Here is a 69,542-nt window from a genome sequence, read left to right as displayed (position 1 = left end):
AGATCTCTAACCTTATTCATTAACTAAATAGTAAATTATTTTTCTTATTACTAAATCTAGTTCAGTGTTCACTCTCTAAATAAATACTAATACATAAATTCTAATATCATTTCAAATTTATTTTAATTTTACCATGACTTCAATCCATCTCTCTCTCCTCTCTTCTAAAAAATAAATATTTTTATTAGAAAATAGCTTCTCTTTTGCTATGGCTTACAAAATAAGTAACACCAAAAAAATATATTTATAAACACAATTAAAAAATTATTATTTAGTATACTTTACTGATATGTTTAATATGAGTTTAAAATGGCTAATTTACAAATATTTTATAAAATTAATAATGATATTTTAATACTATTTTCTTAAAAATAAATATTGTTTCACTCTTTTATGTTACATCAAAGTAATAATCATACCCTAAATTTAAATCTCTCTTATTTATTTATTTATTTATTATTTTCCTCCAAAATAAATACCGTCTAACTTTTTAAAATTTACTAAGTCTACGTCAAATTATAGAGTAGTTATAGGATTAGTTATAGAATTGTGAGCTTTTAAGCCCGAAATAACTAATTTTTTTAATAAAATTTTATAATATGAACGTTTTAAAAAAATTAAAAAAAAATTATTAAAAATATGAAAAATAATATGGCCTTACACGTGGTCTTTAAAAAAAGGAAATAAAAAACAATAATATTATATATATTTTTTAAAATAAAATATTAATGTTATATTATTTTAGTAAAATAATCATAATAATAATATGTAAGCTTACGCATGTAAGCCCGCAAGTGAGGCTACATGCATAAGCTTACAAATGGGGCATGTATGCATACTAAGCCCGTTTGCAGGCTTGTATGCATGCTAAGCCCATTTGTGGGCTTGTATGACTTTACATGAATGAATAAGCCTGCAAACAAAGCCTACAATCCCACAATATAATAATCTAAGATTTGCTTATTGCTAAAATAATAATATTTTTAAATTTTATCATCAAAGTCAAAGGGCATTTTGGTCCATTAATTTTATATATTATTTCTTTCCCTCCAAAACTAACATATTTTTTATTTTTTCACATCATACCAAAAGTAAAAATTATACTTTAGCCTAGTTCACAACTAAACACCATATTTTATTGAACTAGTTCAATGTACTTTAAATCGAGACTAAGAAATAAGCTAGCTAATCTAGTTTGAAGCTTAGTCTCAAATCAAACAAGGCCATCTAACTGCCATTAAGCGCTGAAAAGCGCTAAGTGGGTCTGGCCATCTACTTTGTCGGGCTTGTAATTTTACACCTTAATTTGGTGAAGCGGGTTGCATTAGGAGATCGAGTTTGAAAAATTTTCTCACTCTTCTCTTGCTCAATCTCCTAAACTCTAAACCCATCTTCTTTCTCGCTCATCCTCTCCCATCCATGACTCGCGATAGTGGATCATTCTTAATTGTCCTCTCTCAAGCGACTATGGATGGCGGCATGACAATGAATGATGGTGGTATAATCCTTTTCCAATCTCCGTCTCTCAATCTCACACTTTCTCATTCTCTCTCTCCCCCCCCCTTCTACCACTGAACAAACTATTTTTTTACAAAAAAATTCACTATCCTCATTCTTGAATTATTGTTATGCTAGAGAAATTAATTGAAGGAATTAGTTGCGAATTAGTTTTTGAAATAATTGCTATAGTTTGTGAGTTCATATTGCTTGAAAAAAAAAATCAGCAATTTTAACTATGTTGTTGTCATTAGAACATAATTTGTAAGAATTTACCTCCTGATTATGGGTAGGTTTTGGCACAACTATGTTGATGTCATTAGGACATATTAATGTGTACCATGAAATTCAACAAATAGAGTTGAGGTAATCTAGCGTTTCGGTATCCGTTACCCGAAGTAAATATTCCAAGAATGAACCACTCAAGCACTTTTCCTTACCCAAATAGCTTGTATTTTTAAATCAATCACATAAGACTTTTAGAAAAACTAGCTTCTTGTTTAACGAAAATAGTTTCCTTAACAATCAACCCATTATTAGCTCTACTATTTCTTTTTGTAACACCCATATTCTGAGATATAATAAATCATCATTTTGACATAAATGAAAGTAGGAATAATCATCAGAGAGATTGTACAAATCATTAAAAACACTAAATCTATTTTGCATAAAATAATCGAGGTGTCTATAGGGGTGGCAATCGGGTCAGGTTAAGCAGGTTAGGATTGGGTCAAATTAGGATCAGGTCAACATAATATAATTTGATTATGTGGGTCAAGTTAGTTGAGTATAGTTAGTCTAATTTGCTTATTATTGTCTTTAATTTTAAATTAAAGTGGATAATTTCTATGTTGGATCCATCCTCTAGGACTTTTCTCTTATAAATAGGAGTGATCATATATTATTGTGATATGATTATTGTATTTAGCCAATTTTGTTATTTATCTTTATCTTTTAATACAACTTTTAGATCGTCCTTATCTTTATAGGAGTAGATCGTAATCCTAAATCCATTCAAAGCATCCAAACTCTAGCCACCATCTTCCTCTACAAGCCACTCTATCTTGCGGTCATCCACCATCACCCTTGGTCGTCTGTCGCCCTCCAACGACCATCGCAACATAGGATATTTTTACCATTTCATTCAAATTCGACATTCTCACATTTATTTTAAACCTTACATCTCGACCTTGGATTCACGTGAAACTAAATCCATTATATCTGTAACTCGTGAGGCTATCACCTATAAAAATATCACAATTTGCTTACATCCAGATCGGTTCATATTTGGTTCGTAATAGTGATATCAAAAGCGACGTTCCTCAAACGGTGGTTAACATGCAATCCAAGATTAACCTAGAGGAGATCATAGTCATAGAGGACAAGGAGCTCATCTCCGTCCTTGTAAGAGTTTCTCTAGCACCACTAGCAACCATCGATGATAAGCCATCAAGCGTGGTGGTGAAGATATAATTTAAAGAAATTTCAGGTGCCCATTGCCCTAAAAAACCTCCCTCAGTGACTTAATCCAGGCCTTGGCAAAGGCCCTACTATTCGCCCACCGTTGCCCAACATTGCCATCACCACCGGTCATGGTAGAACAAGTCCTCCCATGTAAGAAAACTCAATCCAAGAGGGAGATAGAGTGCAAGCCTAAATCGCGACCTCAACCCTTATTCCAGCCCCAACTCAACCCGAACAAATGGCTTAGCCCAACCACTAGCAGATCTCGCTACTTTGTATTCAATGACTTAGAGGATTGCAAAAATAAAGTCTTATGATTTTACCGTGATGATCATTTTACCTTCGACCATAAATGCAACTATCAACTAGCCCACGCCATGTTCTTAGGTGGTCTTAAAGAAGAAAAACTTGAGTCCTCTGACCGGCATGACAAGCCATATGAATACAAGGACGTGAGAAACTAGTTATCTTGAAGACAAGGTGTTAGAAGCACGATGGATTTATATGATCCGACAATGTGGGTTGAGTTTGTCGAGTTGAGTCTAGTTAGTCTAATTTGATTATTGTCTTTGACTTTGAATTAAAATGAATAATCTGCATGTAGATCTAATCCGCTAGTAGTGGTCCTAGATTATTTATTATCGTAGAATGATTATTGAGTTTAGCCAATTTTATTATTTGTCTTTTATCTTTTATTGTAGACGTTAGATCATCCTTATTTTCATAGGAGTATATCTTAACCTTAGATCTATTCAAACACTCAAACCTTAGCCATAATCTTTCTTCATAAGCCATCCTACCATATGGCCGTCCACCACCACTTTTGGCAATCCACCACTATAACAAACTAACCGTAAAAAAAAGGGCATGATGTGACCGGCCTCGTGCCATGTAGTGGTAGCTCGCGTGGGGGGTGCCACGCACCCTACCACACCGTAGCCGCCCCACTCCCTTATCGCCTCTTTCTCCCTCTCCCTCTAAATCTCTCTCTTCTCTCCTCGGTCTCTTTCTCTCTCTTCTCTCTCACTCTCTTTTCCCCTTCCTCGCCAGTGCCAGCCTACCGCTGTTATCGCCTTTGCTGCCACTAAGGTGAGCCTCCTTCTCTCTCTTCTCTTCTCTCCTCTCCTCTCTCCTCTTTCTTTCTCTCTCTTTCCTTCTCTTTTCCTCTCTCCCTCTCTCTTTCTTGCCCTTGGTGTAATAACCCAACCTAAAAAAAAAATTGTTCTACATGGGCACAACGTGGCCGGCCACAGTGTGGCCGGCCTCGTGCCCATGCAGCTGGGCATGGCGTGGGGGTGCCACGCACCCCCTAGCGTGGCCTTGGCCGCGGCGGGCCCCAGCGCCGCCGCAGCCGCCACTAACCCCCCCCCCCCCCAACCGCCTCTCTCTCTCCCCCCTCTAAATATCTCTTCTCTCTCTCTCTCTCTCTCCCTCTCCCTCTCTCTCTCTCTCTCTCGCCGAGGTCGGACTATCGCCGCCGCCGCCACCTCCACGAACGTCGGTGAGCTCTTTCTCCTCATCTCTCTTCTTCTCTTTTCTTCTCTCTCTCTCTCTCACTATCTCTCTCTCTCTCTTTCTCTTTTTCTTACCTTGGGCTTGGGCCCGTCGGAGCCGAGCCGCCGGCAAGAGGCCGGCAGCTGGCTGGCCACCAGCTGCCGGTGCCCTCCCCGCAGGTCGGGTCCGCACCTCCCTCCCCTCCTCCCTCCTTCTTCTTCTTCTTCTTCTTCTTCTTCTTTCTTTCTTTCTTTCTTTCTCTCCTTTTCTCTTCCCTCCTCAGCTTCCACTTCTTCTTTTCTGCTACAGTGCTGGTCTCGGCCCAGCACTGTAGCAGTGTTTTAATTATTTATCTATTTATTTGATGTTATTTATTTAGGTTTTTTCCTTCTTAATTAATGGAAATAGATTATTTAGACATTAATTATTTTAATAATAATATACTCTTCAATATGATAAGTATTAATTGTAATTTGTATAATCAATGATTAATTAGGTATAAATATAAGTAATACTCATTTTTATTTATTTATATCTCTATTGGATTAATATATAGATTTGTAAATTATAATTATCAAATTTATATACCAATATTTTTATGAGATACATTTTAAATAATTCTAATAATTTATTATACATTATTATTTTGTAACAAATAAGATAATGACTACATAGTCCCTAATTAATCAAGATATAATTTAATTATAATTAGGTTTTTATCTATATTTATATTTTATTTATAATAAAAATCTAGCCAATTATAAAATTAAGTAGAAATTCTAAAATCTAATAAATCATCATATTTTACTCAAACGGATTATAATGGGATAAACAATTAACTTTATGTTACTTAAACATTTTCAGATCCCGAACCCCTTATTTGAGACCCCGTGGATCTTGCTAGCGAGAAGTGTCACACGGTTGATGGGCGGATGTAAGAGATACGTGGTTTGTATCTTCTGATCAGTATGAGTAGTCTTATCCCTTAGATTCATTTCTTAAATTAGGTTATATTATATATTATGTACATGCATGTTTTGGCCTCTAGCATAATTATATGATTTTATGTAGAGATGATTTTAGTCGAGCATATTTTATCATGCATTTGATTAGGCTGATCTGGGATATGAATACATTGGTGATATATAGAGATGATTGGAGATGATTATACTGTTCTGATTTTATACCAAGATGATCTCTAGCATGAGTGTGCATGTGATAGACTAGCAGGAGTATGCATGTGTCGACTATATAGTTGGAGACTACATTGCATTATTTTTCTCTTGATTCCTATTCCACCTAAATTTCTGTTATGCATTGACTTGTTATCATACTGGATATATGCATATGATCTGTCATTTAAAAAGGAAAGCATGAAATGTGATTGATAGGATAGTTGATAGAAAGCGTGAGGATACCCGAGTGGGCGCGAGGGTTAGGACGCGCTTGGTGGATGATTGATCGCTCGACATGGTCGCGATCCTATTGGCCTTACGTCTGAGGTTGTTAGTCTGTGTGTGCAGCAGACATTCGGACACATGCCGTTCGCCAGGGCATATGTGGCGAGTTATCCTCACGAGATTTCTATCAGCTAGAAGGGTGCCCGGTCTGGATGGATGTTAATACCCTTAGCGGATAGCAGGGTATGATTATATTTGAGATACTTCTTGCGGATGGCAGAATATGCTCTGAGCCTTCGGGCATGATGTTGAGACCGAGTACCGGGTGTTGACTGTGCACAATGGTCTAGTATGATGATATTATACCGAGATGTCGGTGATGATCGTGATGTTGAGAAATGCATATGATTTCATTTTTATCTAACATACCTGATTATTGAGTGGTCAATATACATCGTATATGGTTGTATTTGATATCATAGCATGGCCATGGTCGGCATGCATCATGTGTCATATTTGATAGAGAGTTATAATGATCATATGACATGGAGATTTGTTTATTCATTATCGAGGATTGTATACTTTTATCAGTATGACATATTATCTACTTTTCATTTATGTATTATTGAGGATACATTCATATACTCATTCATGACATGATGGTGCTTACTGATTCATATTATCCAGTACATGATTTACTCTCTGTTTGGTATCACTGATTCAGGGTAAGGTCTATTCACTGAGCCTTTTGCTCATGACTCTTTTTATTTCTTTTCTAACCCCCTTAGATATGTGGTACGTGATAGCGACTTGAGAAGATATTTTAGAGCGATGATGAGGTGAGCTATCGATGCGAGATGGTATAGATGATAGTTTATATAGAAAATTGAGTTGTACTAGTATTTGATATTTGTACTCTTTTGTATTAAACGATGATTTGTATAATATAGGTCGAATCATAGTGTACTCTTGTATTAGTTATTTTAGTTGTATCTTGATAGTTTGTTGTGGCTTGTGTGGATCCTGCCAAATTATGTAGCGGTCTAGTGTATATTATTGTGGACTTGGATATTCATATGTTAACAAGTTTATTTGGTTGATAGTATGATGTATTTGGTGATGGATTATGTGATCATGGATAGGTTAACAGGTTTTATTTGATGATGTCATGATTATATGTGCACAGGAAAGTATCTGTGCGTGACGGGCCCCGTCCGACCTGTCGCGTGCGTCGTGCGTGCCGTGTGGGCGCGTGGGCGTGCACGTGCCGTGCCGGGCGGGTGCATTACACTTGGGCTTGCTGGAGTCAAGTCGCCGGCGAGAGACCAGCCACTGGCTGCCCAGCAGCGGCCTGTACCCTCCCTGCCAGCCCTAGTCTGCACACCCCTCCTTTCCTTTCTTATTCTCTCTTCTTCTTCTTCTTTCTTTCTCATCCTTCCTTTCTTCTTTTCCTCTGTTCCTCCTCTACCTCTCTGTAACAGTCATGGGCTCAGCCTAGCACTATAGCAATAGCTGAGGAATTTTACTTTATTTCCATTTTCTTTTATTTCCGTTATTAATTCTAATTTAATCGAGTAGTTAAATTGATCATTAAGGTATAATCTTTAATATAATATCTAGCTAGGCATAAGTAGAGCAAATTTAATTAATTGTAATTATAAGTATTTTGGTGCGTTTAGCTTATTTATCATTATTAGATTAATATATCCAATTTATTAAAAATAATCATATTATATATGTTTCTATTAATGTTCATGTATACCTACGTATATACAATAAATTTCTAATACCTTATTGTTATATATTATTTTGTATAAATAAAATACTAAGCTTTGATAAAGATTTTTATATTAATGGATAATGATTATTATATGTATAATTAGTGATTAGTTAAGTAAAAAGTAGTAATTAGATATGATAAGTACTTTTATTTTTAATTATATTATTGTATGTTTGATCCATTTTATGTTTTACATCAAAAGTGATTAATTATTGTAGGTCCAATATATAATTAGAAAGTAGAGTCTATAGTAAATAAATATAATATTATAGTAACAACCTATTAAGGTTATCATAGTTATTTATATATATAAACAACTGCCCAAAAAAAGTGTGCGGGGTGCGCACGTGAGAGGCACGTCCCCTCTCGGTCGCGTCATGATCCGGCCGACCGACGACTTCATGCCATCTCGTGCCGGTCCGGTGAGCTTCCCCCATTGCAAGAATGCCCTCAATGGCATCCTTTGAAGCTATCACGATCGGAATCACCAGGCGGCCTCTCGCTTTCGCTGACGGCCTTGGTGAGGACGGTCACCATCGGCCACCTCTAGCGGCTGGGCTCCCCTTCGGCTAGTTTCTACTAGCCGAGGGGAGGGTGCCGATGTGATTGGGCGAGGCTACCGATGGCTAGGACCGCTGGCAGCTTCCCCTCCCCACCGTGGGGGCTTTTGGTTGCCTTGTTGGCAGCTGTCGCTTCCTCCGCAGGCCGATTGGCACCATGGTGCCTTTCTTAGCTGACGGGGAGCTAGTTGGAGTACTAGCTTGGCTACTAGCGGCGGTGCTCACTGGTAGCCCTTTCTCCTTCTCTTCCTCAGCTAATCTTAGTCGAGGAAGGGGGGAGAAGAGGTGGTAGGGTTGGGTGCGACCTAGCCCGAGTGCCGTGGTTGGGCTGGGTGCGACGGGCTGGGTTTGGGTGAGGCCTAGTCTGAGCGTCGGGCTCAAACTGCGTGGGTCATAACCCGTGTGTCAGGCTTGGTTTGGGTGTGACCCAGCCCGTGTGCGGGTTTGGGCTATGCATGACCCAGCCCATGTGTTGGGCTATGCGCGAATCAGCTCGAGCTTGGGGTAGGTTGGGCTGCTTGTAGCCTAGCCCAAGTGTGTGGTGGGTTTGGGGCTGCAGGCAGCCTATCCCTAAATTGTGAGTATAACTTGGCCCATGTGGCTTTAGTGGATAGTGTGAGCTTCGGGTCCATATCTTAGTGGGTTAAGTTGGTGGTTTTTGGGTTGGTTGGAGCTCGGCTCCTTTCTTTAGGCCTGATCTAAATAAGTCAATTGCTTTTCATCTATTTTAATATAATCTCAAATCCTTGGTCTAATTATTGATGTCAACGGAATTTGTATTTAATTATTTTATAGGGTTGTTTGCTAGACATATCATAGATGTAAATCAATATTATTGAATTAGACCATGAGCCTTAATTAATCAATGCTTTTAGTTGATGGTAGTGTTTCGCTAATTAATTGTTCTATAAAAATAATTTTAATGAGCTAGACGTTACAAATAACACATATAAGAAATTAGCTCTAAGTGGATATTAACTTTTGCTAATTATAATTTGGGCTTATTCAATCTTATTAAAGGAGTCAATAGTTCAGGTGTATCTATATTAATTGCTCCCATCGGAGAGTTAATACAGATAAATGTGGGAAAATGATATCAAGCAAGTTACATTATTTGACGAAGCTTATTAATTAAATATTATCTATGCGATCTTTCATAAGTTTAATAATAGTAATTTGAGAGATAATTTGAGGAGAATATTTTTATTACACTTAATAACACGTCAGGTCTTGGTACAGCTGTACCAGCTCTACCTGATTAATAAAGGTAGAAATTATAATATGAACCTACCCAAGTCGGCAGCGAACGTCCATAAGATTATTTAACTAATTAGTGATGGGAATATTGTGCTCATGCTTTTTATTTACTTTTCTTATCGAAGTGGACTTCGTACCTTATGAGGATGATCTCATAGCGTAGTTGCAACTAGTATCAGAAAAGCGATTTAGGCAAATAAAACTTCTATAATTTAGAGTAGTGTAGAGAATGAAATATCGTACTTTATGAAATCATCACATCTATATTATACATGTATATATGTTTTTCTTATCGTTATTATTGTACGTCATGCATGGTAATTATATTTTGCGGTTCGATAAAATTTCACATATTATGATATTTTCGCATATTTATTGGGCATGAGTGTCTAACGTGTAAAACATGATAATGATGGGTGTTACATTTTGCTTACTGTGTTGGATAGTATTATGCCACTTGCACATGTGCACGATAAAAAACAGGTGACTGCTATGGCTCGACAATACTAGACACCTCCCCAGCCAAGGTTAAGAGCGGGGAATATTCTTATACTTATATTTATTATGGTCCACGCCTAAGGTCTTAATCTGTTGATCCCAAACAATTAGGCAGCCATTTCGTTGGGCGATGGGTGATTTAGTGTCGATTGATAAGAGTCATACCCTTTAGGATATTTAAGATAGAGAGAGAGAGAAAGTGGATGACATAGACCTAGCGGTACCCGATGATGTAGGGTGAGGACATAATTTTCGCACGGTGGTGCGATGATGTGGAGCTGAGAACTCGGATAATAATATCGATATGCAATACTGACCTTTCTGATGAGCATACAACTGAGGCTCGTAGTCTGCGGTGGTGGACAGTTAGTCATGCTGTTCGCTGGGTGATGGGCTGATGATTCTACTACTATGGCCTACTCTCCCTTAGGGTATGTGTGTAGTCGGGTGTGAGGATTGATGTGGCTTTCAAGCGTAGCTCTACATGAGCCTATGTGGCAGACTTAATAGTCTGAGATGATGCATACACATGACCTATGGGCGGAGCTTAATGTAAGCTTAAGTTTGAGGACTTGATAGTCCGGATTGATTACACTATAGGTTATTGATTGTTGATGCATTGATTTAATTATAATACACATATTCATATTTACTTATTAGTACATCATTCATCGCATTACTTTTAGACTATAGAAATAGAAACTTGCTGGGCTTTATGCTCACCACCTTATGGTGGAAATATTTTCATATTAGTAGATGAGCCGAAGTTTGTGGCGGACCTGGCGAAGACTGGCTTGAGTCTTCTCTTTCTAATTCTTATTATTATTCTTTATTTATTTATGTAAATTAAGCTAAATGGTCTGTAGCTCCTACGTGGGTTTTATCACATTTTTGGTTTTGAATATGTATTATGCTCACCACCTTCTAGTGGAAATATTTTCATATTAGTGGATGAGCCGGAGTTCGTGGCAGGCCTGGCAAAGACTGACTTGAGTCTTCTCTTTCTAATTCTTATTATTATTCTTTATTTATTCATGTAAATTAAGCTAAATGGTTTGTAGCTCTTATGTTGGCTTTATCATATTTATGCCCACCACCTTCTGGTGGAAATATTTTCATATTAGTGGATGAGTCGGAGTTCGTGGCGGACCTGGCGAAGACTGGCTTGAGTCTTCTCTTTCTAATTCTTATTTTTATTCTTTGTTTATTCATGTAAATTAAGCTAAATGGTTTGTAGCTCCTATGTGGGCTTTATCATATTTTTAGTTATGAATATGTATCTTGGGCTTATTATGACCTTGGTGTTATGGGCTTCTTGTCTGTATTATTTGTGGAAATGCTGGCTTTTTACTTATATATTGTATTGAGACATTGACCAGTAGTTCACGTGGTAATCATGTGGGTTCTACCAATGTGAGGGGCACGTGTTTAGTGGCGGATGTTATAATATATATATATATATATATATATAATGTAACCCAATTAATTAATAAAATCTAATAAATTATCATATTTTATACGGATGAATCATCATATCCTCTAGACGTTTTTATCAAATTATGTTATATTATATATTATGTACACATATATTTTGATTTCAAGCATGATTATATAATCCTATATAAAGATAATTATTATTGAGTATGTTCATCATTAATTTGATTAGACTGATTTTGGATACAAATATACTAATGATATACAAAGATGTTCGGAGATAAATAGATTATTTGTACTTTATATTGAGTTGATCTATAGCATGAATATGCATATAATAGATACATGAGAAGGCTGTATTGCATCATATTTTTTTGACTTTCTTACCACCTAAATTCCTGAGTTGCATGATATATTATACTAGTAGATAAATACATATAATTTGCTATTTAGAAAAAAATTATGAAATCTGATTAATAGAATAATTGATAAAAGCGTGAGAATATTGAAGTGTGTGAAGATTAGGATGCACTTAGTGGATGATTGATCGCTTGATATATTCGCGATGTTGTGATATTATGTCTGAAGTCGTTAGTTTGTATGCGCAGTATAAACTTATAATCTTATTAAATATTTATAGAAATTACTTTATTATTAGATCCGGATGTTATATACAAATCATATACAAAATGATCGAAGTTAGTTACGGTACTATTTTTTTTTAAAAATAAGTTAGTCAAAACACTATTAGAATGTTATATAATTAATAAACTTCAATTTAAACTTAAATTTTCCAATAAAAATAATTTAATTTAAAATATCGAGTTGAATTTCAAATATTCAAAATTATGTATAAATTTTTCCACATTCTACTGTTATTAAGGAAAAGAAAATAATGATTTAGTTTACTTACTGGTTAATCGAGTTACGCATGTAAATTGTCTGATATACCCCTTAATTTATGTAGAACCATTGCCATGTCCCTGCCAACGGACCAGACCTAGTGATCAATTTCGACCCTTTAAAACCCTAAACAAAACCCTCTTCGTTTTCCTACTCTCTCTCCCTCCCTCCCTCCACAATGGACCCTGACTTCCGATTCGAAGGGGCGAGCTCCGATGAAGAGGCCACGGCGGCGATAGCAAAGAGGGAAACACAGTCCCCCTGGGAGTTCTCTTCCTACTCGGAGTCCGTTAACGACGAGCATGCGCGGAGGAAGACCACCTCCGTCGACGCCAAGATCTCCAGAGTTCTAGAGGAGTGTCCTATCTCTCTTCCTAATCCCGACGACGACGAATACGATGAGGAAGAGGAGGAGGACGACGACGAAGTTTTACCCACCGCAAAAGAAAGCAATTCCATCTCAATCCGTCCGGTAAGCTATCTAATGGTGTTCTATGGGTTTGTGACAGTGAAAGTAAGTAACATACTTGCACCAGGAAAAAACCAGGGTATTCAAGATCTCTTCCCTCATACTTAAACTGGAATTTCTTCTTAATTGCTCAGCACATTATATAGCTTCTTATGCAGAAGTACACATGCTCCTAGACTTTGCTCAGAGGAAGGAAGAGCCTTCAAAGATAAAAAAAATGATGACTATCTGTATACATTTTCCTTTTTCGGTTCGATCATGTTTTAATATGTTTGATCCGTAACTAAATAATAGAGGGAGTAGTTGGGCTTTTAAGAAATTCGGTAGCTCATAAATTGATATTCGCATAATTCCCTAAAGAATACTGACCAATTGATAAGCAAGCTGAGGAACCCGGAGAGCACTAGATGATGTGAGGCCCATGAGTTATCTCCCTTTTCTTCTTAAACGGTCTCTAAGAAGGACACACTAAACTTGTGTTTCATTTAGAAAACGTGACTACTGAGCTATTGATTAATATGCCACTAGTACACTGGTAAACGAATGGCATGCCTCTAAATATGCTTTTATACAGATTTTGGGTTATAATATTTTAAAATCTACACTAGGATCTTTTATTTTTTAGACCAAGTTATAAAACATATAGCATTAGTTAGATATATACATTCAACAATTGGCATGCACCCGTATTGCTTGACACTCAATATGTGTCGGCAATACCACACCCATATTGCTTGGCATGCACTGATACTCCCCTCAGCATGGGTCAGCACGCTTCAACACCACACAACAAGTGGCGACAAGAATTTACAACAAGGCAAGGCAACCCTTTTTTATCGTAATTCAATTAATTTGTTTGAATTTACAAAATTTAACTGAAATTATACTAAAATTAACCAACAGGGGAAGTCTGGCATTCTTACCTTGGCTAGAAGTTTATCTTATAAAATGTCATTTTGTCCATTGAACATCAATATGAATAAACTCTCTTTAATGCTTCGGATCCTCGTACTTATAACTCTATACTACCACATCGAACTTGTTCACCAGCCAAACTTATTTCTCGAAATGGCTTTGAGTGATTAGAGTTCTAGACAAACATGCAAATAGAAGAATTAACTTCATATAAATGTTAGCTACTCTGAAAGGATCCAATTAGTTGATAGTTAGGATGACTTATAGTTCTAGTTGTAGATGAAAAGCCTGACATCCTTTGCAAGTGCAACTTAGCTTTATTTGTTCTCTATTTTCTGATTCTTCAGTAAGGTTAGTCTTTTTTATTTGCATAAGGAAGTAATTCTTCCTAAGTCAAACTTCTTAGTCCTTCCTTACAATGGCCTTCATCTCCATTTTTAGCAAGACTTTTTCTACGTCAACATTTATCTGTAGATTTCCTGGTTTTCATCAAACGATTCCTCATAATTGTTAAATTTTCTTTGTCTTAAATTCTCAACTAATGACTTGCATTAATGGAAGTCTTGAAACTATATGTCCTACTCCTATGAAGATTACCTTTGGTGTTGCCACATCACTACTTCAAGATCATTTCTTTATTATTATCTGAAGCTTTCAATTGGTCAGCAGGTGTGGTCAATTTGCACAAGAACTGAGCTAACAGTAAAAGGGTATCACTTGTATATTTCAAATGGCAATCAGTTACCATGACAAGACAAAAAAATGGTGAATAAGATAAGAATAAATGTGAAGAGACGAATGAGGAAAGAAGTATTGGAAGAAGAATTATTAAGTCAATCAGTCACTCTATCTTCTTCATAAAGAATATTGTGGAAATACATGGAGTAGAACCTTACCTTGATAAATCTGGCCAACTTAACCCATGATTGATTGAACAAGGAAAGGAATAGGTGAACTGAAATGTGAATTGTTGTTAGGTTTGCTGATGCATGTAACTTAGTGAGTTTTTTGCATTTCATCCAACGCCTATGCATCTCCTAGTTTTCTCTTTTCGGATAGTGCTCAATTGTTGAATTGGGCTCCTTTTAACTTTTTTTTTCTTATTTATTTAATTATTGTATTTTTAACATGCTGCTAATAAACAATGTGATAGCTGAGAAACTTCAGATCTTCTTGGTTGGATTATTATCCACAGCTGTATATTGTGGCAATAATAAATCAGTTATGAGGAGAGCTAAAGAAAAAGATGGACCCGTCATACCTTGATATTTCTGATATTGACTAACATGGGATTATTTGGAAGCTCTAATAAGATAACTGGACAGACTGGCAGGTGATGAAATTACAAGGATCACAATTATTATGAGGTCTAATAGGAAAGTAGTATGGTTGACAAGGCTGTTCCATTGTGATTTGGTTATTATTATTGGATATTGTTATTCAAAGGAAACGGAATGATGCATGAAGTGAATACTTGCTAAAATCTCAATCTTACATCTTATATCACTGTCGGTGTTGGGACCATGGTATTGTTAGACCTTATAAATGAGTTCCTAGGTACAACTTAGGTGAATCTGGTTTGTGGATGCTAGATAAAAATATGAAATATGCAAACTAAGTGATTGCATTTTACAAAGAGCTTAGAAACTGACAGCAGCTTCTATTTTAGTTCTCAGTATTATATCTTTATATATAATGAAACCTGATGCAAAAAGATTAAACAAGATTGCTTTCTGAATTTGGTAGGTGCCTATGTTAGCATATTAGTTGTTTTATTAGATGATGGTTCACAATTTGGTTAGGTTCTTACCTAGAAAAGAAAAACATGAATATATGGATGATATTACCATTTGAGTTTTTCAGATTTAGGTGATGTGGCATTAGATGGGGGTGACCATTAGGATCAAGTACTTAGAACCAAGTGCGTAAGGGATGGGGTGCATGGACTTGGTTGGCATCGCACTCGATACCATGGCATGTGTCCTGCTGAACTATGCATAGTCCTGAAATTAGCAACTGAGTTTAGATAATGTCTTTATTATATAGTTGGTGCTTATTCCTAGAAGATTTCTTCTTTGAAATTTTAAGAAAGTTTATATAAAAAGTTCTGATTATATTTATTTCTTCCCTATATTATCTATTTGCTGTTTTGTCTTACTTCTATCTTATACCATCTATCATTGCCAGGAAAGTAATAATTCTAAATGTACTGATGGCAAAAGTAGTGGTGGAGGAGCTTTCTTTTCATCAGCGGAAGGAGCATCATTTCATGCAGATTCATTTTTTGAGCTGAATTTATCTCGTCCATTACTTAGGGCATGTGATGCACTTGGGTACCACAAGCCCACCCCTATTCAGGTCATTCAGCCCTTTATCCTTTTTGGCCTATATTAATTAATTGTGGGTAAATTAAATTGCATTTCTTTTCTCTCTTCTTTAGATATGCAAAATCCTCTTCAGCTAAATGGTTAATTTAAATTTAATCTTTTGCAATCATATTATTGAAAGTTTATTTTATCTAAAATAAATGTTTATTTCTTTGAATTAAATTTTGCTATACATGTTTACTTATGCGAATTAACTTCATGGATTATTGTTGGTCGATCTCGACCCAAAACTAATCTAGTGATTGGTATTGGCTAGTTTTGATTGTATTGGTTGGATTAGGGTTGACAATTATTAGCCGTATTAGTCGGTATCAACCAAAACTAGTGGAAACGAGTTTTATTAAAGATTCAGATTGGATCTTTAATAAAGACATCAGTAATTGATATCCCTAGTTGCATTCTTTTCAATTTTTTTAACTTTTGCTATCTATCTCTCACACAGTCTTCTCACACCCTTATACTTCACTAAGATTATCTAGTGGTTGACTTGGCGGGCTTCTCCAGCTACTTTGCATTTTGGTGAACTTGAGCGTGTTTTTATTATTATTTATTTTTTCCATTATTCTTTACTCTCTTTCTCTTCCACTGTTAAATTTTTATTTTCTTACTACAGCGAATCAACCGTGAAGAGAGAGAGAGAGAGAGAGAGAGAGAGAGAGAGAGTCACTTTCTCTTTTCATCTCACTTCTAAAGCAATAATTTATGATCATAAAAATCAGCGTATTGAAAGGCGGTTGCGGGTAGGCACGGAAGGTAGGTGCTAAGATGGTCTAGCAATTTTAATATACAACAAATAATTTTTTTTAATAAATGATACATAATATATATTTATGTAGCTTGTATATATTTTTAAAAAGTAATTTATAATCAGAACAACAAATAATCACAAACTAACTAACTAACTAACTAACTAACTATATATATATATATAAAGCATGACAATTTATCCCACCATTTTGGGAACCCATGATGCTTTGAAAAGATAAGTGGGTTCCCGAAGCAGAGAGGGAACATGAGATATGGGTTTTCAAGACAGAAAGAGACTCATCTATACATTGGGAACTCACAATGTGTTGAAAAGAGAAGCAGTGAGTTCCCATACCAGAGAGAGAAAGGAGAAATGGGTTCCCAAAGTAGAAAGAGGGAAAAAGAGAAAAAGAAGAGAAGTAGAAGCTGTCGTTTGCATTTAGTAGGCCACCTTATCATTTGGCAGCCTGCCATGGCTGCCTTTAAAAATAGTTATACAAATTAATCGTGTCCTTAAAATTTATTATGATTTTGTGTGATTTTTTTATTTTTATTTATTTTTTAAGCTTCATATGTGAATAATTTTTATCTTCTTAAATTTTTAGAAAATTTCTTGCATTTTACATCTTTTTTATAGTTTTAGCATAATTTAAAAATAGTCCTATACTGTATATGTTGATAGGCTACTGATACACCATATACGTACTATTTCTTCTTCTTCTTCTTCTTCTTCTTCTCCACTTTTGCTTCTCTTATTTTTTTTCTTCTTTTCTCTCCTTTGGTCGTGGGAAACCATTCCTCTTTTTCCCTCTACTTTGGGAATCCACAATTTTTCTTTTTAAAGCATTGTGAGTTCCCAATGTAGATTATAGTCTCATCTTGCCTTAGGAACCCATTTCTTTTTTTCTCTCTCTATTTCGAGAACCCGCTACTTTTTTTTTAAAGCATTGTGGGTTCCCAATATACCATTATAGAGAGGAGAAATGATGGGATAAGTTGTCATGCTCTATATATATATGTGTGTGTGTGTGTGTGTGTGTGTGTGTGTGTGTGTATATGGAGTGATTGACCAAACTAACCCTGTTTTAAATTTTTTTTTAACCAAAATAGATTGCTCCTCAAACCTATTACCAAAATGAGTCTATTGTACTGTAGCCTTAACTAAAATGCTGAACTCATAAGCGTTTTACATTTTTACACAAACCGTTGATCAATTCTATGTGTTTATTTGACGCTAAAATAATGAAATATTCAGCGTTTTATTTGTAAGAATCTATTTAAGTTAGTGTTTTCGCAACTTAAAATTTTACTTTTATATAAAAATGCTCATCTTAGTAGCATTTTTACCCTAGAGGTAAAATGTTTATGAATCTATTTTTATAGGGCTATAATAAATAGACTCCTTTTGGTAATAAATTTGAAGGGCAGTCTATATTGGTAAATAAAGTTTGGAATAGAGCTAGTTTGGTCAAAAACTCTATATATATGTATATATAGATATATGTACATATATATATACTTTAATTAAAAAAATATATATGTATACATACATATTTATATACATATAGTTAATTTGTGATTTTTCGTTGTTATGGTTGTAAATTACTATTAAAATATCTATATATGCTATATTAATCATGGATAGCCGTGTCAGTCGGCATGTTAGATGAGGGGTGCATGTCGTTCGCCCACTTGCCACACATGCTGCTCTCCGCTCTTGACTGCTTGCTCGCTCGCTCACCGCACTCGCCACTCTTCGCTCACCTACTCGTGTTTCTCGACCGCTTACCTTCTTACCGTTCTCAGTCGCTTGCTTGCTTGGTCGCTCTTGTTGCTCGTTGCTCTTACCGCTCTCGGTCGTTTGTCACTCTTGTCGCTCTCGGCTGCTCATTGCTCGCCTGCTCTTGCTGCTCGTGTCGGGTGCCCTAACTTGAAGAGGAAGAAAGGGTGAGAGATCGGTCGGATCTAGTCGGGTTGACTAAAAGTTAAAGTTGCGGATAGCAGCGAGCGACGAGTGGCCGAGAGCTTCGAGCGGGCAAGCGCAAGGTCGGCGGTGGCGACGGTGAGTGAAGGTTAGTGGTACCGACGAGCCCAGTCTCCTTTATTTTTTTCTCTCCAAACTTTGCGGCACGGTTGGCAAATGCCACTACATGTGCTGTGCCAAATGCCACTACACATGCTGTGCCAGCCAATGGTCGGCACAATCCGTGCTTGTGGCGCAATCATCATTGATATTAATATATAATCTAGGCGCTTGTTAGTGGAGTGTCTAGCTGTCACCTGCGGTCGTCTTTCAATATATTGTTGAACTCTCTAGTCTAGCTTTTTACTTGTGCAATCTCTTATATTCCTAAGCATCCTCATGGTTCCTTTTGAACATGTAGAGTATTAAAGTTGCTCTAAGTTTTTTTTTAAATCTTTATTATACAAGTCATTTTATGAATCCTCAGGAAGCCTACCATGGGATGTAATCAGTTTATGGATTGCTAATTACAAGTTATAAGATGTACTCAGACTATTCTTATCTTTGTCCTAAGAGTGAAATAAAACTTTGCTTCAAGTACATCATTTGTTTGAGCCTCCGTCATATTTTTCTTTATGTTGAAATTCTTATCCAAGTAAGGTTCTAAAACTCGGGATTGGGATTGGTAGTCCAAAAAAAAACCCGATATGTATTAGCCGTATTAGATCAGATTATTTCTTAATTACGTATAATTCTAAAAAATATTAAAAAATATAGAAAAACTTCAAAATATTTAGGAAAAATTATAAAAAGGTAAGAAAATAATAATTGCCCACGTATGAAGCCCTAAACTAAAAAAAAAATTAACTTATTCAAAATTTTGATGAATACCGAGCTGGCTCTCTTTCTGTTATTAACACCAGACATTTTTTTTAAAATTTTTTTTTGGTTTTTTTTCGTTCTTCTCTCCTTTTTATTTCCCTCTTTGTTCTTCACTCCCCGGACTCTTCCTCTTACTGTTCCTCCATCTCTCTATCTCTCTCTCTCTCTAGCTTATCCCTTTCTTGCTTCCTCTTTCTTGTTACTGCTGTAGAATAGAGAGGGCTAGGCCCTCTACTTCATCTCTCTTCCTCCTCTCTTGAACAATCCTCCTCTCCCTCTCTCCCTCCCTCTATCTCTCTAACAATCCCTCTCTCTCCACACTCTCTCTAGCCTTTCTATCTCTCTATCTATGTTATGCAACAATCTTTTTGCTGCAATAATAGAGATGGAGAGAGAGAGGGAGGAAGAGAGAGGAAGAGAGGGAGGGAGAGAGAGAAATGGGAAAAAACCAAAAATAAAGAAAAAAACCTTACCTGAGGTTGTCGGAGATTGAGCTTTCCTAAATTTAGTTGGAGGATGTCGTTGAACGTCGAGGTTGTAGTATATGCCTCAAGTGGCTGTCGGAGTAGATGGGATGAGAGAGAGAGAGGAAGAAAGGCTCGAGGACTTTAGTTATTTGATGCCCTTGGGTTGAAAACAGGTTGGATTCTTCTTGGATCAGACCCATATAATTATATTTACTTATATCGGGCGAGATCGTTGAGATGGCCAATCCTAACCTAATACGGATCGGGCATCAGCCATGGATTGAGATCGACTAAATTGATTTATAGTCGATCTCGATTCATTTGGGTCGATCAAACTAGGGATTGACCAAACTTTGATCTTTGTACCTTATTTTGTTGTCACTTGCACCCACTACTTTGTTATGAAGATATTTATTGCTTAGGTTTAATACCCTGTCTTTTAACCTATTTATAGTTTGCACCCTCTTATTTTCAATATTTGTAAATCGATCCCTACGTTTTATCAAATATGACAAGAACACACCTTATTATTAGATTTGTGAACTAAATTTAGCGAAATCCCTAAGTTAAGCTAAGTATACGAAAAAGATTATGAAAATACCTTCACCCAAATTATACCCAATCTTACCTAAGCTATACTAAACTTTATCCAAGCTATATCTAACCTTACAGAAGCAATCCTGCACCCTAAAAGAAAAAAGGAGGAAGTAAGGGCATTATAGTCTAAGTTTCTCTCTTTTTGCTTTGGAGTCTCTTGCCTGAGGAAGAAGAAACAATCTTGTGCCCTAAAAAAAGAAGAAAAAGGACATTTTAGTTATTTTGGGAAAAAAATATTTATAGTTATGAAATATTATCTTTTTATGCCGTTTGACCATATGTGTTAGTGCTAACCTAATCTATGATGTTTTCTGCACATATTTGATAAAACGTAGGGCTCGATTGGCATATAAAAGATGAAGGTGTAAACCCCAAATAGGTTAAAAGATATGGTGTTAAATGAAAATTTCTCTATTGTTTAAAATCGAAGTTAAGGATATGATAAATACATATTACACTAAGTCATTCAAAAAACCTTTTGCCAACCTGTTTGTTGGTTGTACGATCTCTCTATATTTATCTGTATTATCTATTTTTCTAACAGATCACCTATTGATCATTTGCTTGTTCTCTGCTTATATAGGCTGCATGCATACCATTAGCCCTAACAGGACGGGACATATGTGGTAGTGCCATAACCGGTTCTGGAAAGGTAACTATTATGCATATCATTTCTTTTCACTTGATTGTTTATATGACTACCTTGTATTTAAACTTTATCTCGCTTCCTTTAATTTTAGACAGCTGCCTTCACTTTACCTGTGCTAGAGCGACTACTTTTCCGTCCCAAGCGAGTCCCTGCAATCAGGGTGCTCATTCTTACTCCAACTAGGGAGTTGGCTGCACAGTAAGTTCTACCGGTGTAATACTTCTTTTTCTGAACATTCTTGCACTTCTAGGCATTATACTGAGACAGGACCTCTATATAGTTCTTATTTGTGCTTAATATAAACTATTTAGTGTATTTCAGTGAGGAGTTCAATACAAATTCTTTATTTTTTAGCTTTGTTTGTATTGTATACCTTTGCAGTAATTATTATATGCTCTGTGCATTACTGGTATTTGCAATCTCAGTTGTAGGTTTTCCTGTTTGCTACTTGAGCAGTTTAATTTTCATAGTAGCACTATTAATGAAGCCTAGAAAAGTTTTAAGCAAGAGGGTTCCAATTTTCCGCACCACTTGAATCTTTTATGCATGGTTTGAATTTTCATCTTAAACTGAGGTATTTTGCCGAAACAGTTTTCAATTCAGCCCTATCCTATCCAAAATTGTCCCTGGGAACTAGCATCCTACCAAAACAATGCGAATAACAATCTTTTAAATGTATGGTTTAAATTCTAAGCTGTATTTGATTTGAATCTAACTCAATATCAACCTCATTGCTTAGATTTTATGTGATGAATATAGATATAATCCGAACCCAATATAACGAAACTTAAACCGAAACTGATTGAAATGTTTCATTTTTTAAAGCAAGCCGAAAACAAACTGAAACTTCATGCTATGCTTTTATGGATTATTTCCCTATATGATCTCCTTATATTGTCTATTTTTGTATCCTTGTGATATGAGGATATTCAGTTGCTGCATTTTCCTTTGAAGAGAACAGTTGGGGAACACCATGCTTCAAGAAGTTGCCATCTGCAGAGGTTTATTGCTGTGCATTTCTTCTTTCACATATCATTATTCAAGAACAAAAATAAAGTTTTCTGGCTCAGATGACTCCATCGACACCTGGCTAACTCTTGCTTATCTTAAATAAGGGAACTTCTTTCTAATAGCATGGAAATTTTCCACTATAAAAGACCAAAAGACAGTTATGTGTTTTTTCTGCCGGTCTTTCGCTGATTAGGATCATATATCTTTCCTTGAAAAGTTATCAGTTGTTTTAAGGAGTAAGGACTGTGAGGCAAAGGTATCTTCTGAATACTTGTTTTTGTTGGGTTCTCAGTTAGCATGGAAGTGCTAGAATATTAGATCAATTCCCTTATGACATGCTTGAAATGTCAGTATGTGTTAATTTCCATTTGAATCTGGATGCATAAATAGTAACTCATATTAGTATTAACTTTTGTGCTACAACCTATATGTGATAGTTGGTGTACCAACTCAAGCTGCCTGTGCTTTATTATGATATGTTCTTTCCATGCTTTCTGTCTTTTCTACCTGTTACAGATCCAATCTAATCAAGTTCAGCATCTTTTGGATGTATAATGCAGGGTCCACAGTATGATCGAAAAACTTGCTCAATTCACTGATATCAGATGTTGCCTTATAGTTGGCGGGCTTCCAACAAAGGTTTGTTACAGCTTGCTTGTAATTTCCTTCCTGATATTCTTTTGAAAAAGTACGGATTGAAAAGATTACTTTTGAGTTATCGCAACTTTTCTCTTTTTCTTTTCTGGATTTTCTACAGTTCACTGAAATGTGCACTCTAGTCTTGAGTACTCAGCATGTTTGGACAACAAACTATTGTTTTCTCTATTAAAAAATAAAAAATTGTAATTGCAATCATCAAGCATTAAATGATCTGTATTCTTGATTTTATCTTTTAACCGTCATATTTATAGGTCTTTTTTGTGTTTATGTGGTCCTCACATAAGAAAATTAAATGCTGTTTCTTTTCTTCTTTAGCTAATATTAGTCCAATTTGTCTTTTTGAATGCTTTTTCTTGAAGATTATCTGGTTAAGTGGACCTTATAATGTGGACATTATTATTGTAACAATTTGTCAACATTTTCTTGATGTTATCTAATCACTTGTTGCAGTTTCAGCCTTGCCGATGAATGTATGTTTATATTTCAGTAAATATGAACAATACTCTTGTTGTTTCCCCATTGTTAGTGGTTGCAATGACATACTTCTTTTTCAGATGCAAGAGACAGCACTAAGATCAATGCCTGATATTGTTGTAGCCACTCCAGGGAGAATAATAGATCATATAAGGAATACACTTTCAGTTGGTCTTGAAGATCTTGCTATCTTGATCTTTGATGAGGCGGATCGCCTTCTGGAATTAGGTTTCAGCGCTGAAATCCATGAACTGGTAATTTTGTTACCTTTTCTGCTAATTTTGCATATGCTGACACCAAACTGCTACTTCTGTATCTTGCTGAACCATGACTCATTTCTTATGTCAGTTTTTCTTATCCTTTCTTATATCTTTTCTAAGGACTACCTATATAATCTTTGCTTTCCTGCACAGATTGTTATTATCAGTGTTACTTGTAAAGATTATGTTAATTTGCTCAACCCTAATCTCCATTTTTGTTCAGTAAAAACCAACTTATAGTAGAGAACAGTAGAACATGATAGGGATGTAGGAACCTTTTCTTTCATTCTCTTCTAGTATCAACAATTAAAAGTGGTTTCACGATTCTTGATATTTGTGAGTTTGATAGTGCACTTTGAGACTCATGTATAATGATGAGATGCCTTTAGAGAAATCTGCATATAGTGCACACTTGATATGTCATGTTTTTTGGAAATTGTTGGACTATGATAGATTTTGTTTGTTCATCTGACAAGTAATATTCCATTGTGCTCCACCACTATAATAACTTCAGTCATGACCTTAAATTATTTCAAAAGGGTTTTCTAAGTATAACTTCAGTCATTACAAAATTATTAATTCAACGGATTTTTCTAATGTAATTGCCACTGACAATGTTTCAAATATCAGAACTGGCACTACATTCATTCAAATATCATGTCATTTTTTTAGTTAATTATTACTCTTTTAAAAATGTCAGTCTGTTAGGCCCCAACCACTAGTACAGCAGTTGGGGGGGCCTACCAAATGACCAAGAGGCCATGGTGAGAGTGTGTTTGGATGGATATCAATTGATGCAGGATTTGTGAAGTATTTAGCATAAATGCTTTGTGGATTTGGTCCATCTATTACCTATTTTTGGGGGAAGGGGTGAACCTTGTTTTGCGAGCCAAGTATGGGCCTAAGCATCTCTTGAATCAAGGATGGCTGGCCTCTTGTCCAGCATATGATAGCCTAAGAACTCTTTAATGATCCAAAAAAGAGCTATTTGGTAAGTTTAATCATACGATAGATAAAACTTAGGAGAGGGTGAAAATACTTGTGTACCTCAGAATCCAAGTATCTTGATTCGTCTCTATAAGATCAAACACCTATTTAACATTATAAACTTCGAAAAAACCAGATAGTTTGATCATTTGTGATACATCTATGAACATTAGCAATGACCTATTTGAAACTAGCTGGTGTGTTGACATGGGTATAAAGATAGAGATCTTGAATTCAAATTCCACCAGGTCCATTTATCATTTAGAACACTGTTGAAAAGTGGCCATATAGACCGCATATGCGTTCGCATATGCAATGGCGGTTGGTCAACTGCCCTAAATATGCATTATGTGGTCCTAATATGTGGTCCGACCGCATATGTGGATTGCATTTGCATATGCACCTGCATATTGACCGCATATGGGACCTTTTGTGCATAAGCACCCTCATATTGACTGCATATACATATGCACTCCTCATATGCTTATAAAAGCGCTCTCATAATAGTGAGATATTCATAGCACTTGATAATAATTGTTTATTGATTAATTATGGGCATAACTTATCATACTCGAAAATATTTATTGAGTAACTATATGACGAGAAAGTAGCATTTTTATGGTTTAGAATATTATGAAAATAATTCTCCATATATTGCTTTTCAACTTTTACCTATTTGTTAACTTGTTATGCTAAGATATTCAATAAACTAGGTAGGGTATATTATATATAATTTATTTAAACTCAATTGCTAGACCACATAGGGGTGATATGGTCACATGACCGTTCGAATACTGCAAGAGCTTTTAACATTGATTTAAAATATTTAAATCTCCACCTATATAATTCAAGTCCACTTCTTTGGACCCCTTAAAATGTCTCAAGCCTGAAAGATAGAGGGAATGTTAGAATATAAAATATAAAAAATGTTATATTCTAGCAACTTAAACTTTAAAAGTAGTTGATGAGTTAACAATAACTACGATGACATTTGAAAAATTTTGGATGACAACTTGTGAAAGACAATTCATAAGAATGGTGGAAATTTTTTAACGAATCATCTGATTTAAAGGTTGAGTCCAATTTGGTTGAATTGGCAAGTCTCGTACTAATATCCTATAAAGTAGTAACTAGACTTGTAAATAGATTTTTGTATATATCGAATATGGACTAGTCAAAACCATATTTTTCACGTAAAATCTCTTCTGTGTTCTCTTTGTCCTGAGTTCTTGAGTCTTAGAGCAAAAGGGATAGCTCAGATTAGTTTTCTCTTCCTGCAAAAGGAGACCTTTGGAAAATTGAGAAATACAAACTGTGGAGAGTCTAGAAATGAAGATCTTGTTGGCTGAAAGATGGCTCAAGTTTGTCAAGGAAAAGAGGTTTTTATATCCCTTTCATGGGGTAGAAAGATGGGAGTTGAGAAAAAAAGGAAAAGGTATACTAGAGTACAAGCAGCAGGACCTTGAGTCCATGGTTGTGCTTGGGTATGAATTATGAAAAATACCAGATTATAGGCAACAAACTTCATGGAACTTATCTGGATTTTGTGCATTGAGAAGCATTCCTAGTTTATTATAACACCAGTCCGTGCTATGTGAAATCAAGAATACACATTTTTTTGTGCATATGGAGATTTTATCCTGAGATCGTGCTCTAATGATGACTAATGCTATACTATTTGGGAGTGTCCATGGGATATATTTTAATGGGTTAAAGTTGGAGTCTTAGTGGTTGAGTAATATAGTTAATGACATGATGGGATATTAATAATTGATATCTTATCAGATGCCATACATCATGTAAATTCATCCAACTTTATTTGTTATTCCAGTCATTGAAATTTTAAGTTTACTTGGAAAGTTGCTTTTGGATATTACCCTTTAGAGGATCTAATGAAGTTTGACAAAGATTTCATATAATCAGATTCTAAGCTTCTTTTGTCTTGTATAAGTAGGTTACGCAGTCTGGTAGTATCCTCATCTCTTACTTTGCCAGCTGATGACACTCTTTATCCTTCAAATTGCTACTATAACTTTCCCTTCTATACTAGTTAGTGGTTGAGTAATATAGTTAATGACATGATGGGATATTAATAATTGATATCTTATCAGATGCCATACATCATGTAAATTCATCCAACTTTATTTGTTATTCCAGTCATTGAAATTTTAAGTTTACTTGGAAAGTTGCTTTTGGATATTACCCTTTAGAGGATCTAATGAAGTTTGACAAAGATTTCATATAATCAGATTCTAAGCTTCTTTTGTCTTGTATAAGTAGGTTACACAGTCTGGTAGTATCCTCATCTCTTACTTTGCCAGCTGATGACACTCTTTATGCTTCAAATTGCTACTATGACTTTCCCTTTCTATACTAGTGTCATGGCATTTCTAGGTTTATGATAGTGATAATGGAAAAAAGTGGCTAGATGAGGAGTCAACAGGAGGGAGGTGTTTTGTATTATCGTACGTAACAATATAAAATCATTGACAGTGGTGTAGTTAGAAAAGCCAACATGTGTATAGGTTTGCTTCTTGAACATTCTAATTGAACTTTCTTTTGATTGATAAGGTTTTCCCGCCCTGTCCCACTCTATCTTCTGATAGTAACACCTAAAGAAGAATATATATACATATAGATATATGTGATGTTTGTATGAATGTATAAAAGCTATTCTTTTCTCTAGTTAGTAATACCTTTCTTCTTCCAATGTAGATTCGCATGTGTCCTAAAAGGCGACAGACCATGCTGTTTTCTGCTACTATGACTGAAGAAGTTGATAAGTTGGTCAAACTTTCATTAAATAAGCCTGTTCGGCTGGAGGCTGATCCCTCTCTGAAACGACCATCTACGTTGACTGAAGAGTATGCCCATTTCTTCTTTAACCAGTTTATTTTTCTGATCTGAATTTCATATAAGTAGTCTACCTTAGTCATGCATTGGCAAAATATTTATGTTTTTGTCTTTTGGCTGGCTGAAATGATTGCTGTTCTTTACATAGTTCCTTGCAAATGGTTGGATTTTTTTTTTTTGGGAAAAGATTGCTATCTTCATTCATTATTTGAATAAATTATGAAGCAATTCACGTCTTTTCCTGTTGAGATATGGAAATGTCTGTTAACTTTGAATTACACACCCCTGCATCATTCTAATGACATGTTTATTTTATCTAGATGATTGGATTGTAGTTATGGAGTTGCTTTAGGTAATAGTTCTTGGTAGGCTTCTTTTATGTTCACAACATTCTATGGATATGCTTATGAGTTGTTGAATGGAAACCTCTTATTCTTCTGTGACTCGCAAGTTTTATTGTATGATTCTATTGGTCTAGTTTTGATCATTCTTTCTGAAAAATTTACTTGCTACTGCTGATTTTATGCATGTATTCTTGTATACTCCAGAATTTTGGTTGCTAAACCTCTCAAGGCAGTGTTTTATATGGTGTAGTATTTCTTGTCAAATACTTACTTCATTTTGCAATAGATCTACTTACTTTGCCATTCTACTTCCTCTATCCTTTTTGCTGATTCCTTTTTTCGTCAACAACTACCTTTATAATTTGAAGATGGTTATGACTAATGAACTCTAACTACATATTGCAATATTCATGTCTAAATGTAATAACCTAAATATCTAATTATTCTCTCTTATGGGTATCCAATTTTTGGCAAACTAACAGATAAATTGGTTATTACATTGTTCATTCTTTTTCTTCTTTCCTTCCGACTGTAATATATTCTTCTACCTCATAATCCTTGATCTACATACCACATTGGGTCAACATCCATTCAACTTCCATAGGACGTTTAGAACTTTTAAGTTTAAATATGTTGATCATGTTTAGAAGACTACAGAGAGTGAAAGGTTTATATTTTTCATGCATTACATTGCATGTCAGTACTAATAGAAGCCGTCAAGTTTTCTTAGATATAACACTGCAACTACGAGGTACGTTGGTCTTGTAATAGAGGATAAATCCTAGAAAGATTATGGAATCACATTAAATCATGTTGTGTTAGCCTTTTCAGAAGTCTCAAAGTGAACAATAATGAGATGCCAAACTTTAAGTTCACTTCTGGAATAATAAACTTTTTTATTCCAGAATATAATCTCTTATTACAGAATAACAACTAAACATCATAATAGCCATATTCCAGAATATAAATACTATTTATCAAAATTATATCTTATACCACACCCTAACCCAATTACTAATTTACCCTTGATTTAACTATAATCTCTCTTAAAAATCTTATTATAATTTATAATTTATCATTTATCTTTTATCTCTTTCAAACATCTTATCATAATTCATTTATCTTCTCTTCTCTTTTTTAAACATCTTATCAATATACTATTATAATTTATCACTCTCTATTCTCTCTCTTATCATAATTTTTTTATTTTATAAATGATCTTATTATTAAAATAATTTTTATATGTACAAATAACATCAAAAATATAATATTAATAAACTAATATTTTTATCGAATTAAGTATTAACTCATAGATAAAATAATATATTTACTATTTAAACTATGTATTAATCTAATTAAATATTTTTAAAAAATAATAAAATAGAAAATTTGGAAAAAAATAATATAATATAAAACATATGAAAGTGTAAAAATTTTAATATTGTTAATAATCTCATTTTGCAAAGATTATTAAAAAATATATGTTCCATGTAAAATAAAATTTTAATATTTTTTACTATTAAATATAATAATGTTTAAAATATAAAATATTATTTTTGACTAGAAAATATGTAGGATTAAATGTAACAAAAGACTGATATAAATAAACTAATATTTTAATGCATCATATACGTATTAGCACACAATACTTATATACGCTCCCACTATAGTAATGAGCGCTAGTAGATAGGTAAAGTATAGTAATGATTGATATTGCTTGCCAAAATGTAATGCGTTACCTACGTATCAGTACATTATGTATAAGTATGCTCCCACCATAGTAATTGGTGCTGGTAGATAAGTAAAGCATGATAATGATTGATATTGCTTGCCAAAAAGTAATGTATTACATACATACTAACACATAATGCATATGTATGCTCCTAACATAGTAATAAACGCAGGTAGATAAGTAAAGCATGACAATAATTAATATTGCTTGCCAAAAGATAATGCATTATATACGTACCAGCATATAATGCATATGTACGCTTTCATTATAGTAATACGCACTGGTAGGTGCATAAAGCATGATAATGCAATATTTCATGTATCCATTGCATACTTATAATATTATAAGCTTCTCTCCATCTATCCTATCAATTTATTTTAAATCAAATCGAAGGGTATTATAGTAATTTTTCCCATTATTTTATTTACTTTATATCACATCAAAAATAATTATTTTACCATTATTCTAAAATACAGGTAAATATAGGAATAACTATTACTAGAATACAATCATCATATTAGGAATAACAAATTAGGTTTTGCTATTCCTATTCCTTCCTATTCTAGATGTGAACGGGGCCTAAAAGTAGGAATTTTTTGAAATAACTATACTTAGCTCTCTTAAACTACTATCGTTTTTCACATATACTTTGAACTCTTTTTATATCCACGTAGCTTCCTAAACTAAAAAAAAAATTCATATAAACCTCTAATTCATGGATCTGTATAGTAAAAATTTCTTAGTTCAGGGTGTATGTGGAAAACAATAATAGTTCAGAGGGACTAAGTGTAATTAAACTAATTTTTTTAGTTAATAGTAAGGGAATCTTCATCCCAAGTGTCTTTACACTACTTTACATCACTAATGAAGTAATGGAGTGTTGATGCCAAATCAGTTGGAAAAAAAATAGGAGAATACAATCTATATAATATTACTTTTTAAGAAGAGAAAAATGAGAATTCAAAATTTTAACCTGGTCCACCTTTTGATCCTTAAATCATGCACCATGAATAACATCTAGGGTTAAGTCTATGAAGCATAGATATGATATGACAAATATACAGTCATGGTATGTAGCATCTATACATGTATATATGCCCCTATAGATAAAAGTCATAAAATAGATACTTGTCTAGGCTTGTACTTTATTTAATTATTGAATTATTATAAGAGGATGTGGCAGTATATACAAATTAGTTATCAATCATTTATTTATTAGTAGTTTCTAAAAACAAGAGCAAAGAGAACAAACTTGATCTCAAACTCATGAGTTTAAAATAATATTCACAACCAACGATTAATACAAATATTATGTTGGAGCAAAGATTCATGTTATGAGAAGGAGAAAGGGATGGAGACTACTTCTCGTGCCACTATCGCCCACGTCATCTGATTGTCATTCGCCATTTCCATCACCCACACTGTCCGGTCATTGTTCGTTATTGTCGTTGCCCTGTGATCTCTCATTTGCCCGTGCTCTAGATGATCGGAGAAGACGGTTGGATAGAGGAAAAATGGAAATGAGTCAAGAAAAATAAAGGATCTGCAAAGTGGATCCTTTTAATTATGACCCATTTGTCATCATCTTATTCATTATCACCTAGGGCATGCAAGCGACAGAGTGGAATGCTGACAGCGAGGCACAATAGTAATGATGATGGTGATGGTGATAGCTTTGTAGCGATGCTCTCTGCCATGGAGAGGACCACAACGATGATGATAATGATGCTCTCCGCACGAGGAGTGCCATGTAGCATGGTTGTGCCACGTGCCGGTTAGCATGGCAATCGTTGCATTGCAGTTTTACTTATCTTTGAACTCTCAAAAGTCAAGAATTATACAAAATATCCTATAAGTATATAGGTTGTGTCTACTTTTTTTTTTTGCAAAAATATACAAAAATTGAGTATGTCAACTAGTACTTGGTACATATCCATGAAGCATCCGATGGTTCCAAAATTCCAATCCAATGTTCTAATTGGATATGGCTAGAGTGTGGAAGTTTTCATGCTTTGTAGGGTCAACTTTTATGAGAAAAAACCTTCATACAAGATCCTTTAATTTGGTCCCTCTTCTCCTTACAAGTAAATTTTAATAGTATCTAAGTTGTATTAGAGCTCTGTTCGAGTATTAGGGCAAGTCAATTCGACGTGTTTTCATCTCATGTTTTCTTTATATGTTTCCTTTCATTTCTGCACCATGAATTTCTCCTTTTCTTGTTCATGATTAGAGGGGATTATACATTAGATCCATCCCCCAAAATATAGGCTTCACAAAATGATTGTTAGTGAATTATTAAAACCAAGGATGGCTATGCCATGGCACAGCCCGTGCCGACTACTGACTAGCATGGCATTACACGACACGTTGCATAAGAGAGGGAGAGAAAAAGAGGAGGGAGACTAGCAGCGCTTCACTCTTCATCATTGTTATCGTCGCCGCCGACCTCATCTTCGCCCATCGCTTGCTTGCTTGAGGTTGCCTATAAAGCCATCAATCGCTCTGATGCGGATGTCCTAGCTCCTAGCTTGAGGAGGAAGATGACTTGTGGGTTAGGTTGAGTCGATTTTGAATAAAAACTTAAGTTACAGATTCGGTGCCTTTATCGATGACCTTGGGCTCGTTTGCGACGGATGACCACAAGGTTGGCGGCGACGGTGACGACAAGCAGCGGCGACGACGACAAGCAGTGGTGATGACAACGTTGAATAGTGAAGAGCTGCTAGGAGAGGTGCTGTGCAACACCCCTTCTGCCATGTGTCGGTATGCTGCTAGCACGAAAAACCATGTTGAAGATGAAGTTTTCAAGAAGAGCAAAAATAATATGATTGGATTGCTTAAATGATTCTAAGCCATAAACTTCTAAAGTCTCCCTAGGCACACCGAGACTTGAAGAAAACAAAGCATGAAACATATTTTTATGCTGTGAGATTTGTCTAGCATAATACCCTGAATTGTTGTAGCCCATGGGTTCTGAATTGTTGTAGCCCATGGGTTCTCCAACCTTTTATACTTGTTTAGGGCTAAGCCAAATTTTATCTGAGTTGGCCTAGTTGATTGGATTACACCATTGAATAGAATGACATTTTAGACCAAAATTCTTGACATGGATTTCCTAGTATAATTTCCTGCTGGCACTCTTGTTGGTTCTTTGATTGAAAAATTATTCAGTTCATAACTTTCCAAGTGGGCCTCCAATTTGGTTCCAAATTGAATATGTTAAAAGAATTCCTTGTTGGGATTGGGCTTTTATTTTGATGTGTTTATGCCATTTGACAGTTTGCGAGGTCCTAAGTTAAGCTTAACCATGACTGTCAACCAAGATGTAATAGAAGTATTGAACCTATTAAAGATTCCATACAGCAGAAATAAGTTGCCAAAAAGTTAGAAGAGAAATAGTTCTGATAGTAATATGACACTACGACCAATCTCTTAACTTTATCTTTTGCTTGGAAAGAATGGGATCTTCCCCTTTCTTCCCCATTTCAAACCTATTCCATTCTTTGTTTTTCACTCTATTTGAATGCTACATATATTGTGGTGTATTGCTGCTCCTTTGCATCAAAATATTGAAAATTGTCGATTTCTAACCTCTTGGTTTATCTCTTGTTGCAAATTAACCTTACATTAGTCTAAATGCTGATCTGTATGAGTTTTTTCTTTAATACTGATTTCCTTGTTAATTTTAGTGCATTGCTTCTTGTATCCAGTGTTGTTTCTTCATCCTCGCAACTTGTTCAACTTCCTGATATCTGACATGCATTTATGCTAGTTTCAAGCTACCTAATACATAGGTCATCTGAGTTTGTAGCCTCCTGTCAAATGTAGAGGCGCATGTCCAGGCAGAATTTTGTGTAACTTTTTTTGGTATTAATTTGTTCCATCATTTTTCTTTTGTAAATTTCATTGTTAATTATTAGATAGTAGCTAATAGTTTATCCAATCCAACAAGGAATGTTTCACTGGTTAATTTTATGGAAAGTGTGATTAATTTTATCTAAGAGATGTTTCATTGGTTGAACGTTTTATATGTTCAAATCATAACTAACAGAGTAGATTATATGATTTTATCTCTAATGCTGCTAAATATTTTTATTCGATATTGAAGAAAAGAAAGAAAAGAAGAAATCTTAACTTAGAAAGAAAAGAAGAAATTTTGACTTAGTAAGAAAAGCAGAAATCTTAACTTAGTTCAGGATTTCCATGTTCATATTTGTATTTGACTGCATGTTCTTTTGATTGGGATTTCTTTTTATGTTCATAATAGACTCCATATCCACATTTATCTTGAAAATATTTCCATCTTCATGCCTTGTTCACTTTTTCGGTGTCATTCACCTTTTTCTTTTGTGTGTTTTGTGAGCCATTACCATTACTGCTATCATTCACATTTTTGAATTTAGAATTTCATTTTTGTTCATATCATTCGTCTAACCCTTCTTTCTCTGTTGTCTCTACTCTACAGGGTTGTTAGGATAAGGCGTACGCGAGAAGCAAATCAGGAGGCTGTTCTTCTTGCGCTCTGTTCGAAGACCTTCACGCAGAAAGTTATTATTTTCAGGTTTTTATTCTACCAATAATAGATTCTTCAAACAAATATATTAATCAATGTTCTAAAAGATGGTTAAGGCAGCTGCGAGGGCGTTCTTCCTTCTATCCACCACAATGTTCTTGTATCAGCAGAGAATTGTTTGGATTGAGGCATGTGCCATGTCAGTTTCAAATTACTATACCGGTCAACTTCAGCGGATGGATCCCTTTCGAGTAGTGAATACAAATCATTCAACTTATGCTTGTTTCATCAACATAAGATTAAAAGGTTTCAGCCGTATTTCACAAGTCTTTACTGAGACTAAAACGTAGGGGTGGCAATCGAGTTAGGTTTGGGTTAAGTTCAAGCCAACATGAATATGACCTATTTATTAAACGGGTTGGAATATTAAACAAGAACACTATCCATTTATTAAATGTGTAGTAAACACCATAAATGAAATATTGTGTTGCATAGGTTACTCAAGTTTATATTATTTATTCGGGTAATAAATATATATTTTTTGAGTTATAAACGAGTTTATGTGTTATGAAGGAAATATAAACATGTTATTCTAGTAATAAATGGGTTATTTAGGTCATAATCAGATATTGTGTCATAAACGGGTTAAAAACTTAATCAGGGTAAATGAGTTGATCTGTAACATGAATTGACCCATTTAATTATCAGGTTATTGTGTTGCGTCAAAGCCACCCTTACTAAAAACTATAATATATAAAAGAAAGCTGAAAGAGGAGATTGAGAATGGAAAGAGGGAAGAAAGTGAGAGGAGAGAGAGTATGCATTTGTTGGCTTGCTGCTGTCATTTGCATTTACCTCAATTGCCATTCTTTTTTTTTTTTCGCCTTGCTGCCATCTTCACATGAGGATCTTTTTTGTGTTTCTATTTTTCCCTTGTCTTTTCATATTTGTTAGGAGACAAAATGCATAATGCAAGAAGAGAAGAAAAGAAAACAAGTAATGGGACACTTTTTTATGTAGTTCACCCAATTAGTGGTATGCCCACAAAGATTCTATGGATTTCACTATGTAGAATTAAAAAAATTATTAGAAAGAAACCCTCTCAACCCAAAACCAAGAACTTCACATTCTTTTTTTGTTTTGCTTTTGCCGGGTGGGAGGTGGTGGTGTGTTGGTGGTATGATAAATGAGGAGTATGATAATGGAGATTTCTTAGCCACCTAGAACTGTGTGAGATAGGCAGCACTATCTTGTGCCGACAGCCTACAGTATGAAGAAGGAAAGAAGGAAGAGGAGACAAAAGAGGGAGGGGGAGATTAAACCCTAACAATGTATACATCTTGGTGCATAATCGAGCTGAGCTTAATTGATTCTTGGGTGGTCTGTAATTTGTAAAATCAAATCAAATATATAATCAGATAGAATCTTATTTACTGTATATATAAATCTAGCCTTATCTAGCCGGCTTATGCTCAAGCTTGGCTTGGAATTAAATTTGAGCCAGATTCAGTTGATTAAGTTTGGCTCGGTTAAAATATGAGCTGACCTTGAGCTGACTTGGTTGTTTGACAGCCCTACATATATATTCCATCACCAACGACTATCCTCTCTCTCTCCGCCTTCCTCTATCTTTATCAACCTCACTTTGCCCCTCCTACCCTTGCATCTGAAAGACCTCTCTGCAATTCAGCACATTTCATATCAAGCCTCTTAAATCCATGTTATATAGTGTACTAGACATGTTTTTTTTTTCTAGTTATTTTAAGCTGATAGGTTTGAAGGGAAATTTAAAAACTGTATACTTACTCATAAACTTACTCTTATTTGGAGAAGGATCAGAATATCTACTAAGATTGTTTTGGTATTGTACTATTATTGTTTCTTCAATTCTTTTTCTTTGGTTTATACAAATTTTACCTCAGTCTTTTGCCCAACTCATAATTTTGTTAATGTCTGTGGCAGTGGAACAAAACAAGCTGCACATAGGTTAAAAATAATATTTGGTCTGGCTGGTATGAAAGCTGCTGAACTTCATGGTAATCTTACGCAGACTCAGCGCCTTGAGGTGAGTATATATGTGGCACTGTTCTTGATTCTCCATTTATATTTCTAGGTGTATTTGCACTCTAAGAAGTTAATTTGTGTCTAGGATATTTTAACAACTGCAATTTTATCATTCCTTTTCTATTTGTTATTAAATAAGAAATAATGTATACATTTATAGTAATAATGGTTTCTAGTTGCACGTGCCTGCTTACTGGTTTGCACAGGACCATATCCATTCTATTAACCCAAATGCTGACATCAAAAGTATAATAATTCATGCACTTGTTGAACTTATCTCTTCCTCTCTGCACAACTTGATTTATTTGAACTTTCATGATTTGTAGGCGTTGGAACTTTTTAGAAAGCAAGAAGTGGATTTTCTAATTGCTACTGATGTTGCTGCTCGTGTAAGTAGAAAGCTTATGCATTTATCTGTCAAAGCAATTTCAATTATATATTTGCAGGTTTGACCACCATTATCTTTCTTTAGAATTTTTCTATCATTTGCCAAACTAATATGATGGATGCTTGTGAGCATGCATTTGATTTCTTAAAATATGACTTTGATGCAATAAATATTAAATAATGTCATATTTCATTCTAAAGTTCCCACTGTTTATCTTGTTGTGCAGGGGATTGATATTGTTGGCGTACAAACAGTTATAAATTTTGCATGCCCTCGTGATGACAAAACGTTAGTGTGCCTTCCTCATTGATGTCTACTTTCTTAGAATCTTCTGTCTTTCTCATTACGTCATAAACAGAGCTGATTAATATTCTTAGTCTCTTATGCACTCTTCTAAGTTAATGCTGCCTGGTGTTTTGATGTCTAAATTACTATTTTGTTGGTCAAACTTTTGTACTCATCGACCTCCTTTTGCAGTTATATGTATGGCTGTTTAATAGTTTGTTCATGGTTTACTGTACATACTCTTTGGAACTTTTCCTACACATTCTGTAGTTCGTGATATACGAGTTGATTCTATGTGGGTTCTCGTGATGTCATATGCATGTGACTCACAACACCAGAGTAAATGGCAAACAAGTGTTTTGCTGCAATAGAAGTGAAATGTGTTATGATGTTTTTATCAGGATGATTTGGTTCCCTCTATTCTCTTATTTCAAACGCTTTATTTATACCACTTAGCCACTCTGCAGAACCTTTTACTTTTACCTTTCGTTCTTATTGTACATCTTTGCCCCATTATGTAGTTACCTTCATCGTGTGGGGCGTACTGCTCGAGCTGGGAGAGAAGGATACGCTGTGACATTTGTAACTGATGATGATAGATCCCTCTTGAAGGCCATTGTAAGCATTTATTCATTTCAATAATATTTTTAGTATTGCAGAGCTAAAGACAAAAATTAAGAATCTTACTGATTGAAATATCTATTCGTGAGGGAATGAAGAGAAACTAATTTGTTCTACCATTCTCTTATGCTTTAGTATGAGGCTCTTCGCAATTTTTCCAATTTGTTTGATTAATTTGTATAACCCTGAAGTTTGTATTAAACAGCAAGGAGTCATCGTGTTAATGAGATCTCTAAAGTTCTGCTTTTGTTTTTGCTATTTAATAAAAGTCAAGTTGCATTGTCAATAAAAAGTCCCTGTTCACTTCAGGAATAAATTTTCATTATTAAATAATACCACCTCTTATTTTAGAATGATAGCTAAGTATCATAATAGCCCTGTTATAAAATATAAATATTATTCATTAAATTACATATTATACCACACAATAATCACTTACTAATTTATCCTTAATATTTATCAAATTAACTATTTTATATCAAATCAAAATAGTATTTATTGTAATTTTATAATAAATAATTTTTTGATCCATTTTTTTATTTAATATCATATTAAAGATAATTAATACATTCTTATTCTAGAATAATAAGTGAACATAGAAATAATTATTCCTAGAATAAATATCTTATTTTGGTAATAATAAATAGGAATTGCTATTCCTATTTCAATCGTATTCCACATGTGAATGAGAATTAAAGGCATGGTTTTTTCATATTGAGATTGGAATTTTGTGGTACTTCTAGTGTTATAATGTGATGTGCAGTGTGCTTAATCCCGTTCAGTTCTGTTATAAGAGAAGTGTCATTAACTTGATTCTTTTATCTTGTGCATTATGGATATTGTGTATTGTTAAATATTACTTATGATTACAGGCAAAGAAAGCTGGTTCACAGCTAAAGAGTCGAATTGTTGCAGAAAAACCTATAGCTGAGTGGTCTGAATTAATTGAACAACTGGAAGAACAAATTTCTGCAATTCATCAAGAAGAAAGGTTTAATTTTAACAATTTATGCTGATGTCTTCAGGTAATTTTATATTAGGTTCATTGCTGAATAATATCTCTCTGCAGGGAAGAGATGGTGTTAAGGAAAGCTGAAATGGAAGCAACAAAGGTTTTGTGTACTTGATCTTGAATTTTGGTGATTTGTGAAATATTTTTCATTTATATGGAGATTATGTGGATTTTACCTTTTTATAGTGTTATCCTTATATTTGCTCTTGTCCAATATTTAGGCAGAGAATATGATAGCACATAAGGAAGAGATCTATTCACGCCCAAAACGGACCTGGTTCACGACTGAAAAGGAGAAGAAACTTTTAGCTAAGGCTGCAAAAGTAAGTTTTCCATTCATAATGATCGTTAAAATGACTTCTTGTCTAGGTAAAATAAAATCTATATTGAAGCTGACTTTACATCTTACATTATCATCTTGTTTGCACTTTTATCATGGTTAAGCACATCTATAATGATTATAAATTTCCTTTTAACAACAAGCTTAATGCTATGCTGGTACGAATTTTCTTATTATAGCTTAAGAATTAATACTGCCAGAGTTGTCTTGGTATTAGGATTTGGTATCCAAATCTCTAAAATGAATTCAAGAAATGATGGCATATCATAGTCCTCTGAAAAAACATATAATGAATGACCTACCAGTGCCCAACTTATTTGTATTTTTGTAATGAACTAAAAGGAGGTTTTACAAGTAATGTGGTATTTGTCCAAGAAAAGTGCTGATAATTTGAAAGATATTCAGGAAATTCAAGTTACTATTGTCTACTTATGCCTTATATTTCTTAAAGTGAAAATAAAAATGGTTTAAGAGCTTAAGATTTCTACCCAAGTTTGATAAGGCTCTCAAACAGATGCATTGATTTTTGAACCAGTTCCTCTATCATAAGCCTTATAAAAGAATTGCTGAAATCCCTAGCAAAGTGGATCAGACAAGGGGAATAATCTTCTTCAAAACCAAGAAATGCAGGCAAGGATCTACTGTCCAAAAGAAATGATAAAGAGTTCAATTCTACTCAATACCCATATTGAACATGGGTTAGGAAATGAGACTACTGTAGAGATGATCATACCATAAACTCAATAATCAAGTGAAACATGATCTTCTGATGTAGATTAAAATGCCATTGACTTGATGATGTTTGTATTTGTTCAACAATGTGGCTTTTGTCATAATAGAACCTCTGCTTCGCTCATATATATAATCATGGAATCAAATTACAAAGGACATACTTATTTTCTTGTTCATTATGATGCAACTCAAACATATCTTTGGAACCATCCCGGAAATTACCTTCTTTCACTGCATTCAACTGATGCAGCACTTGGACTTCTCTGGGCTTCAAGCTCTTCCCCCTTTCCTTGTAAGACTTAACTTCCATGTAGTCCTACCATTTTTTTCACCCAATACAGTTGAGTAATGGTTTATGGCTTTATACTAATGTTTGGAATTTAATTCAACTCTTTAGGTCCAATTCTCTGACTAAGATCATTTTGTTGTATGCAGTAGGACAGTAGTTATATTCAATCACTTGTGCAACAATTAGAGGTTGTAGACTTTATTAGGAATGAGGGGCTATATGAAATCTTGTGTATAATTGTAGCATGTAAAACGAGCTGCCTTTGGCTTCTCCATGTTCTCTTTGGCACTAATGTATGCTGAGGATCTATTGATCTTGGTCTTATCAATTATGATTCTTTGCAATGTTCTAAAAGTGTTTGATGGGTGTATAACAGTTAGTAGGTGCCCTAGTGAGTGCCTTGAGCCTAAAGCTTTTAAAATTTAGGGTTAATTATGCTTTACCACCTATTGTTTAGCTCAATTATACAAAACTTTTATATACTTTTAACTAAGCACTTTCCCTATGATCTTGACTAAAATGTAACTGTTAACTTTTTTATCGTATTCGACTAAACCAGAGGTCAAATTTAAAGATTTTTATTAGAGACAAAGTTATATAGGATTTAATGAGCTTTTTAATATATCTAAAATATTACCGATCAAATTTTAGACGATAAAGATATGACAAAAAAATATATTTGTTTAATATATTATCATATCTTTGTTATTTAAAATTCAATTAGTATTATTTTAGATGCGTTAAACAGCTTATCTAATTCTTTACAATTTTGTCTCTAATAAAAATTTTCAAATTTGACTCCTAACTTGGTCAAATATGATCAATAAGATAATAGTTGTACTTTAATTAAGATCATAGTAGAGTTAAGTGCTTAAGTTGAAATTATATGTAGGTTTTGTAAAATTGAGTAAAACCATAAGGAGATAACTTAAATTTCCCCTAAAATTTATAATTTTATGTTTATGGTTTGGATGAAAATAGAATTCATGTTTATGTTTTGGATGAAATAAGTCATGTCAAAGCACTACATTTTGTGAAGGATTTGAAAGAATAGAATAGAAAACAGTATAAGCAAAAGAGGCCTATAGTTTGAAGAAAAGTGTCGTCTATAAAATAATATCCTCATGACATGCTGGAAGCAAATTAACCTATAAAAGATGAACCGGGGGTACTCCTTTGGTTGACCAAGATATTTTTAAGGTGGTTGACACCATTAAAAGAAGCTGTGTTGGAACCAATCAACCTGAAAATAATTTCTTGAACAATGAATCTGCAGATCTGATAAGCTAGCCTTCAAGTAGGCATATTACTCACAATTTCTAGCTATGCACTTTTGTATGGAAGAAAAAAATTTGACATCTGGGTACTCTTATGGATTATCATTTTTTTCTTTTCCAGTAATTTTTCTTCATTAATTTATTTTCTCGAGGTTTTCAGGACTTCTCCATGGATAAAAATCGAAGTGGTTCTAAAGAGGTCATGAGTATTCAGCAAGCTGAAGAACTTAAACTTAAGGAGAAAAGGAGACGGGAACGTGAGGTAGTACCTTATTAAGTTCAATTTAATGGTTTGAAAGTTCTTGTTTTCTGTGATTCTTTGTTCCAGATTTGGTTTTTATACTGTTGCATTTATTTAACAGAAAAATCTTCCCCGTAAGAAACGTCGAAAATTGGAGGCAGCACGTGAGATGTTAGAGAATGAGGAAGAAGATAACAATGTAGATCAGGTTCATATGCCTCTTGTGCTTTATATTCTGAACATACTTTGTGTAACTTTTCTTATGAGTTTGCATATCAAATGGATACTTTCAGATGTGCATCCATTTTCTTAATTTACATTTTTTTTCTTCACTTTCACCTTTATTGTCTGTCTAAACTTGCTAGCTTTAGGATATCTGATTTTTTACAGTTTCCATTCATGACCATCTAATACAAAGAATGAAGCCGTGTGGGTTTTGATGAGAGCATTGACTGACTGCAGGAAACTGAAGCTGGCAAAAAGAAGAAAGGACAATCACTTGTTGATCTAGCTTATCGACGAGCAAAATCAGTAAAAGCCATGAAGAAAGGAAACGAAGGTGGGAAATTAAAAAATTCTGCCAAGAGGGTTAAAAAACCTTCTCAAAATGTTCAGACAAGGAAAGAAGAGATGCATGAACTATTTCAAAGTGATATGAGCGAAAGCAAACAAGATCGTAGCTTCAAGAAAAGTAATAGTGTTACGGGACGGAAAAAATCAAAGAGTTCCTTCAAGAGCAAATCAAGGTATGGCTAGAGCTTTCAGCAGACTTGTTTATTTTGTTTGACTGAATCCTCATCTCTTTGATGTTCTCATATATTGATAGAATTTTAGGTATTGGTGCTTCTATTCAACTTATGCTTTTGCCTGTTAAGTGACTTCGTGGTGTTTAATCTTCTAATAGTAGATTAACCAAAGGAGCTATTAACCATATGCACACACTATACCGGTAGCTGGGGTCTTGACAACCTTGTTTTGTGAACCCTTTTGTAAATAAATCAATTTATTCGAGCAATTAAGCAACGATGACTGTGCCATAGGCACGGACCGTGCCGACCCCATCTCTCTCGATCTCTCCATCTCTCGGGCTAGGGCACCCGACGAAGCGATGCTGACGGCGAGCGGCGATCGACAATGGGTAGCTCGATGGCGAGCGGTGAAGATATTAAGAGGGCTGTCGTGCGGCACCTCTCGTGCCACATGCCGGTACATTGCCGGCACGGCCATCCATGCAATGAAGTACAACTGGGTATTATAAATTAACAGATCTGGTTCTTGTTTCTTAATGTATGTTAAAGCTTTCTGAGTCTACTTATAGTACTCAAAAGGACAATTAGTCTTCAAATGTGCACTGATATATAGTTGCATTACTATATAATCCAAACTACTATTTTCCGACTTTACCTAAACAGGGTTTGTTGTTGGGTTTTGTGAATCAAGCTTTCAAGTTTCAGCGGCATGCATCATTTGCCGCCAACTTGTTTGGGTCAACTTTACATTCAATATTCAGCAGAGCTGAAGAAAATCTAATGTTAAATTTGCTAAAAGAATAGAATGACAAAGGTAGAAAAGAACTTCAATAATATGAGGAAATAATACTTTGAGGTTCTATTTTCATGACGGCTTATAAACCTGAGAGGTAGTATGAAATTTTGATGGAAATAATATAAACTTCAATATATCTGTACTGCCTGTACTTAAAGGTCATATTTTCACGGCGACTTATAAAATAGAGAGGAAGTATGAAGTTTTAATGGAAATTTAGTTTTATATGAAAATTATACTTAAGATTGTGTCTGTTTATATTGCTTCATATATTTTGCTTGAATCTTTCAGTAACTTTTTCTTTAAATCTACTCTGCTTATTATTCAACTTTCTCAGGTATAAGCGCCGGAAATAGGATACAAGTGAAAGGATGTATTGGCAGAGAGTCACGCGTTGTCAGTTGCTTATTCTAAAATCAAAGTCCCTTTTTTGTTACTAGTCCTCATTTTTGTGCACATCATAATATATTTGTGGAAAATTTTCTACTACTAGTATGATTCATTACATCCTAGTGTTGAGTTTACCAGTCATATCGACTATTTAGTCTATTTAGGTTTCAGTTATTTTTGTATCTGGGAACTGTCGCTGTGATGACTTTCTGGAGAGTAAAGATGCATGGAATTTCAACACAAGTGCATTGCCAAAAGCAAGTTCCAACTGTAAATGAAATTTTGGGCTTATAATATGAAGTCATTCTTTGACAAACTTGAGGCCTGCTAGTCTACGAGTGTGCTTTTCGTGACGCCATTATATTTATATCTTCGTAGTTACTGTCTGCATAGAATGAGATTAAACCATTTGTGGTGCTTCGTATATTAGTTATCAGTCAGAGGCTGGTCAAGAAATAATTAGCGAGCTATTTGGCCCTCCCTGGAACTTCTTACCGTTTCTCTCATTTAATTTGCCTACCGATTGAACTTGTCATTCCTAAACAGGTTTTATCGTCATCTACATTTCTCATCGTCTGTTCAATCGAAATCTATGCTTTCTAAAATATCTATGGGCCATGCTATTAATCTGGAAGCTTAGTTTCTCGAATCAGTAGTTCATTCTAGGTTGCTTGAGAATTGGTGATTAATCTGGATACTTCGAAGGAATAAAATATTATTTTGAAAATATCATGTGATTAATCTGGATACTTCAAAGGACATAATGTGAGGTTATAATCTCATATTTTATGTAAAATAATCATGCATTAGAGGATATAAATAAGCATCGCAAGATAACGTAGGATTGTATTAGAGGAAATAAAAAAGCATTACGAGATAATGCAGCTGTAAGCTCGTATTCTATGTAAAGTAAGAATGTACTAAAAGAAATAAAGAGGTATTGTGAAGTAATGCGGGAAGTGGACAAAGTCTACCTTAACGAGCCCATTCATTGGTGTATGTTACAAGTAGTGGAAAGGAATGACTTTGGAAGAGTAAAGTAGTGGAAAGGAGTGACTTTGGAAGGGTAAAGTGCTTCGGATTCATGAGGTTGTTAGAGAAGTAACTCTAACAAGATTGACGAAAGAGATGTTGGAAATTGCACATGACAATCCAGAGGTAATAGAATTGGGAGATGGTGCATCCATTCATAGAGGCAGTGGAACCTTACAACCTAGCATAGGTTCACGGCAGCTTCGCTAGCTCTCTCTTGTTGTTTGACAAGCAATTGTCATCTCTTACATACACAATGTTTCATCCAACTTCAGATTAATTATTAATTAGGGTTCTCTATTTTAGATATGCCAATATTAATAAGGTGCTCGATGCAGTGGCTGAGTTATTTAACTTGCATTATCTGGACTTCGATATACTAAAGTGAAGAATATCCCCAGATCGTTGGGGAAGCTTATGAACCTAGAGACGTTGGATCTCAGGGAAACTGCTGTAGAGATGTTGCTCAAGGAAGTTACCATGCTATCGATGCTAAGGCATCGTATTAAGATGTACTAAGTGAGTTAGTTAGTTAAGCCTAGTTAATTATAACGAACTCTCATAGCTGTCTGTATATATATCTCATCTGAAGTTGCAAAATGAGTAATGGAAAAGCTGATTTTCATTCTCTCTTCTCTTCCTCTCTATCTTCATCTCTCTTGAGCTACTCTCTCTCTCTCTCATTTCTCTTGAGCTTAACATGGTATCAGAGCGAAGCATTTGATTTGTTGTGAATTGAGATCAGTTTTTTTATTGTTTTTTTTACTGTGGTTAAGGATTCTTTAGCTTCTGTGAATATTCCTCTTGCTAGGAACAATTTAAGTAGATTTGCCGTTGAAGAGCCATCATTTGCATACTATCTTCATCATTATGATAGTCCTAGATTGCTTCTTGTCTCGCAACAGCTTACTGGAGAGAATTATGCCTCCTAGAGTCGTGCGGTGTTGATCGCTCTTTCAATGAAGAACAAATTGGGGTTTGTAGATGGATCAATTGGAACACTTGAAGGTACTGATCTAGAACTTATTAATCCTTGGATCAGAAATAAAAATGTTGTTATTTCTTGGATTCTGAACTCAGTATCAAAATTTTTTTTGCTAACGTTATTTTTTCCAAATCTACTCATGAAATCTGGCAAGATATTAAAGGAATGTTTTCAGCAATCTAATGGTCCTAGAATTTTCCAATTAAGGCAAGAGTTAATGAATCTGCACCAAGATCAAAATTCTGTTGGTGTTTACTTCAAAAAATTTGAAAACTATCTGGGAATGATTGAGCAATTATAGACAGCTTTGTAATTGTGTAAAGTGTACTTGTGGAGGTGTTAAGAATCTAAATTCTCCTTATCAAATTGAATACATCATGCCATTTCTTATGGGACTTCATGAATCATTTTCTTAAATCAGAAGACCAGCTGATGCTCATGGATACTCCTATCAATAAAGTTTTCTCTTTGATTTCAGCAATGATTCTATTTAGTGCTATGGCCTTTGCTATAAGATATGATCCCAATAAGTCTTCCAGTCTTTCTGATGCAAATACCAATTATCAGAATTATAATTCTAATGGCTATAAAAGCCAGAGAAAGGACCGTCCATATTGGACACATTGCAAATTTTGTGGACATATTATTGACAGGTGTTACAAGATCTATGGATATCCTCTAGGTTACAAATCAAGATATAAAGATGTCTCTTATACTAATGTTCATCAAAATTTGTGCCGAAGGCAAAGGTGATTTGTCCAATTCTTTTAGAGACTTGGTTCAAAAATCTCAATTCCACTCAATACCAATACTATCTAATTTACTCAGTACTTCTGCCAAATCAATAGTGATCAAGATACTTCTCATACTATCTGTCATGCAAGTATATATATTCTTTGATATCTTTACATCCTAATTTTTCATCCAATCAATTTTGGATAATTGATTCTAGTGCTACCAAGCACATATGTGCCATATCAAGTGCTTTACTTCTTTGAAGAAAACTTAACATGCCACAATTACTTTATCTAATCATACCCAAATTTTCAATCCACTTATGACATTCAATTAAATTCTATACTAGTACTTAGGTATTTTGTTTGTTCCTCACTTCAAGTTTAATTTGATTTCTACGAGTGCTTTATTGGATCTCAACTCACTATCAGTTTTATGAACCATGTCAGTTCGGATCATATCATAGGGATATTTGGCTCAATTGGTTGAGTCTATTTATTTTATCTGCTTTTATAGTTTAATGAGAGTCCTAATATGTTTGAAATTATTAGTTAGCTAAATGTAGCTCTATGCAATTTTGAAAAAATAATCATAAGATATTTATTAGAAATTCGAATATTATGAAATGACTTGGATAAGATCTATGATGTCCTGATCCAGAATGTTTATATTCAAAGTTTCCTCGACTTTATCTGTGGCAAAACAAAGAAATATTCTAAAAAAAATAAAGAAGACTAGTTTAGCTAAATTTATTAGTTTATTTAGGAACCAGATTGTTACCGCCAACTGGAGGTTATTTGTAGATAAAAAGACCATGGTGGATTAGGGATTAGAAGCTTCGAAGCAATAAACAAAGCTCATGCTTAAGATAGCTTGGCATATTCTGAATGGAAATCGTCTTTGGGCATTTATTCTTCATGCTAAATATTTTCATGGATCCTCTTTCTAGTGTGCTTCTCTTAAACCTGGAAGTTCTTGGGCTCGGCAAGCTATTCTTCAATGCCTTCGGGGTTTTAATCTTTCTCATATCTCCCTTCCACATTTGTATCTCGGTGGTGAAACATCTTGTCGCACCCAACGGAGGTTGGAACCGAGCTCTAGTTCTGTTAATTTTCCCTACTGAAATTGCTGGTCAGATCTTAAAGCTTCACATCCCTGCTGCACACTCATCAAGTGCTGACGAACTTATATATGGATGCATACTACCACTGGCATTTTTAGCTTAAAATCATCTTACCATCTTATAGCTGTAGGCAATTGGTCTTCCTCCTCCTCCTCGAATCAACTTAAATCATTGTGGCGAGCTGTTTGGAAGACTAAGGATATTCTGCCAAGGGTTAATGTATATATGTGACGGAGTCTAGTAGATGCTCTTCCAACAAGAGCCTCTCCTCTCTTGACAGGAGAATTTCTGCAATTGATGAGTTTGTCCTCGATGCAGTCGTATATGTTCTCTTTTTTTTACTGTCGACCTAGACTTAACAAGCATTTTCTAGAAAATTATGAAGATTATGTTTCATATGAATCTGTGCGTTTGAGATGTGTAAGGAGAGAAGTATACGACTAAAAAACTAAAGGAAAATTATTTGGACGATGATTGATCTTTCAATTAGGATAAAATTTAATGTTGTTTTAAATTTTTGGAAGGGAATAGTAGTAAACCAATTAAGTTTTACAAGTTGGTAGTTTTTTTTTTCTTATGCATGATATGTTATCTTTAGGGGGTGAATTGGTCGGATTAACTCCGACTCGACCTGCTATGATTAGATTTGTATCGAGTTCGATAAAAAATTTCTATCCGTTTAGGATACCATACATATAGAATTTTGGGAAATTTATAAATGAGACCTTGCTTTTTAGCTAAATTTGTATTTACACCCTATATTTTTACTATTTACAAATCGAGCCCTATAATTTAGGGAATATGTGCAAAAAATATCCCGAGTTAGATTTCAACTAATATTTTGAGAAAATTCCATTAATTAAAATTATTTTATTTCTAAAATACCTAAAATGCCCTTAGGTTGACCATTGACCCCTGGGAGGAGTATGTGGCCACAACCCTCGCCCGCGTCCCTAAGGTTGACCCCGATTCCGGTGGCGTAGCCAAGGAGATATTGCACTCGATGGGGCACCCAACATCCTCAACAGCGGATCTTGTGCTCGAGCAGACCCTAGTGTTCAACACCTCGTAGACGCCAGATCCCGGTAAGGAAGGTTGGGATGATGAGGGAGGAGTGAATGAGGAGGTAGGAGGAGGGAGGATAGAATGAGGCGGGAGGTGGGAGGAGTGTTAGGTGGGGGATGATGAGGAGGGAGGAGGGTTGGGTTTAGTTAGTTAGTGGGTTGGGTTGGATGTTAGCTGGTTAGTTAGTTTGGGTTGAGGGTATTTTTATAATCTTTATAGTATAATTAATTTAACTTAAAGGTTGAGTTAAATTTAACTAACAGATCTAACAGCAGGGTGTTTCTACACATATTTCCTAAATTATAGGGCTTGATTTAGAATGTATGGTGTAAATACAAATTTAGCCAAAAGGCAGAGTATTATCTACAAATTTTTGTAGAATTTTTGAAAAAAGCTCGGTTACGGATTTGGATACATGTTAGATGTAATTTTCGGATTCGGATATGGGTGAGATATAATTTTTAGTTTCGGATACGGATATCAGATATTTAGTTTACTTATTTAAATAGTAAATATTGATATTGTTACTAACGATAGATTACATATTATTTGTAGAGATTAATTTTTCTAATTTTATATGTATTTGACATACAAAAAATTAATTTTTTGTAAAACTCCTAATATGTTTGTGTTAATTATCACTAAATAAAATAACATAATTCGATTGAAATTCGATGAGCATCTATTTAAGATCTGATTCTCTATCCAAAAATTATTCGTACCATTTAATTAGGATATGGTTTTAAATTTTGTTTTCTGCCTAATATCCGTATCTGAATCTGTATCTGAATTAAAAATATGGATGTAAATATTGATTGAGCACTATTCGGTCCGTATCCGATCCGTTTTCACCCCTAGTTATCTTACATGCTCGATAAAGATCTTTGTAAACCACAATATGTAATTACTTCTACGCTTTTATTAACTACTATGCAACCATCTAATTACTAAATCAACATAATCTAAGATTTCTCTTTTCTCCATTACTTAGAATTTCTGACTTTTTGTGGAGGATTAGATCCAAAAATAGGGGTCTATGGTTGAGTGATATTGCATACCAACATATAGAATTGAATGTTAGAATATTATCAATTCTACAAGCAATTATTTATAATCTGATGTCTTGAGACACTAATCTTCTTTAAATCTCAACTGGGTTTTTAGAAAATCTTATAGAATTTTTTTCTGTAATACTTTTGTTTTCTTCTAACGGAAAGAAGTCTTTTGTTTCTCCTTAGTACTAATGATTGGTTAAGCTTCCCTCTAAGTAAGAACCAATAAGTATTTTTGTAATTACTCTCCAGATTAAATTTAAAATAAGCATATGAAGGACTCTGAGCTAGATTATTTCTTGCTTGGTAGAGCTAACTCTAATGCATCTTGGATATGAGAATGATTCATTAATAAGAGGTGAAGATGCCCCAAAATTTAATGTATCCGGTCACCTATTAGTTCATTAAATCTTATTAAGCCAGGTTTGATTTTTTTTTTTCCTGTTCTATAATTCTGACTTCCATGATATTTTCTTTATTAATTGATATAATTAATTGTATTGATGATTCATATAGACTATACTTTTAATAAATATGGCACTAGTAATTGATTAATACTTTTATTAGTGATTCTGTAATATGTTTTTCATTGTAAATTTTTTTATTGCTTAGATTGCAAATGGATCAAATAAACAATAGATGGATGGAAAATAAAGATAGATTAAGCAATGAGTATAAAGGAGCTTAGATATTTTTCAAATATTATATTTCAGCATAGTACATATGAAGATCAAATATTATGTCCATGTCGCAAATGCAATAATGCTTGCTTGAGGACTCAAAAAGAGGTTAAGGGTAATTTAATTATACATGTCAGGACTCAAAAAGTGGTCCATGGTAATTTAATTATACATGAGAGAATATTGCTGAATTTGACAATATAGAAGAAATTGATGATGACAAAAATGAGCATAATAATTTGGAGAGAATAATATATGATTTATATCGCAAAATAAGTGTAGAGCTAGAGAGGATGAGGAGGAACCAAATGAAAAGGCTCTAAGATTTTACATATTGTTGGAAAATGCTCGAAGACCTCTTTATCTGGGCTATGAGAAGTCCTCCAAAGCAAAGATCTACTGATAATGTTTTAAAATAGTTAGAGGATTTTGGAGAGAGTAAATTTGGAAAAATAATTAAGAGAAGTAAGTTAAAGAGACACTAATATAATTAGAAGACGAAATATATCGGCTTTCTCTTACCATACTAGAGAACACATTTTTTGTGCTATAACTTGGATATTATGCATATTGAGAAGAATATTTGTGACAATATTTTGGAGGGCATTGTTGAACATTAAAGGGAAGACTAAAGTTCACGTAAAGGCTCGTCTTGATTAGCAAGAGATAAATATAATGGAAGATCTTCACCTAGAACCACATGCTAACAAGTATAAACTATCAAATGCACTTTACACATTGAACACAAAGTAAAAGACTATATTACGCAAATTTTTCATCAAATATATATTATCGTGTGAATTTGAAAGATCATCAAATATATATTGCTATTGATTTGTAACATGATTTATATTGCCTTTCAGATCATCCTTGAGCAACTAAAGAGCAGCTTTCTTTTCGCTAGCCCAAGCCTTAGAGTTACATGTTATAGTGGACATATTGTGAATGGTTATATATCCTATGCAAAGAAAGCTAAAGAGCATGTCACGAAATAGCTAAATTGTTGTCAATAACATGAAGGAAGCTTCAAAGTGTGACTTGAATATGGTGAGAGATATATTGTTTTATTCAAATGTAATTGGTGCAACTATCGAAATGAGCATGAACATATTGGTTGCATTAAAGATGCATATGGGTTCATAAGTGTCAAAAGCAAATCCCCTTTAAAAACAAATAAACCATTTATAATAGCATGCCATGCTGAATAAGTCTTCTACGTGCCAAATAATAGCAGAAAAGATTGGTATCTTGTAGTGCTGACACCACCAAGAAATTATTTTAATATTTCATAAATGAACAAGTTAAAGTTAGATCGTGATGAGAACCCACAACAATGTGGCATTAAAGTTCATACTAACCATAACATTAAAGTTGCTGAAGAAGTGCTTAGATGGAATACCTTGGATGACTATCTTTGTTGATATGCTAGTAACAGCTGTGTTACGAACTAGATCTAAAACGATCTAAATGTAAGAAAATTATGATATATTTATAGAAAGAATCCTCGGAAGTCACAAATCTAATGGATTTGGTTCACGTGATTACGAGGCTTAAGTGAAAAGATAAAATTAAAATAATAGAGGAATGCCAGAATTGGATATATTAATAATTATCCGATGTTGCAACGGTCATCGGAGAGTGGTGGTGGATGGCCGTAAGATAGGTGGCCCGTGGAGGTGTTGATGGCTGTGGATTAGAGGTAGAACTAGGATTCTAACTTAGATCTACTCCTATAAAAATAAACGGCTATAATTAATTTACTTCTACCTCTAAATTATCTTATTCTTAATCCTCAGATAGTCTAAGGTTAAACTATAATTCTTAATTCTTCATTGAATGCTTAGATAATTAAACAAAAAAGCTCAACCGGTATATATATAGAGAAATGTTATAATGAGTTATACTCGGACTAGCCCTAAAGACTTATACAATTTAGACTAAGACTTGCCTTAAAAGCTTATATGATTTAACTAGACTTGTTTTAAGGGTTTACATGACATAACTAGACTTACGTTAAGAGCTTACATAAGAGATAAGCATGAATCAATTAAAGATAAATAGACTCAATCTATTGATCTCAATATCTTTATGATGCGATCCAATCTGACTTGGTTCTTATCAATCTACTATACTTCCAACCACCTTGTCCTCAAGGTGTCTATGGTGGTTTCCATACCTTTTGCCACTCTCAAACTGCATATCCTCGATCTTTATGTGGGTCTCATCTACCACGTGGAGGAGAGCCCCATGGTGGGTTATGCCTAGGGCCCACTTATTTGACCATGTTTTCTTAGCCGCTGGTGGCTTGGGCCAAATCCTAGCTACAGGTGTTTTGAGCCAAGGTCTTAGTACATGTAGTTTAGGCCATGGCTACAAAAGGTCCAAGGAAGTGACCAATCATGGTGGTTTGAGTCGATGGGGCCTGGATCACCGTTGGTAGAAAGCTAGAGTTTTCGGCTCTAGTTTCTATCGTAGGTGAGAAAGACGGCGTCACAGTCGTCACTATGGGATGCTCCAGTATTGCTGTGGTAGAGGGCTTAGTCTATAGGGATAAAGAGTGCTCCACCGTGGCCGGAGGTAGGGTGGTTGCCACGATTTGGAATGTCTCCACTCTTTCACCATTGTCAATGCTTGAAGGTGGAGGTGGCAGCTATACCACAATAGCTGATGGCGGTGGTGACATAAGGGGTTGTGCTAAGCTAGGAGAACTATCGTCAAGGCTTGAATCGCTTTCTCGACCCTCTCAGAGCTCTTCGTGGGTAGTTTATCATCGACGGTTGTCGGTGGTGTTGAGGAAACACCCACGGGAATGGATATAAGTTCCTAGTTTCTACGGTTGCTCCTTCCTCGTTCATCTTCTTCGATCTCGTGCTAACCATTAATCAAGGTACGCTAGCTCTGATACCAATATTACGAATCAAACTTGGAATATTCTGAATATAAGAAAATTATGATATTTTTATAGGAGGAAGCCTTAGAAGTCATGGATCTAATGACTTTAGTTTCATGTGATTCCGAGGTTGAAGTGAAAAGAGAGTGGAAAAATGTCAGAATTAGATAGATTAATAATTATCCAATGCTATGATGGTCGGCGGAGGGTAATGGATGACTAAGGGTTGTGATGGACAGCCGTAAAATAGAGTGGCTTATGGAGGTGATAGTGGTCATGGGCTAGAGGTAGAATTATAATTCTAAATTAGATCTCTACTCCTAGAAAATTAAATGGCTATAATTAATTTATTTCTACTATTAGATTATCTTACTCTTACTCATAAGATAGTCTAAAGCTAAAACATAATTCTTAATTCTTCGTTAGATACTTGGATGATTAAATAAAAAAAGCCCAGTCCCTCTATATATAGAGGTTGGGTCAATAAGTCCTATTCATGCTACTAAAGGCTTATATAACTCGAATCCATCAAACCCGATATCTTCATGATGCGATCTAATTTGACCCAGTTCATATCATTATAGATACAAATTGTCTTGACAGAGTTCAAGAAAACAATAAGGATATTAGTGATATTGATATTCATACTCTCCTCTTGTCTCTATCTTCCTCATGATCTCCCTATCTCTCTCAAGTCCTTTAACCTAGTTGTCGCCCACATCCAAGTCAATGCCCTCTTCCCTTCGTCTTCTGCTGATCCCCCTAGAGCCTTAGGGCTAGCCCCTTCTCCCTCTCTTCTCTTCTACTCTTAGATATGATCATTCACCATGTCCTTTCATTGTTCCCCCACGCAATAGCACCAACCATAGCCCTAAACAACACCACTACCTCAGAATCTTAATAGGGTCTAAATACTAAAAACATAGATTAAGACATTACAAGGCTAACCAATCTAGTTTCATAATTTTCCAACTTTGTATGATTATTTCGTAAATATTTTTTTTGAAACTGATTGTAAATTCCTGTAACATCAAAATTTAGACTAATTTCATATTTGGACTCAATCCAGACATAGATCATATCATTAAATCTAAGGGAGATTATTGGAGGACTATATCTAACAAATGCCATGAATACATTGTTAAGTCTAGCCTTATTAGATTATTAAGAGTCGATAAATCCATCAATTTCATTGAACATCAGTTGGTTCTCCACGTTCCAAATTTAAAATTTATTACATATATCAACTCTAGTTTTTCAATCAAGAGGAAAAAAACTCTAGTGTACATCTTCGTAATATAGAAGTCTCTGACCTTGCTAATGAAAATGAATTCTTGCTTTGGGAAGTTGTCCATCCTACCTTGTGAGTGTTTAGAATTAATTTATTACAAAATAGTGCATCCAGTTCTATGAACATCTACAATTAGCCATTGGTTTGAAAAAGAGATCACATTAAGAAAAATGCAAAGATTATATATTTTCTCAAAATAAAATGCATACATGGTATATGACTCCATGAAGAAAGCCCTCTAGTTTATAAAAGACTCCACACTTGTTATTCAGAGTAATGTCTTTCATTAAGAAAAGGAAAAAAATCAGAGTAATCCTAGCCTAAGATAGGCTAGAATTTCATACAATGTACAGGTAAAAGTATAATATATGAACATGTAGGTTGTGAATGATAAGTTGCACCGACGTCATGTACGAAGATCTTTCATAGAAAACGTTAATTTGCTTCTATGTTCGGTCTCAGTGCCTGACTAATCATAAATAATTAAATACAATTCCTAAATGAGCAGAAGCATTCTGACATGGTTTGCCTGTGAAGGAACAGATAAAAGGGTTAAATAAAAGGTATCATTCAATAGAAAGGGAACGGGGAATTGATATTCCAAGATACTTGTGAGGAATGTACAGGAATAATATTCCAAGATTCCACCATACGCAATTGCTACTATGAAAAAACAATGAGAAAGATAAGCAAATGAAAAATAATAATACCTACATTTTTCTGACAATTAATATCAAGACTATGTATAATCAGCATTATTTCTGCTTATCCAGAGTACCAAAAGGATGATTTGGTCCAACCTTCTTCAGGGGACCAAATATGTAAAACAACACTCCCTTAGATGAACCAAGGAACCTACAGAGAGTGGGGAACCTTGGTTGTGACTGTAGGTAAAACAAAAAAAAAAAACGCAAATCAAAAGAGAAGTGCCTACCCTTGAAACTATTGCCATGATGTCACCTGCTTGTAACCTAATGTACAAGGTTCCCATCCACAATCTGGCTCCTTGCGTTTCAGCGTTCCACCAGAACTTGAAGGCTGTGAGGCACCCATAGTATGTACATCAGCTCGACTAGTCTGTGCTGGCGCAAGGAATTGAAATAAACCCCCCGCTTCCCTGTTTCCCCTCTCCACTGTCATACTGGAATTCAAGTCTAAAGAAGACTGAGAAGATGCAATTCCAGTTGAAAGTGGGGGTGTACTAGTCATACTCATTAAGAAAGGCGGCACTGAAGCAGTTGTGCCAAGTATCTGTGGTACAACAGTCGTTCCTCTAGAATCTACCATGTAAGGGATAGCTCCAGATCCATAAACAGCAGGAGTGTAGGCCCAAGTAGGCTGACCATTCAACCCATATGCATGTGGGGGCATGTAAGCATAAGGATGAAAAGGCCTAGCTGGTACAGTGGATTCCACACTCAGTCCGTTCAACGAATATGGGTGTGGAGTTTGACAAGCAGAATCTTTTGTTTCCACAGCTATCCTTGACGCCCCAATTGAGGAAGCAGGATCATCAAGTTTAGGGCATGAAAACATGCTCAAGCTTTTTGAAAACGGTTTGCTGAGATTTTGCGAACCACCAATGTCAATGGATGATGGTTTGTCGTTCAAGTCAAAGTCTCTCTCTGAAGGATGCCTAGAGAATGACGACGAAGTGGAAAACAAGCTTTGATCTCCATTCTCATGATGAATATTCCAGTGCAATGATGATGGATAAGAAGCATCCTCATTTCCTAAGCGATTGAGGTCCAAACTAAGCTTGTCTGCTCTTCTTGGACTAGCTTCTACAGAAGAGCTCCTGGAGAAGTAGTCACGTTGAGGTGGTTTCATAGATGTTGGATCAGCTGCCAAGTTATTCTCATTCCCAGACAGATTCAAATCAATCTCTAGGATGCTCTTTTCCTGCTTTGAACCAGAATATGTATTCCTGCCATCAGGTGTCCTTCGAGGAGATGCAGGTCGGAAAGCACTTGTGGGTGCAGAACCCCTCCAACCCACTGTGCTTTCAGACTGTAGCCTACTAACTGTCAACTCTGGAATACCCTTCAAAGCAGAAACAGCTACAGGTGTAGATAAGTTAACTTGATTACTGAGGGCAAGATTCATATTATCCTCAGTAGAAACATCCTCATTTAGATCAAAATCAAACTTATTCTTGTCAATTTCAGAATCTATTTCTTTGACTCTAGTTGATATTTCTGTTGAATCCATTTCTTGTTCATTTTTCTCAGCACTAGTGTCAACTTTCTCTGATTTCAGTGAACTCTCATTTTTATGGTTAGAATCGCTGTCAGAAGAATCATTACCTGTTGTCATTTCATTGCCATATTCTTCAGTTGGTTCAGGTTCCTCCTTGCCATCTACCACATCAGGCAGATGGGAATCCACTACTCCTGCACTGATATCTGGAGAAGAGCTGCAGAATGGTTCTCGGTAATCAACAACTTCCCTCTCAACTTCTATAGCAACTTGCCTTGCAACTTCCAGAGCATCAATTTCTCCACTTTCCAGCTCCATATCTGCCCTCTGTTCGAACACACTGCTTACCTTATCCACTGGTTTAGATGAAACACTAGGGATAACACGATTTGTTTTCTTGCTTGTTCTCAAACAACCCTCACTCTGAAGATCTTTACTTTCACCATCAACTTTTGTGGCTTCTTGCCTCTTAAAAGCACTCCGGGAACCATCTCTCTTAGTCAACCTAAAACTACCTGATGCATCTACAACATCCCTTGTGACATTTAGAACAGAATTCAGTTCTTTCGTGTTTCGTAAGTTTTTTGGCAACCTACAACTAGCACCAACACTGATTAGTTGAAGCTCCTCATTTTTTGTCTTACAGGGCATGACCTCCTTTGAGTCAGTATTGCATGGTATAATGGATTCCATTACAGCCTTACCAGAAGGTGATAAAGCAATGTCAAGACTAGCTTTAGATGTGCTATTCTCCTCTGTTTTCAACTGAACATTCACATCTTTAACACCATCTTCTAAAGCTAAATCTTCATGAGGGTCATCAGATTTTAAATTGTCATTAGAAGCAGCACAAATGCTAGTGGAATTTTTCCCTGCACTGAGAGAAGACTCTTTTAAGACCTCCTGACAGGTACTTTGGGTGTCACCAGGTACGAAAGTATTAGTATCACTTGCACCTGCTGAGCTCCCTGAAGTCAACATAATTTGGTTTGGCACATATGTTTTGCCCTCAACAACAGCGCACAGATGAGAACTGCCAGAGAGCCCAGTTATCTTTGAGTTGCACAAATCACTGTCGGCAGATTGTACTTTACAACTTCCTTCCTCAGATGTGTTTTTATCAAAAGGAGGCTTCTGCTCCTCTTGGCATGACCTGATGTTATCCTGATTCTGACAGCCTAAATCACCAATTGTTGCATTATTCCACATCTCCAACAAAGTCCTTGCCTTCTCCTTGATGTTATGATTCTTGTGATTTAGCAGCTTTTCAACTGTCACAGAAATTTCTGAAACAGATGGCATTTCCCTCTCAAGTGGAAGCCTCTCGAGTGATCTTAATATTTCATTTACTAAATCATCTATAGTATCATCATCATCATCATTATTACATGTCAAAGATTCTTGAAGCCATTGATTAAGAAAGCAGAGCCCGTTTAACTCCACAAAATGACTAAGACAATCCATCTTGTCTGTTGCTGCTAGAGTGCCTGCACAGGTCGACCATTGTCTTGCAACATCGGCTACATTATTTATGATACATGCTTTCTGGTTTTTCATGATAGAAATAAGTTCTTCAACTCTTGCAAGAGTTGCAAGGCCATTCTTCATCTCAGTAAGAGTGAAGAAATCTTCTAGGGTCATACTGTAGCGCTCAAGAATATTTATAAGCTCCACCTATGTCATCCTTCCAACATGCTAATATTTATAAGCGACCCTTGACAAGAGCACTATGATGAAATTTCAACTAGTATCCCTAGCTCCTGTTCTGCAGTAACAAAAATATGGTATAATTTAAGCAGTTTGGTCAATATTAGAATAAGTTGACAATTAGTTTAGTCTAGAATATATGGGTAATATATCAATCCAGAATATGTTGATAACTATATAACATTAGGAAAAGTAACAAATTATTGACAACTAAAAGATAAGAAAAGCAATATAATTGTTTCTTGAAGCAAATTTATTGACTTGCAACTAGCAAATAATATCTAATAAGACACTTGTGACTAGTTAATAATATCTAACAAGACAAAACTTACAACCTCTAAGGAATAATCAATGAATAATCACATAGGAATTCTCAAATCATCATTGACTTGCTTCTAAGAGAATGTGACACCTTCGGTAAGATTTTTCTTTGGCATGTTACACAATAATCACTAGAAATGTGCATTTTCAACACAGAACAAGAATATCAAGTAAGAATACTCCAATATACGATATATCAATGTATAATGTGTGTAATGTAGATCTAGTTCAGTAGTTCTTCAACACTAAGTTTCTGCAATTATGAAAAGTTTGAATCAATGTACAAAGTATCTATTTGTGGATCATCTATCTTCAACATCACGGATGGTCCTCTGGATTTCCTCGAGGTGTGTTTATAGGTCATATGGTGATGATTAATATGTGTTGCATAGATAGGACTTGTCAAGTAAATTATGAAAGTAGACACTGGCAGAGATATTGTAGAGCAGTTGGAATCTAATGTCTGAACATACCAAATTGTCAACTGTCTATTAGGTATTAGCAATTGAGAATAACCAGCATGTTTTTCTGATCTTATAAATTGCCATCATAAAAAATCCAACCTCCACATGTTGTATATCCAGATATTATCTGCCATAGTTGGCATTGTATAGATTAGATAATTGATAATCAAGGATCAACAGTTCCATCCAGATGCATAGAACAGGAATAAGGCTTACATCAGACAAGTATTTCCCAAATGAAAAAATGATTTTAGTTACAACGACCAACAATGTTAATAATCATTGTTGCTCTCTAATCCTGGAACATCAATAAGGATTTCTAAATCATTATGAACTTTGGACATATGTATATTAATTATAAATTTCTGAAATAAGTGGCAAGACCTTGTTTCCACTAAGGCAAAAACTTCCATACCCTTCTTAAATTCCCTAGCTTGATCCAACGATTGTAATTGCCATTTTAGCCATTATTCCTTTATTTATGCCCGGTACCGGTCCCTTTGTACCAGTTTTAACTTAAATCATTAAGTGTTTAAAGGGCTAATAAGTAGGGTTGAAAACGGATCGGATACGGATCGGATAGTGCTCAACCCATATCTGGATCCGTATTTTTAGTTCGGATACGGATTCGAATATTGGACGGATAGAAAAATTTAAAACCATATCCTAACTAAACGGATACGGATAATTTTCGGATAAAGGATCGAATCTTAAACAGATATTGATTAAATTTAAAATAATTATAATATTTTATTTAAATATAATTAACACAAAATTATTAAAAGTTTTACAACAAATAATTTTTTTGTATGTCAAATATATAAAATTAGAGAAATTAATCTCTATAAATAATATATAACGTAATATTAATAATAATATTAATACTTACTATTTAAATAAGTAAACTAAAAATTGTAAATCATTTTAAAAAATATGCGGGTAAACAGATATCCGATATCCGTATCCGAATCCGAAAAATATATCCGATCCGTATCCGAATTTTTTTCAAAATTCTATCCGTATCCGTATCCGAATCCGAATCGGATAGAAATTTTTTATCCGAATCCGATCCGAGTCGGGTCGGATAGCGGGTCGGGTCGGAGTTAATCCGACCTGTTTTCACCCCTACTAATAAGTCATTAACTATATTAATTATGGAGAGAATTAAGGAAGAGAGAGGTTTGTATTATTGTATTAGAGAGATGAGAGAGAAAAGGATGTGGAATCCCTATCAATTAGGGAAAGATTTACTCACAAATAAATATAATCAGATAGATTTGAATTTGAAATTAAAGTAAATGAATTAGACTATAAATTATGCAAATCTAATCAATTTCGAACCAAATTTATTTACATGAAATTTTGAATTAAATTTGGAAGCTTATCTCTGTGAAGGGAGATAACTTGATCATAGTAAGATATTCTTTTTTTCATATATAAGCATACTGAATAATGAATTTAGAAATGAGATGGAGAGAGATAAGGATATAGGATATGTAGATGTTGATAAGAATCAGATTTATTTCATTATGAATGAGAGAGAGAAATACAGAGGAGAGTGATAAAATTCCCATACTAGAATTCTAATATGGAGATAACTGCCGTTTGAAAAGCTTACTATTATGATATCTCAATTTTACCATTGGTTCTGTCAATGGTTTGATCTTTCTTTCACCTTAAATAACCAATTTGAAAAAAGAGTCTGGATGAAAAGCTCTTCAGCCAACTATAAAAAAAGGTGTCAGATTGATACCTACAGCTTAAGGTACATCAAAAGATCATAAGAACATCTAGTTAAATAGTCTAGAATATTAAAAAGCAAAATTTGAATTGTTGCTCTCATGAAACCGGACATAAGATTCTACCTACTACAATTTTATTCTTAGATCATTTCCATAAATAAGAACCTTAAATAAGAGAGGCTACAGGTGGATAGGATTGACCTAGTTCTTACACCTAAAAATAATCAGAATTGGATTAAGAAGGTCTAGAACTACACAAAGAACAAAGTGAGAGTTTTCCCTGCTTCAAAGAATCCCATCCTGTGAAAGGTGCCATAGATGCCTATCTCATGATCACTGACCTCATAATATATGGATAAGATATTGAGGCCAAGATTTGAACTGACTGCTAAACCTGGCTCTACACATTTTACATGACCAGATCTTCACCTATAAATCATCATTTTTCATTTACCTATAAAGGACTATTGTATGGTTTTTATGAGGAATAAAAGTGCAAAAGAAATTCATATATTATGAGGTCAGCCAATAAGAAAATATTGATTTCAAGAACTGCATTAAAAGATATATTTGATAGGGGCTTGCATGCATTCTCTTATTTGAATATATACCCTTCAAAATTTTATGTATGTGTATATAACCTTCAAAACCTATGGTTTTTGCATGAGCATACTTCAAGTTACTTTCTGAAACAACAAGCCAGAATCTGAACCATTTAAAAAGTAAAATGACAATGATGCCCTTAAATGAGAGGATCTATGTAAAAAAAAATAAGGGTATCTGTCTTTTATTTTGAATGGATTATATTTTAACTGTTGGTTAGCTTTGGGAGGCATCCATGCCAAAAAAGCAAGGATTTAAGGGGTACCCATGCAAAAAAAAAAAAATCTTTTGAGAGATATACATACAAATATCAACTTTATAAGGGTATACAAACAAATAAGGGCTTTTAGAAGGGTATACATACCCAAAAAAAAAATACTTCTTTATATATTTGTCATATTCTCAAAATTACCATCTTTTTCTCAAAACCTCTTACCAATAGAGAATAATAGCACATGTATAGAGCATGTAGTTTCTTGTTGACGCTCAAATACAGAGGGCTTTTCGGAAAAGAAATTACTTTTATCATATTTTAAATGTTGGTAAATTGGTCCTATTTTTAATGGTTAATTAGCTTTGGAAGGCACCCATGCCAAAAGGGGAAGCTTTTAAGGAGTATCCATCAAAAAACCAAATGTTTTCAGGGATATACATGCAAATATCGATTTTATAGGGGTGTACATACAGATAAGAGATTTTAAATTGGTATACATACAACTATATATATATATATATACCTTGCCTTCTCTCAAATTCTCTTACTATTAAAGAACAATCATTTATCACCCACGTACAGAGCATGCATTTTCTTGTTGATGCTCAAACAATAAGGGGCTTTAAGAGTAGAATTACTTCCATAATATTGTAAAAGATTGAAATAGTAAACTAGATAGCAACTTATATTCTCACAAAAAGGATGAGGAGATAGAGTGAATGATAACATACAACATTATCAAGTTCATAACATTGGAAAGGACAGAGCTTTCAAAGCTAAGTCCTCCATGTTAGAAATTTGGTAGTAGGAAATTACAACTATTATTTTCTTCCACTCTTTCATATTAATCTTTTTACAAATAATATTGTGATTACATCTAAGTTCTACTCCATCTAGAATTGAACACCATAAATTTAATTCACAAATCATTATAAACTTTCTGCAGAAAAAAAAGATTATGCATAGAATTTATTTTGTAGTTAAACTTCCTAAGACATACACCTTAAAATACTTGTCCGAGTTACAAATCTAACGTCTCGTTTCATTTCCAAATCTATAATTACTCTAAAACATCTTAATGAAGAAACTCCTGAAATATTTATTTTGGTTTCTAGCTCAAATTAAAGTCAAACAAACCCTGAAAGATCCTAGATGCCAGTACTAGAGCTTCATCCTTGTCAGCATCTACTTCACTGAGTGAGAAGATATAACTTAAGAAGAGCTAAGTTATAAAAGATTTTCGAAATATTTTTCTATGCCAATCCCATGCTGGCATGGTTGCAAATATGCAATTGCTGCCTTCATATTTAAATATGCCAATGAACATGTAAGAAACAGTATCCAAACCAGGAAGCAAACTTATTGACTTTAAAGAGTATAATCTTGAGGACAATAATAATGACAAAAAAGTAAAAAAAAACTACTGGACAAGACAAAGGGAGTAGACACAAGAAGTTGACTTAGAAACACAATATAAGCGCTATATTTGACTGTACAAACATTCTGTTGATTGATATACTCATCCAAAAATTTCATCAAGTTTGCTGGTGACAAAGTGGAGATAACATTCTCAATCTAACTAATATGGGTGTTCAGAATCAGTCTATGTCTCTGCAATCAACTTATATAGAACAGCCAAAAGATGATATTGGGACATAGGAGGGTACAATGGCTTGATAGCATAAAAAAGGAGCCCCTAATTCATGAATCTACTGCAAGGCATTGATACTATATCATTTTGATTTCTTAACAAAGTAGTCAGAGTTCACATAAATGAATGAAAGAAAAAGGAAATGGAGGAAAAGTAATCTCAAAGATAAAGCTTTCATAAACAAAGATTCGCAAATGACAATAGTCTACTGAACCAAATAGCCAAATTTGCAGCCTTGACACCAAAAAATGAACTGAAAATACAAGCTAAAAGAAGAAAAGGTTTGCTAATTAAAATAACAACAAGGATGAAAGAAGAAAAAAAACAGTAGCCCTAATATGGCAGGTTTCCCCATGCGGTTGCACTGACAGAACAAACTGTCACATGCTCCTACTTTCCTATGATTTTTCTACAATCATCAACAAAATCTTACTCCAATCTCTACAAATGCTGACTACCAAGTCTAGTCTGCATACAGTCCACAGTTATACATTAAATAGTCTGTCATTTAATAAGCAAAAAGATGGAAAGACCTAAAAGCAGCAGACGGAAACCGATAGTGGATCAAAGTTTTGGAATTATACTCGCTCTAAAAATTTATTAATTTTAACGTATTCCATCTCTAACAAAATCAAACAACAAAAGATCCTTATCAAGCAACTAAGATCATAACTTATCTTCAAATATCCAAGATAATAACCCACAATTTATCAATTTGAAGATACGGAGAAAAAATTACTAAAATAATAACAGACGACGTGGTAAAAGAAATAAAGAAACTCTCGTTCCATATAAATATCACAAATTTCAGATCATCGGAAAAAAGAGGAAATCTATCCAGAACCTTTGAAGCTCAAATCCTACCTGATCCCCTTCCAGCATTAGACAAGGAACAAAAAGAAAAAGACAGAAACAAAACGAAATTACTCTAACATGGCTCAAGAATTGCATCTTTTAACATAAATCATATCATAGAAGTGGAATTGAACACAGCGACTATAGAATTACGAAGGAATAGCGAAGAGATCTAAGGAAAGGATCAGGAAAAAAGGACGTGAGATGAAATTACCCAGAATGAAGAAACCCTAGCAAACAACCAATCTCTCTCCTCTCCTCTTTTCGCTTCTCCTCTCCTCTCTTTCTCTCTATCGAGCAACCTCTCTCTCTCTCTCTCTCTCTCTCTCTCTCTCTCTCTCTCCGCTCTTTTTTTATCTTTCTTCTCCTCCAATTCCGTCTTGCTATATTACTTTTAGTTATTTTTATTTTATTTTCATGTGAATTCTCGTATCACACCTTTCGTCATCGACGTATTACCGATGATACCCCTCATGCTCTGGAATATTCTAAATGAGGAGTCTACTTTCTTAATTATCTCATAATAGGATGCTGTTACGTTAATTAATTAGGTAGAAGATTAATTATTAATTGACTTTGGCGTTGTCTCTTTCATCTATTTATCCCTATCTCCATAATCACAAAGTGATAGCGACGCCGGTGGACGATCCCAATAGGGACGTGAATATGATGTTGAATATATTTTGTAAGCATGATATTTACTCAAATTTATAGCATAGTTACTGAACTTGTATTTAAAATTCATATTTGGCATTCACATAAAAATTAGGAAATTAGGTTCCATCCTATTCTTATGTCGCTATTTTCATAATACGTCAAATTATATATATTCAGATAATATTCATCGTCAAAATATTTTTGACGACAATTTGTTTTTCCAATATGAAAAGGTCTTTCGGGGATGCAAAATCTATTAACTTCAATTAGATTTTATAAGTTTGATACATATATGAAATGAGATATATGTTAAAACAACCAACACCCGAAACACACAAGCACAACCGACTAGCTAATTATAGACCGTCATGAATCTTAAAAGTAGTATAGTGACTTTAGCTCCTTTAGTAATAGTAAGTTAATAAGAAGACAAATAGATAAAAACAATATGACAACTATTAAAACCATATCGTTACTACTGAAAGGGAAGGAGGAAGACTAGCCATGAATATCTTATCACCACTCACAAAATTGCACCAACCAATTCGAGTGAACCCCTTGGTGCTTTTAAAGGAAACACTAGCGGAGAGGCACTGGAGAGAGAGATCCAAGATGGTGGCAGAACAATAAGGGCAACTTATCGACAAGCAGACGAGAAGGGTCATGAGGGGAAGAATCGATAAAATCCTAAGGCAATGTTGGGTCTTTTGTCGACGCCTAAGAAAGAAAGAGAAAAAGACGAAAAAAAAGAAAAAAAAATATATAAAAAAAAACTTAATCACATAGAAGACCCTCCCATCCTCTAGGAGGAAGGCGGACAACAGAGCGGCCAAAACACTCGTGGCGCAAGAGAAGAGAAAAATAGAAGAGGAAATTCTAATAGAGCTAGGGCTAAAAAAGGAGAAACAATTTGTCTTTGATGAAAAGGTCTTAGCTAATCATTTATACTAGCTTTCAATAGTAATAAGTTGCTTCTTAGCATGCTTTACAGTAGTGGTCTATTTCTTATTAAGACTAAGTTTTTAGGTTAATAAATAAATATATTTTTAAGAGTTCTTTAAGTTTTTTCTATTTTTTTGAGAGAGAGAATAACCGGAGTCGTCGATATCAATGAATTAGCCACAAAATCATACTCTCTTATCCCTTATGAATCTTCATAAAAGCTTAAGCTTTACAGCCAATTGTTATTTAATATTGCTATGATTATAAAGATGGCATACATGGGAAAGGTATACTTTAAGAAAGGAATGATTGTACAAACGTTTCAAAATTATAGTCTTAACCTAATAAAGAGTATTTTATTATGACACATATAATAGTTTAACACGTTAACGTCTAGTTGGGGGCATTAAGGCTATGTTTGGAATCAATTGTAGATGGGATTTAGTTGATTTCATTTGGAAATGAATTTGGCTATTTGGAAAAGAATAAAATTGAATGAAATACATCTAATCATACTATTTGTAATCAGGTTGGAATTTATTTTATTATGTTTTCTATTCGTGAGCTTTAATAAGTAACAGATTGAAAGTAAATTAGGATTAAAATTGAACTTAGGTTCAGAAGATTATTTTGCCCTTGTATCAATTTCTCAAAAGATTAAAATTTTCTATTCTAAGCTTCAAGAAAGAAAAGGCAATTTAATTATTTACCCGTGTTTGTTAACCTTAACAATAATATGTTAAAAATATTCTACTAAGATTAACCATAATATGTTATGAATCGGCTTGATTCGATCCATAATAGTTTTGGACTAGATTAGGGACGTGACTTTCGAAGGAAGCTATAGATAATCTAACCGTTGGATCTTCCTAAATTTTGGATATATTGTAACTCTTGAAAAAGAGTTTTCCAACAAATCTAAGATCACAAGGTTTGGATAGCTAAATCTTGAGATATCGACTGAATAATGGCTGAATGTCAAATAAACTCTAGCTTAATAGCCTTTTAATGGCTAGATAGGTCCTAAGTTAATTCCTTGGTGTGAATATGGAGAAGTTGTTGTAAAAAAGGGGGATTAGAAGTTAGAGAAAGCCGGCCAACCAATGGCTAGAGATAGTTGAGAAGAAAATAAAGGCAAAATGCCGATTTCAATTGTCAGATTCTCACTCCAATTAGGGTTTCCTCCACATATTTATATTTATATAGGCTCATCCTAGGGACCCAAACAACTAAGTTAAAATCCTAACAAACTAACTAAACCAGTCTTCCTCATCTTCTCGGATTAACCCTTCGCAGATAGATTTTGAATCTAAAGAATTTGTGAATACCAAAGTTGTAGATCTGGAGGTTAGCGATCTTATCCAAATGTTATTCGAGCGTCTGTAGAATATTCTGTAAATATTTTTCTAAAACTGCACAGAGCTAGATTTAGCTAATTAAATAAAATTCTAACTTACTAAGGCTCTAACTAAACCAAATAGCAAATAAGATAACTAGACTTAATCCATTAAGTCTGATATCTTTCAAGGTGATCCGATCTAGTCCGAATTGCATCATAATGGTAATCCTAAATGAATAAAAATATTTTAGAATAATTATAATATTTTAGTACAACAAAAAAAAGTGATAGTTCAGGAGTCTAAGTAGAATTATCTCAAATTTTAAATGACACCCTACATTTTGACTATAATTATAAATAAAATTTTCTCTATTTAGTATATATAGAGACTCATATTTGTCAAAATAATACCGAGTAAGAGCTAATTTTAATTTAACAAGAATCTAACAAATAGAATAAAATTTAGATTAATTCATTAATTTTAAATGATATTTTTACATTTTATTAAAATTATTCTTATCTTACTTCTCTAATATGACATTTAAGATCCACTTTATCTTGGAGGTTTGATGTTTGATTTTAATATAAAAGCTTAATTTAATTTTATTTTGTTGGAAATAGTTGTTTTCCAAGCTAGGGGTTAAAATGGGTCGGATTAACCTTGAAATCATATATGGATGGGACTAAATATAAGTGCAAATTTGCTACCTATTTTGGATTCATATTTGGATATGGATAAAGAGATTCTTAAAAAAATAGAATCAGATTCGGATATGGATAGTATAATTTTTTTTTGGATACCAGATATTCGTTTACCTACGTAATTCTTAATTAACTTGTTATTTAAAGTATAGGTAAGGAACCTAACTTAGGGGTGATAAGCGAGTCGGGTTTGCTAGGTTTGGGTCAGATCTATAGTAATGCAAGCACGAACATTACTCCTTTATTAAATAGGTCGAATATTCTAAACATGTATACAACTCATTTATTATATGGGTTAGAATTTCTAAACACAAACATAATTAGTTTATTAAACAAATTAAATGTGTCAAAAAAATTATTAGGTGACACAAGTTATTCAAATTATATAAGTTATTTGGGTTATAAATAAAAAAAATTCATGTTATAAATCAATTATTTGAGTAATGAAAGAGTTGTTCAGATCATAATCCGGTTATCTCATTAGAAATGAGTTATCATGGGTTAGTGGGTTGTGTTACAAATAGGTTAACTAGGTTGATGTAATAAATATGAAAACAACTCATTAATAATCATATTAGAAAGATTGACTCATTTACAACTGAACCTAATTAGACTAAATCCAAACCTATGTAATATGGATTTTTATATCAAGTTATCAAGGCGGATCAATTTTTGGCACCCACCTAACCCAAGCAACCCATCACTCGCAACTTGTCCCACTTCTAATCTATGTATTATTTACCCTAACTCATAACCTTGTCATAGTTCATCTACCTCCAAATCATCATCATCATTATTGCCCATCACCTCCAAGTGGTCGCACGTTGTTCGTTGCCTCCAACTCGATCAATGTGTCTGATCTCAAAACTCACTCCTCTCGACGACAACAACAACTTTCCTTAATATTATTCTTTAACTTTAGTATTTGGAGGCGACATGATGAGTGGAAGAAGAGATAAGAAGTTTGGTTGTTTCTAAGTAGTATATCTAGGACACTTTAAACATAAGAGCTTTGACAAGTGATGCTGGTCTAGCACACCATTTAGTCTCATTTATGATTTATATGACTTCTTTTGTGTATTTTTTTATTTTTTATTAATTTACCAAATTTTGTTGTACTATGGTCTAGGGGTTAGATTTTGGAGTGAATGAAAGGATTTAGGATAGATTGAGGAGGGGTTTGATCATTAACAAATTCTAAGAGAACAAAATTTCCCTCTTAGGTCTGCTATTGATTTTTCCCATGGAAGTAGTCTTCCCCTTGGTTCCCTTAGTTGTTCACTCCTCTTGCTCCCTAACTCCTCTTCTCCTTCCCATGCTCCTTCTCTCTTACTCTCTTATCTAGTCTTGGGTGCAAGCATGAGCTTTTTATACTCGAGCCTCTTGAGGTTTTCTTATATCGACCACTTTCCTTCCACAAATGCTATCTTCTACCTCCCTTTTCTACTTTGTCCCTAACCAAGATAAGTCTTTTAGCCCTCTTTAACATACCTTGGCCCTAGCTAACTTGTTTTCTCCATTCTTTCTTGCCAAGCATATATAGGATCCTCTAATGAAGAGCTTATTCTCAACTTCTCAGAGCTTCTCTCAAACACAAAAAATAACATTGTCATCTATATGGAGAAAGATTATTTATTTTAGTCGCAGAAGCCCAGCCTCTCCTTAGTCGATAAACTTTTCTCTAATAAACCTTTAAACTCCATAGGGTTCACGTCGACGCTTCTTTGGGCTTGGAGTCTTAGAGGGCTCTATTAATTTTATGGAAACTGGTAGAAACTCGTTCCTTATTGTCTTCAGTAGGGCTGTCAAAATAAATAGGTGACTCAGGCTCAGCTTGAATGAAGCTCAAGGTTGACTTAGCTTGAGTAGAGCTGAGCCGAGCCTGAGCTGCCTTAGAAGGCTCAAAAATAAT

The 69,542-nt window shown here is 34.5% G+C and overlaps 2 protein-coding genes across 3 annotated transcripts; one reads left to right on the top strand and one right to left on the bottom strand.

The window, feature by feature from the left end:
* Positions 1 to 12,398: 12,398 nt before the first annotated feature.
* Positions 12,399 to 43,624, top strand: LOC140761705 (DEAD-box ATP-dependent RNA helicase 28). The gene is made up of 19 exons (XM_073099138.1): positions 12,399 to 12,759; positions 15,859 to 16,029; positions 21,298 to 21,366; positions 21,455 to 21,561; positions 22,935 to 23,013; positions 23,589 to 23,762; positions 27,471 to 27,619; positions 34,150 to 34,245; positions 36,160 to 36,262; positions 36,588 to 36,650; positions 36,876 to 36,937; positions 37,456 to 37,552; positions 38,428 to 38,546; positions 38,625 to 38,667; positions 38,789 to 38,890; positions 41,366 to 41,467; positions 41,568 to 41,654; positions 41,909 to 42,192; positions 43,329 to 43,624. The coding sequence occupies exons 1-19, from the start codon at positions 12,466 to 12,468 to the stop codon at positions 43,345 to 43,347; spliced, it is 2,220 nt and encodes a 739-aa protein (XP_072955239.1). The 5' UTR covers positions 12,399 to 12,465; the 3' UTR covers positions 43,348 to 43,624.
* An 11,007-nt stretch (positions 43,625 to 54,631) lies between these two features.
* On the bottom strand, positions 54,632 to 64,345 carry LOC140760974 (uncharacterized). 2 transcript variants are annotated; one of them, XR_012104526.1, is made up of 3 exons: positions 64,205 to 64,345; positions 54,949 to 58,198; positions 54,632 to 54,763 (listed from the first exon to the last, which is right to left on the bottom strand). XR_012104526.1 is itself a non-coding variant. In XM_073098103.1 (2 exons), exon 2 carries the CDS (start codon positions 58,072 to 58,074, stop codon positions 55,177 to 55,179), a length of 2,898 nt encoding a protein of 965 aa, XP_072954204.1. In that variant the 5' UTR covers positions 58,075 to 58,198; positions 64,205 to 64,345; the 3' UTR covers positions 54,813 to 55,176. The 2 variants fall into 2 exon arrangements, 1 of the variants encoding a protein (XP_072954204.1); XM_073098103.1 differs by lacking the exon at positions 54,632 to 54,763 and having other exon boundaries at positions 54,813 to 58,198.
* Between the last annotated feature and the right edge of the window lie 5,197 nt (positions 64,346 to 69,542).

Source organism: Typha angustifolia, chromosome 6 (assembly GCF_048772165.1).
Source record: "Typha angustifolia cultivar Huaian chromosome 6, ASM4877216v1, whole genome shotgun sequence".
Taxonomy (NCBI): Eukaryota; Viridiplantae; Streptophyta; class Magnoliopsida; order Poales; family Typhaceae; genus Typha; species Typha angustifolia.
This window is presented reverse-complemented; position numbering and strand designations above follow the sequence as displayed.

Coding starts and splice junctions, on each gene's coding strand:
- LOC140760974 (XM_073098103.1), bottom strand. CDS start 58,074: ATGACCCTAGAAGATTTCTTCACTCTTACTGAGATGAAGAATGGCCTT.
- LOC140761705 (XM_073099138.1), top strand. CDS start 12,466: ATGGACCCTGACTTCCGATTCGAAGGGGCGAGCTCCGATGAAGAGGCC. Junction 21,562..22,934: donor ACTAGGGAGTTGGCTGCACA/GTAAGTTCTACC, acceptor TGTATAATGCAG/GGTCCACAGTATGATCGAAA. Junction 37,553..38,427: donor GATCCCTCTTGAAGGCCATT/GTAAGCATTTAT, acceptor TTATGATTACAG/GCAAAGAAAGCTGGTTCACA.